Raw genomic sequence first — 69,904 nt, forward strand, 5'->3', positions numbered from 1 at the left:
GCTCGTGTTATATTTCCACCGGACCGCGCTGGTCTGAGAGACAAAGATAACTGCCTTCCCTGCCATCCCCAGGCTCTGTGGGGCTTCTCTAAACAGTGGACCAATGGCCTGCTGACTGGGTTCTAATATCCCTTCGGGGTCAGGTGTCCGGCCCAGAGGCCCCTGTGCCAAGGGGCCCAGGAAATCAGGGTCTACAGTGGTTTATATTGTGTCCCGGCTCTGCTGCTGCCTCTGGGCCGTGGATGTTGGCCCACGTGGCTCTCCCATCTTTCGGAGGCTGACAGGCCCGTCTGATTTCTCCTGGCTACTTCATGCAGGGGTTTAGGACCCAGTGAAACAGGCCACAGGCTCGCTCAGCCCTGCTTGAGCTGCAGCCCAGACCACTTGCGCCCCAGGGCCTGACTGAGGCACTTGGGAGGCTCTGTTGCTCACCCAGACACAGGCCATGATTTGGCTCTACTGTCATTCTGTTCTGTCCAAGGTTTTTCAATCCACAACTCACGACTTGACTTCCCTTTGCCACACTCTTGTTTGCTTTTTGCGGTACGCGGGCCTCTCACTGTTGTGGCCTCTCTCGTTGCGGAGCACAGCCTCCGGACGCGCAGGCTCAGCGGCCATGGCTCACGGGCCCAGCCACTCTGTGGCATGTGGGATCTTCCCGGACCGGGGCACAAACCCGTGTGCCCTGCATCGGCAGGCGGACTCTCAACCACTGCGCCACCAGGGAAGCCCTGCCACACTCTTAAGGTAGGGCCGCCGGTTATGAATCAAGAATTTGTTTCCCAAAAGTTTTCGTTGTTGTCGTTTCAAGTATCTTGGCTAAAGGGTCGGTGGTTTTGTTTGGTTTGTTTTTTGTCTGCGTGGAATTTATATCTGCATTTCAAAACCTACTGACCAATTCATGGACCTACTCAATTTGCTCTGAAACCCTAACTGTGGCCCCAGGTACATGGATACCTAGAAAAATGGTTTTCTTTGAAAATTTACCAAAATTTTTTTTTTAATTGAGGAGTGTGGGTTTTGGACTTCGATGGACCTGACGTTTGGGCCTGGCTTTGGTGCAAACGGGGAGACTGACCTTGGGTTAGTGTCTGAATCTTAGTCTCAGTTTCCTAGTGGGTCAGACAGAGACATAACAACAGCTCTTTTGTTGTGAAATGGAGTGAAATCATCTGTATCAAGGGTCTGGTGCGGTGCTCTGTACGTAGCCGCCATCCAATCCATGCTGCTTCCACTGCTCTTCCTCTGGAGAAGCAGCCAGGGGCCAAGCCTCTCCCACCCCACTCACCCACATGGTATGACCTTTGCGGAGGGGACTTCGGCAACCTGTTTCCAGAGTGCTGAGATGAACGTGTCCTCTGATATTCTAGACATTCCACCTCTAAGATTCAATCCTAGGGAAGTTGTCAGGAGGGGCGCAAAGATATGTCAGCCTGAGGGTCACTGCAGTACTAGTTATAAAGCAAACTCTGGAAGCAGTCAAAGTGTCCAACAAGTGAGATTGGTTAAACAAATTAGAAAATCCCTATAGGATGTAACATCATACACTCACTAAAAAGCATGTTCTGGGCTTCCCTGGTGGCGCAGTGGTTAAGAATCTGCCTGCCAATGCAGGGGACATGGGTTCGAGCCCTGGTCCAGGAAGATCCCACATGCCGCGGAGCAACTAAGCCCGTGCACCACAACTACTGAGCCTGAACTCTAGAGCCTGCGAGCCACAACTACTGAGCCCGCATGCCACAACTACTGAAGCCTGCGTGCCTAGAGCCTGTGCTCCACAACAAGAGAAGCCACCACAATGAAAAGCCCACGCACCGCAATGAAGAGTAGCCCCGCTTGCCGCAGCTAGAGAAAGCCCATGTGCAGCGACGAAGACCCAAGGCAGCCAAAAATTAAAACAAAACAAATGTACAAAAAAAAAAAGAACCAAAAAAGAAGTGCAAACCTTATAAAAAATAAAAATAAAAAGCATGTTCTTGAAGAATGTTTTAAGGACATGGGAAATTTTTCACGATAAGGGAATTAATGGAAAAAATGGGACACAAAATTATCTGTAGTATGTTTATGACATTGTAAAACAGAAAATATGTATACTTAAGAATAGGCTGAAAATACACCAACATATTAGGGTAGGATTATAGGTGATTGTAATTTCCTTCTTTTTATATTTTTCTTTATTCAAAAATTTCTATAATAGGCAGATATTATTCTGAAAATTCAGAATATTCAGAACTCCCCCCAGCCCCCAACTATGTGAGTTTGTGTTTGTGTGTGTATATGTGCTTAATCTGGGTCTTATCACACTGGAAAAAAAGAGTTTCCTTCAAATTCTATTTATGAGAAAGTAAGTGCCTGTGTATAAAACCTGCCTTTGGTGGAAAAAAATCTCTCTCTTTAAGTTATTCATCTTTTTTCTTTTTTAAAAATCTTTTGGCCGCCGCACCACACGGCATGTGGGATCATAGTTCCCTGACCAGGGATCGAATCCGAGCCCCCTGCCTTGGAAGCACGGAGTCTTAACCACTGGACCACCAGGGAAGTCCCTCTTTAAGTTATCAAAAAATTGAAATCATTTCTTATTTTATTTAAATTCTTGGGTCAGATGCTGCTGTGGTAACTATGGAATGATGAATGCAACTAACAAATAATTTACTGAAAGAGCATACATGCTCATAGTAAAAATACATATATTGTACAAAGGGTATATAATAAAAATTTCCCCTGCCCAAGAAGCAACCACTATTAAGTTTCTTATATATTCTTCCAGAATTTTTCTATGCATGTTGTCATGCAACCATCACCACAGTCCGGATATTCAGCCTGGGGCTTTGTCATTCAATATTACGACCTGGGAGATGGTTCTGTATCAGCAGGTATGGTCTCCCTCATTCTTTTCGATGGCTCTACAGCTTTCCATCGCATGGCTGTGCTATCATTTATTATTTAACCAGTGCCCTCCTGGTGGTTCCCAGTGTTAAGGAGGCTGCAGAAGAAATCCCCGTGCATTCTTCTTTGCACCCGTGATCGTGGATGTGTCTGTAGGGTTCATTACCAGTAATAGGATCGCTGCTCTGATGCACTGAGAGGTATGTACTTTGATCATTTGATAGACTGAAAATTATTTCTAATTTATGTTCCCACCTTAATGTTTTCGAGAGAGCCTATTTGTTTGAAGGTGAGTTTGAGACAATCTAATAAGATAAAAGCTGCCTAGTCTAATTTGGTACAAGAAGTGGCAGAGATCATCACCAGTTAGATGTCTCAGTGTATTTGTACGTGTGTGTATAGAAGTACATAACCTTTTCATTGCCTAATGTATATAGTGTGTCTGGTACTTTAAAAAAAAAACTGCTTCATTGAGGTCTGGTTGATAAACAAAAAACTGTAGATATTTAATGTATACAACTTGATGTGTTTGTGTCTGGTACTTTTAAAATCTCTCCATCCCTGGAAATCACACAATTAATATATGTGGGGGACAATAACTTAGACATCACTATTGTGATGGGGCTTTTAAAATGAGAACAATCAGGGAGGGCCGAGCCGGGTCTGGGTTGCCTCTCGGGGGAGTAGCTGTGCGGGCCTCTCCCCAGGACCTTGCCGTGAACTCTGCTTTGGGCCAGCAGGTGGCGCTTGTGCTCCCCACTGGCCACCCGGCTGTGAACTGAACTGAACAGAGTAACCCGCTGTTGCCCTGAACATACAATTCTCAAACCCCCTACCCCACCGCAAGGAAAACCTCGGAGGATTTTCTTCTGGGAAGAGCGATTGGTCTAACCTCTTAGGAGGAGAAATTGCATCGCCAAGCTTGTCTGGGAAAGTAAAATCTCCTCCCGAAGTGGTCTTCGAGGGAAAGAGAAAAACCAGCAAAGGCCATGCGGGAGGAGGGAGGTGGTGCTGGGGAGGGCTGGAAACTGCGGACAGCGGTTAGGGCTCCGCGTGGGAAATGCCTCCCGTATAGGCTGGAGGGTGGCGGAGACACCGAGCAGTGCAAGATTACTCGGGGGGTGGGGGGAGGTAGTGACCTCCCACCTGAGCTCTGCTCAGACTTCAGGCCTAGCTCGGGAGACCCCTCCCCCATCCGCCTACTGTGACTAAATGCCACTGGGGACACAGCTGTGACTAGATGCGCCTGGTCGCTGCTCTCACAGAGCCTGCGGTGCAGGGGATAGTGCTTGGGATGGTAGCAGAGGAGCCTTTGGTGGGGTCTCCTCTAGATGTGAGGGGGAGGAGAGCCCAGGCTGACCGGTTTAGCCTCTGGACACCCTGGGATGGGAGAGAAGATTGGAAGGATCTGGGAGCAGAGATGAGCCGAACCAGAGGGGATGGGCTGGGAGGTCCACTCAGCAGGGGAGAGAGCTGGCTACCAGGGGTCAGTGGGGGAGCCAGGAGCTCTGAGCTGGGGGGCACCCACACCAGACTTCTGTAGGAGGAAGGGTGGGGCATTATGGGCCCCACTACAGACGAGGCTGGGCCATGCTTGGGCACTGTGTCATGTCCTGCTTTGAACAAGAAGCCCTGATTTGGCAAAGGCTCTGATGGGGGGTGAGGGGTTGGGGAGGGAGCAGAGAGACGGGGAAGTACTCTGTCCCTGCTCTCAGAGACAGGGTGATGTCAGTGGAAAGAGAAGACAAGTGTGTGGGTGCGTGCACATGCAGACACAACAGCTGTTACCATAAGGCTGTCAGTAATTGGAACCAGAGGAAGCATCCAGATGGCCAAGACTATGTGACCTTGGGCAAATACATAACCTCTCTATACCTCAGTTTCCTCATCTGTAAAATGGGAACAATATTAGTATCAACTTTGTAGGGCTGTTAAAAGGATTAAACACAAAACAATGCTTGTAAAGCGTGTAGCACAGTCCCAGCACCTAGTAAGTATCACAAATGATTGGTGTTGCTGTCATTTATCATCATCAGCATTATTATTTGTCATCTGCTGGAAGAGGAGGGGTGGGGAAGGGTAGGATATGGATGGGCACTGAGAAGACCAGTCATGGGGTGGGCAAGGCAATGCAAGTTGGAGCGGGGAAGAGTGGGAGCAAAGGAGAAGAGGCAGGAAGTGTTGGATGACAAAAATAACACAGTTTAGTAGTGAGTTTAATGTCCTTTATTCAAGGGAAAACAACCCATGGGTTGGAGGAGCACAGGGCCTCACAAAGGGTGGAGCACCCTTCCTGAGGGATTTGAGGCAAGAGTTTCACAGAGCATTAGAAGCGGCGAGGAGGAAACAGGGCAGGATTAGCTAAGGGGTCAGGGGTTTCCTTGTAAGGCCAGTGGGTCCTCTTTTCTAGGGCCAGGTAAGCTAGCTCCAGCTCAGTTGGAGGATTGCCATTGGTGTGTGTTAGGTTTCCTTGACAGTGAGGTGTTTCAGTAAGTGGGGCCTGATGTAGCTTTAGATTTGTGACGTGGGCCAGGCCACTGGGGCGACCTCCATTTTGTGCATCCTGATAGGTGAATTATCTTTGTCAGAAGCTAACATTCAAAGTCCTTGCTACTCAAAGTGGGGTCCGAGGACCAGCTTCAACATCGTCTGGAGCTTGTTAGAGATGCAGACTTGGGCCCCAGCCCAGGCCTCCTCACCCAGAAGGAGCATCTTTTTTTTTTTTTTTTTTTTGGTAGAAGGAGCATCTTATCAAGGCCTCCTGGTAATTTGTTTGCTTGTTGGCTTTGGAGAAGCCCGGCTCTCAGCCACAACTCTCGGGAGTAACCAGTTTGGTGGGGCAAGTTGATAGAGGACTGGAGAGACGGGTTGGGACCTACTTCCCCCTAAATGTTTCCACGTGCAAGTTGTTACCTAGGATTCAGTATTTGTTTATAGTTTTTTTTCCTTTGGGGTAAAACTTAAATAACATGAAATGTTCATAATAACCGTCCCTTTGAATTTTCGACGAATGCATCTAATAATGAAACCAGACTCCAATCAAGGTATAAAGCATTACCAGCAACTAGAACTTCCCCCCATGCCTCTTTCCAATCAATCCCTGCCCCAGCCCCTAGAGGCAACTGCCGTTCTGATTATTTTCCCTTCACAGATTATTTTGCCAGTTTTAGAACTCCAAATAAATAGAATCAGACGATAGGTTATCTTGTGTAATACTTTTTTCACTCAGTATAATGATTTCGATACACCCCTGTGTTGTGTGTGTCAGTAATTTGTCCCTGTTTATTGCTGAGCGGTATTCTGTTGTGTAGGTATGCCACGGTCTGTATACGCGCTAGCCTGTTTCTGGGTTTTTGCTTATTATGAATACGGCTGCTAGAAACATTCCCGTACAAGTCTTTTTGTGAATGTATATCATCATTTCTCTTGGGTAAGTACCTAAGAAGTGGAATCGCTAGGTCATGGAAGAGGTGTATGTTTGGTTTTATAAGAAACCACTAGATCTTTTTTCCGGAGTGGTTGTACCATTTTATACATTTACCAACAATGTATGAGTGTTCCCGTTAACGTTCTAGTTAGCATTTGGTTTTGTCAGGCTTTTCAATTTCCGCCGTTCTGGTGGGTGTACAAAGTGTTATTTTATACTTCCTAATGATGACTAATGATGATGACTAATGATGTTGTTTTATCTTCTTTGCTGTGCTTATTGGCCATTCATATGTCTTCTTTTGAGACGTGTTTGTTCAAATCTTTTGTCTATCTTTAAATGGGGTTATTTTTCTTTTTACTGCTGAGTTATATGCGTTCTTTCTATACTGGTCCCTTGTCAGATATGTTTTGCAAGTATTTTCTGCGAGTGGATTTTTACAGAAATCTTGGGTATTGGATTTGCTACCAGGTGGGGCTTATGTGGGTGCAAGGCTGGAAGTTATGTGGACCACTGACTTTGGAGTTGCATGCTGCATGTCCCTCACAGGCCTGGTGTGAAGCACAAATGAGATAACACAGGGGAAAGTCCTTTGCAAAGTACAAGATAAGCGAAGATTTAACACTGACCCTTTGACCATGCGAAGAGGAAGATCCATTTCTCTGTCTTCTCCCCAGTAGTGCAGTCTCTCGAGAGCAGGAGACAGGAGAGAAAAAGCTACCCCTGGGCTGGAAACAGTCTCCCTTGTTAAGATCTGAGTGATTATAGTGCCTAAACCACAGTGCAAGCCTGGCATCACACCTCGGTTCAAATCCGGGCTCTATTTGAGCGCTTTTGGGCAAGCCTCCATTTCATGAAAACTGGAAATAATAAACACCTACCTCCCCAGGGTCACTGTGTCATCATTATTATTTGCAGAATGTCATGCTGAGAGGGCTGCACATGTTGTGCAGTCCTCACAATGACCTTTTGATGTAAGTCACATCACTTTTTTTTTTTTTCCTTAGGAAATTGTGGGTGAGTTATAAGACGCTCTTGGAGCGTCCAGGAGGCTGCGTTACAGACTCCCTCCTAGGAGTCCTGTCGGGGGAGTGTGGCTCTACGTGCCTGCGCCACAAGAGGCCACCAGGGGGCGCTCGCCTCCTCTTCAGGGCCGGTGCTGAGGCCGGGCGGTTCCCTGCCCCCGACTCTGCTCCAGCGTCCACACTGACCTCTTCGGCATTTTCCAATGCAGTGTAGTTTCCAGAAGGTCCCCATGTGGGGAGAGGGGGGCTAACAAGCCGGAGGACCCGACGTGGAAAGGCCAGGGAGGGCAGTGCTGGTCTCTGTCCCCTTAAAGACTTCCTTGGGGAAGGGGGCTCACGCAGGGCTGCGGGCGCAGGGGAGGGAGCCAAGTTGTGGAGCAGTTTTCTGTGCACCCTGGCCCCGCCCCTTCACACTCCCATTACCTCTCTGGACTTCAAGTCTTCCCCCTCATCCCACCTGCCCCTGGCCGGGGGGAGGCATAGCAACTCAGGGCTGAGGGCTGGGCCTGGCCAGGCATGCCCCTGGGTCTCCTGGCCTCCTCTGTCCCCACGGTGAGCAGTACCTGCGCTTGCTCTCCAGGGACACTTGGGCCTCCACCTGCCAGCCCCCCGCAGAGAGCTGGCTGGCGGGAGGGCGGGGGAGAGCTCCTCTGAGAGCCCTCCGGGTCACAGAATTGCCCTTGACTTGGTCCGGTTGCTTTCCCTTGGGACCTCATGGAAGGTGTCGGGGGTGGGCTCACAGACCCGGCCAGGGTCCTCTAAAGCAACCAAGCTCTCGATGGCCCGTTGATGCCTGACCAGCCCAGCCAGTTACTTGGTCATGGGGTGTGCGTGCCTGTGGTGGGCAGGGGGCCCCTTGTTCTGGAGACTTGCTGTCTAGGGAGGGAGACCCGGGGGGTATTCTTCATGGTCAACCAGCACCCAGATGGGCCACCAAGCTTCTCATAAGCCAGGTTCCTTCCTGTCTTCCAGAGACCATGTGATGGAGCCACAATTACTTTTGCCTCCTGAGCCCCTTAGCCATCCTACTGTTTGTGTCCTAGTCCCCTTGCCCACCTGTCCACTTGCTCAACTGCTCGGTAGCCATGGAAGTAGATGCACTTCTCCCCTCACTCATCCCTACCTCTGTCCACTTGTCCACTCCCTTGTCTGCTCACCCCCTCATCCAGCGAGTGTCTGAATAGCTCAGTTGCCAGCCCTGGTGCTGGGCACAGCCAGCAGGGAAGCTCTAAGTGATCCAGGGCAAAGCCTTTGGGGTCAGAGGGACTGGACATGAATCCTGACTGTACTGTTTCCAGGCCACATGGAAATGGGCACGTTTCTCAAATCTCTGAGCCTCAGTCTCCTGATCTGTAAAATGGGGACCCTGTGCACTTTCCTCCTCCCAGCCTGGGTGTAAAGATTGGCTTCAGGATTAATTAAAGTGCTTTAACCAGAGCCCAGGGAAGGGAGTTGCAGTCACTGGGCCTCTCAGTGGCCATGTCCTGGCCGTGGGGACACCACTTGGCCTGTTCCCCATGGCGGCCCCATCTGCCTCAGGATACACCTGGGACAGGTAGGGGCTCACCCCTACCTCTTGGCCAGGCCGTGCTCCCTGGGCAGGCGGCCCCCACACCCAGCCCTGAAACGGAGGGCGATAATCACCACCTTCCCACACACCCGGTCCTCTGGCTTCTGGCCCGCAGGGCACTCTGGGGTTGCATCAGTTAGCCAAGACACCTGGGAGAACCAGCCTGCTCCCTCCCCTTTTGCAGCCAAGGTCTCCAGGACGGCTGTGGAGGGTGGGGACAGGCCTAGAGCATCTGACCCCTGGAAGGATCATTTCCCCTCCCACCTGAGGCCTATACATGGCCAGGACCTGTCAGTCCCCACCCCATTCCGTTCCTTCCACAGGCCCAGTGGGACTGTTCCCTCCAGCTGCTCTGGGGGCTCCCTGGGGGCGGAAGGTGCTTCCTGACCTCAGAAAGGCTAGTCGAGCTAGAGGGTCAGCTGGGGCGGGCGAGGGGAGAGGGCAGGAACATGGTTGGGTGGGACTCTGGGTTAAGCGGGGGATCTCTTCCCTCTCCCCCAGACAGTTTAGCCAGGAGGCTGCACGGTACCTGGGGGAGCGTTGGATGCCAGCCTTGTCTGGGGGAAAATGTGTAGAACTGTGGCTGTGGACTTTGGAGTGGGTCAGACCAGAAGGCAAATTCTCCACTCGCCCTGGCACCTTGGGCAAGTCACTGGTCAAAATCTTACTGGTTTAAGAAATGCATGTGATGTGCTGAGCGTGTGCCCGGCACCGAGGAAGTGCCCTGCGGCTGGGGTGCTGCTGTGGGCGGGGGCCCAGCCTGGCCATTCAGGTCAGGCCAGCACCCCCACGGCAGCCTCTAGGAGCGATGCGATGGAGCCCTTTTGGGGCTCTGGGTGTCCTTTCCTTCCCTCTGCCAGTCCTCAGGGGACCTTTGTGGGGGCATTTCGTGCTGGGGAAAATCCTTCTGCACCCTGGATGGGGGTGCAGGTAGGGGTAGCGGCTAAGGAGCACGAAGCCCTCAGGCCCATGTTTCAGCCTGATTTACTGAATGGGTGTGTGGGTCAGGGGAGGGGTTATAGTCTAGAGATGGGCCCAGCTGTGGGACGTGTGGGACCCACGCTCCAGCTGCAGCTGCCCGCTGGGTTGGGGCCCTGGCTCTGGTCTCCTTGCCCCGGGCCACATTTTGCATAATCCCGCTCAGTTTTAAGCTCCTGAAGGACAGGGACTATTTGTGGTTTTTTGTTTGTTTGTTTTTTTGCGGTACGCGGCCTCTCACCGTTGTGGCCTCTCCAGTACACACAGGCTCCGGACGCGCAGGCTCAGCGGCCATGGCTCACGGGCCCAGCCGCTCCGCGGCATGTGGGATCCTCCCGGACCGGGGCACGAACCCGTGTCCCCTGCATCGGCAGGTGGACTCTCAACCACTGCGCCACCAGGGAAGCCCCTATTTGTGTTTTTTTTAACCTTTGCATCCTTGTTGCCGAGTAGGGTGATGGGTGTGACCGACTGAATGAGATGAATGAATGGACGCTAGATGGGCACGCAGTCAGGATAGGGTACGTGGACAGTGAATACTGCTTCCTGCTTGGGCACTGAAGAGCCCAGGTGGGCATCCCAGTGGCCCGTGCACGAGCTGCCCTGTGCCCCCCACCTGCCCTGAGGCGGGAGGGAGGCTGGCAGGCCTGGCACGTGCGGCCTTCTTGACCGAGGTCAGGGACTCCCTGTGTCCCGTTCCTTGGTCCCAGCACCCGCTTTCTGTTCTGGGGTTGGTGACTTCCTCAGAGAGGGAGCACCTTAAAGGTGGGGTCCCTGGTGTAGCATGGGGGCTTAACAAACGTTTGTGCATTGAGGTATCCACTTGCTGGGTGGGCCAGCAGCTCTGCCCACGACCATCATCTGGCTGGGGACAGCGCTCCTGACCTGGCCGGCCCACCAGGTTGCCCCAGGGCTGAGGCGCCTCACGGCCTCATGACTCAGTTGAGTAGGAAGGTTTGGGGCCCAGGAGTGCCCTGACCTGCGGTTGGCCGGGACCTGGAATTCCACTTGAGGAGGTGGCCTCTTCAGCCACGCTCCGGCCCAGACTGGAGCAGGGTGAGTAGGAGGCCACCTTGCCCACACCTGTGAACCTGTGCTGAGAAGAGGCTGGGCCACACCGGGGGGAGCCGGCATCCGCCCGCAGGGGCAGCCCTCCCCAACCCTGGGACGCAGGGCTGGGCTGGGGCCCTCTGGGGAGCGGGCCCGCGTGGCCAGGTTTCCACAGTGTGGACTCAGGCTGGGATCCAGTCCTGGATCTGCCACGGACAGGCTGTGAGCTTTGGGTGTTGCTTGTTTGCCCTGAGTCTGTCTGTTTCCTTGTCTGTATGATGGAGTTGCTTACATACAATGGAACAGTATTCAGCCATAAAAAGAAACTGAATACTGATCTGTGCTATAGTGTGTGTGAACCTTGAATACAGGCTATGTGACGGAAGCCAGGCACAAAGGTCTGGATACATGGAGCGTCCAGAATATGCAAATCTAGAGAGATGGAAAGTAGACTGGTGGTTTCCAGGGGCTGGGGAGGGGGAGGGGGAGCAACTGCTTCATGGATCTGAGTTTCTTTCTGGGCTGGTGAAAATGATTTGCAACTATGTATGGGTGGGAGTGCACACTGTGCATGTGCTAAATGCCACTGAATTGTTCACTTTAAAACGGTTCGTTTTCTGTTATGTGAATCTCACCTCAGTGAAAATTATGGGGCTTCTACTGACCCTGCTAGGCGGTCGGGAGGGGTGAGAGAGATGTGAGGTGGATGTGAGGCCCTGGCGGATGTCAGGAATGGAAGCTGCGTTACTCTGGCAGCCGCGACCCTTCCTCCTTCCAGTGCAGACTGTGGTCCAGTGCACAGGCCAAGGCGGAGATGAGGGCAGGCGGCTTAGGCTGGCGCCTCCTTTAGCCAGAGGTAAGGGGGACTTCTGTGGTTGCTCCACCAGCTGTGGGTCAAGGGTCCTGTGCTGCAGACCCAGCTTCTAGCCTTGGATTTGCTGGGCGGCTTTGGGCTGGGCCTTCAACCTCGGTCTGTTTCTTAATCTGCCCAGACCTGCCTCTTACCTGCCTTGGAAAGTGCATGTGTCCGCTGTGTCTGAGATGTCACCCCTGCCATAGCCCTGTACCTCGACCCCTGTCTTCTTCACAGTGCAGACCACGGCCAGGCAGAGTGTTAGGAATATCTTGGTGCTTGTGTTTATTGTCTATCTTCCACTCAGAATGCAAGTTCACAGCGGGGAGATACTCGATCTGGTTTGTCCATGATGGTATTTCCAGCACCCAGGGCCTGGCACAGAGTAGGTGCTTAATAAATGTCTGTTGAAGGAACAAATGCATGAGGTCCTACAGTACTAAGTGCTGTGAGGTCAGCGCTATCACCATCCCCACTTTGCAGATGAGGAAACTGAGGCTCTGGAACATGGAAGGGCCACTGTGGAGCTGGGATCTCCATCAGGCAGCCTGGCATCAGCGCCGTGGCTCGGACCCACCCTGCCCTAGGCTGCCTCCTGGCTCCGGAGCTCCTGGTCTGAGATGCAGCCTAGGGCCTGGAGCATTCTGCCCCCTCAGCCACCCAGCTCCTCCCGCCCCCAGGGCCTAGAGACCCCCCCGCTGGGGGTCCCACGCCCACTGCCATGAAGCCTTTTTCTTAGGCTCACAAGCACCCCAGCGCAGCTCCCTTTCCTGAGAACCTCTGTCATAAAGAAGGCGAGGCCCTGACCTGGCCTGTCTCTCCACCCCAGGCCTTCCTCGCCCAAGGGAACCTTGGTTACAAATATGAGGGTCACGCCTTGCATTTGTATTAGACACCTTTCATCTGGGGAGCGCCTGGCTGAGGGGAGGCGAATTAGCTGTGCTCTGGGAAGAGTAAGAGCTGCCATGCCAGCCCAGGCACTGGCTAACTAGGCATGGGGCTGGCCCTCTGGGGAGCGGTGGGTGTACCAGCCTCACGGCACGCCCCCTACATTTCCCTTTGCTGCAAGAACTCTTCACAAGGGTCCCTTCTGTCTTAATAATAAAAGCTATCTTTTATTGAGTGCTTACTATATGCCGAGGGCTTGCTAGTCCCCTCCTGTCTACTGAATGTACCCACCTGTGCCAAGTACTGGGGGCGATTGTGAAATGACAACACCAAGGCTCCCATTATCCAACCTCACTCCTTGGCGGCAGCGGGCCAGTGCTTCACGCATGACCTCACGTAATTCCTGAGAAGCCCTTGGCGTGGGGCGTCACGTGGAACAAGTGCTTGATAAGTGGTAGCTATCACTGTTCGCCTTCAGATCAACCTTATGAGGTAAGGTACAATGTTATCCTCATCTTCTCAGACGAGGAAGCTGAGGCTCAGAAAGGTTAAGCCACTTGCTGCAGAACACACAGTGAGTCAGGAGCAGAGCCAGTAACTGGAACTGGACTGGTTTGACTCTGAAGCTGCAATAGTTTTCCAGATGCTCTTCTCTCCCTCCCCCCAACCTGGAGGTGATTAGCCTCCAGGCCTGACCCTGTATAGCTGTGTGTGGGGTCACTGAGCAGAAGCCTTTTCACCCGTCCCTCCAGCAGTGCGCTGGTGGGCTAGGCTTGGACCTAAACACCTTGGAGATCATCTAATATGACTCATCCCCACCCCCATTTTTCAGATGAGAAAACTGCGGAGGGAAGTGACTGTGCAAGGCGACAGCCCTAATGGGCAGATGCCTCCTCACCGAAGCCTGAGGCACAGAGGCAGTGGGGTGGCTGGTGGTCACCTCACCCCCCTGCCATCAAACTGGCATCGATACCAAGTAACAAGCATCCTCACAACAGAGTTCCTGGCTTCCATTCGTCATCTTGCTCCCTCCCCTCTTCCCTGCCAGGAGCTGCCCCAGGGATATTTGTGTGGGATGCAGGTTCAGGCAGCTGGCTGGGAACTGAGACTGGGGTCAGGGATGGTGTCCTGCACCTACCTGCCCTGCAGGACAGTCTGGGGGCAGGCCTCACCCTTTGTAGCACACCTCACACGTCACTGTAGTGACTCCAGAGCAGACGCACAGTAGGTACTTAAAAATGCTCACGGAGAAACGGCTGTATCCTGGACCTGCAGTAGGGAGATGAAACATCCAGTGCACGGGTGGGCAGACGGTACGCCAGGTCTTCTCACCATTGCTCACCTGGATCCACCAAATGCGGCACTCCCTCAGGCCTTGGGAAGGAGCCTGGGCAGATCTGGTTCAGGAGCAACAAGTTCATGGGTCACGGGCACTTGACTGAAGTTCCCGCAGGGGGGACCCCATTCTCGGGCACTGTGGAGGGTGGCTAAGGGCTCAGTACCCAGGTTCCTCTGAATGTTACCCCTTCTGAAGAGGCAGGTCTTTGGGTACCAGATACATAGACCTGGGGACTCTGACCCTCTGCCTACCCACTCCCCCAATCCAGCTCTGTCCCTCCAGTCTCTGCATCTCCATCCACCGTCTACAGCTCTCACCTGCTCTACCTGCAGCCTCAGTCCCTCTCCCAGCCTCCCCTCTTCCCTCCTCCTTCCCACCTCAACTTAAGGGTTTCCTCAGAGAGGGAACACGAGCCACTTCATCCCAAATCTGAAATAGTTTTCCATGTATGTATATATATATATGTTCTTTGAGCACCTTATTCTTTTCCTTCATGGGAATTTGAAAACTTTTTCAAATGGAATCTTATATTTATTTATGAGATTATCTGTTTAAACAAATCTCTCTTCTCTGTTAGAGTGGGCCCCATGAGGGGGGGAACTTGGTGGCGGTCACTTCTGGTCCTCAGTGCCCAATGGGTGGATGACAGAATCCCCAGGACAGGATGAGCCACTGAGCCGGTGGTTCTATAAACGTAGTCCCAGCAGCAGCACCTGGGAACGTGTTAGAGAGGAAATGCAAATTTTCTGACTTTGGGTGTGGGACCCAGCAATCTGGGTCTGAACCAACTGGGCACCAGGATTCAGGTGCACACAAAAGTTTGAGAACCACCGGCAGAGGCAAATCCCCTGCTGTTGGGTCAGTGTCCACTGTGGCAAAGGGCCACCTGAGCCGCCTATAAAAGGCGCTGGGGGTGAGCAAGGCCACATCTTCAAAAGCAGCAAGGGGAAGGAAGCCCTTCTCTAAGGAGGGACGGCCGAGGGTGCGGACATTGCGCCATCACCGGGACCCCGACCCCGGCCCACCGTGCTGTTCGGCGGACTGGCCACTGGAGGGCAGTGCGACCACGTCCATCGCGTCCCTGCCCGGCTGCAGGCGGAGGCCTACCCGGGAGACAGCTGGGGCGGCTTCAGCCAGGAGACAAGAAAATAGAAAGGGATCGCGGCCCAGGCTGCGGCCTCGGCCCACGGGCCCCAGACGTTCTTAGAGGCCGAAGGGACCCCGCCGGCGCGCATCCGCGGCCCGGTATGTCCGAGGGGGCCTCCCTGCCTCGCTCCTCCAAGGCCCGGTCTCCTGCCTGGAAGGCTGGGAGTTTGGCTCGCCTGGGGCCTGGAAGGTTCGGAGGTCCCGGAGTGCAGGACGCGCAGGGGAGGAGATGCCGTCAAGCCGCCGAGGGCAGAGCGCCAGGGGCAGGGCTTTGACCGCCTCCCCAGAGGCAAAGGGCAGCCTCCCGCGTGACCCCCTCCGAAGTGCAAAACAAGGCGGCCATCTTGGCGGCGCCTTAACCCTCTCGTGGCCGGGGCCCCGGCCCAGCCAGGCCTGGGCAGGCTTGCGGTTGGAAGCTGCGATGCCACGGGGACGGCGAAGAATTTCCAAGAACTTGAAGAAAATCCTGGATCCTGGCAACTCCCTCGGGGGCGTTTGGAAACCCCATCCCGTTAGCATTAGGAGCCCGAGCGCCTTTGTAAGTGAATTGGACTTGTTCCAGTCACTCCCTGTTTTCTTCTTGCCCCGTATTCCAAAAGAGAAAGCCAGAGGCCGCAAACAGGCAGCAAACGGCGCTCCTGGTGGCCATCAGGTGTTTGGGGCTAGCAGAACGTCTGGAGCCCGGACGAGCGTGGATCCAAGTGTCGTATCTTGTTGCTTACAGCATAGAGGGCAGCTTCTTCACAGCCAGGCCAAGGACTGGCAGCCTGGAGCTGACTCCAAGTGGCCGCCTCCTTTCAGCCCCTCTCCACCGTGAGGACTTTAGCTGCCGTTCTGAATGCCATCTGAGGAACCATAAGCCCTCCAGGCCCCACCATTCCTGTGGTCTCATATCTGATGTGGCTCACACATTGATACTGCCTCTCTGTCATTTGGGTACTTTTCAGCTTCTAGAATACACTTTCTTCTTAATATCATCAGCCCTTCGAGGTGCAGCTTGAATATAAGCTTCACCGGGAAGCCTTCCTCCAGTTCTACACCCTTCGTTTCCAGCAGAGCCCGTCATTTCCCTCCCTGCCCACCGGAAGCTCCCTTGGTCTCTGCTGTAGGATGTCCTGTTTTCCTCTCTGCATCCCCCGCCACTGAATCGTGGGCACCGTGAAGGTAGGGACTGTGTGACGGTGGTCTATGGCGTCCCCCTTGGTGCCTCGCACATGTAGGTCATTCAGGAAAGGGCTGCCGCAGGAGCGTCATGAAATTATTGAATGGGTTTTGGTGTTGTAAACAGATTTCCCAAACACTTTGAACCTTGAGCAAAGGAACATGTAATGGTGTTTTCTTAAGCCCTGTAATGGAGTCCTTTTGTGTGTTTAATTGCTTTGTTATTTTTGCTGGAAACGTCAGGGTGCCATGGGAACAAAAAACATGGGTCCTTAGCTTGACCAAGAGGACTAACCACTGAGCCCCAAGTGTTCTCATTGCTTCCTCTGTGTGGCCTTGGGGTCGGAGCCTGTGACATGGGATGGCAGGCAGCAGGGCAGGCCCCAAGGACCAGCAAAGGAAGGTCTATGTCTCTGGCTGGGCTTGAGGTCATGATTTCAGGCTGAGATCTCAGGATGAAGCAGAAAAGAAAGCGCCTTGAGAGTCTCGGAGAAGGTGGAAGCTAAAGGAAGAATCCTTTCTTTTTCCTTTTAAAAGAAAAAGCCAAAAGTGCCTCATGAAGGACTGCAGAAAACCCCTTTCATGCCTCACCCACAGATGATTTGCTGAACGCTCATTAAGGGGAAAACAAAGAGGTGGTTTTGTTTATTTATTTAAGAGGAAAAATAAATGAGCTGTGACAAAACAATTTGAAACCAGGCCCCTCCGAGACCTGGGCTTTCACTTCCTTGATGGGAAGTAAAACAGAGAATCGAATCCCCCTCCAAATAAAAGTGAAGTTAATAATCAGACAGCTCAGCCCTGGCCACATCCTGTGTCAGCTCCCTCCCTCCCTTGGCTCACTGTTTATAGCTGCAGAGCCCAGAGTCGACTTAACTCTTTCCTCCCCATCCCTCTCCATCCCGGGGAAGCCCAGCCCTGCTCTGAGGCCGGCAGGCTCCTCATACCCTCTGGTGCAGGCCTCGCCTCTGCAAGGCTGGCTCTCCCCGTTCCGCACAGGGCGGCCAGCCTGCCTCTCGGCCTCTGGCTGGTGAGTTTAAGGAGCCCAGCTTAGATTGGAGTGCTGTCTTCTGCTTGTCCTGCACAAAACCCAAAGTGGGCACAGGAGGGCTGCACTGGGTACCTGCTTACCTCTCCACTGCTCCAGGGAAACACTAGCTAAACCCACTCCCACTCCAGACGCAGGGCCTGTGCTCCAGGCAGCCTCCACAGCCTGGTGGTGTCCTTGAACTGAGTTCTGAGGGAAAGAAGCACAGACCTTTGGGGCTTTGGGCCTGTGCTGAGAGCAGTACTATGTATGTCTCTGAGCTGCTTTCTGAGAACTTCATGCTCTCTTCAAATGCCTTCCCATATTGTAACCAGCCATTGTTATTGTTGGAAGCAGTGATCCTAGAGAGTCATTGTTATCCTCTTTTTTAAAAAATTTATTTATTCCTGGCTGCGTGGGGTCTTAGTAACTGCGCGCACGCTTTCTCTTGTGGCGAGCGGGGGCTACTCTTCGCTGCAGTGCACGGGCTTCTCATTGGGGTGGCTTCTCTTGTTGCGGAGCACAGGCTCTAGGCGCTCAGGCTCAGTAGTTGTGGCTCGCAGGCTCTAGAGCGCCGGCTCAGTAGTTGTGGCGTAAGGGCTTAGTTGCTCCGTGGCATGTGGGATCTTCCTGGACCAGGCCTTGAACTTGTGTCCCCTGCATTGGCAGGCAGATTCTTAACCACTGCGCCACCAGGGAAGCCCTGTTATCCTCTTTTTACAGAGCAGGAAACTGAGGCACAGAGGGTTAAGTACCTTGCCCATTATTGCAGAGCTGAGATTTGAATCCAGGCATTGTAGCTCCAACGGTCTTGCAACAGAGACTGCTCTCTTCTGTGGAGCCAGGGGGCTTTCCGAGAACTTAGAATAATCCTGTGAATGCATTTCAAAGATCCCAAAGCCTAAGGACCTTTCGAGAACTTTCGAACTTTGTCTTGGGCTCTCCTCCTTTCTGTTTCTTTCCGGGGTGAAGGCACAGAGAACATGGGGTGGGGTCCAGTGGACAGTGGAACGAGAGAATGTGGAGCAACTTAGGATGGGACAGACCTTTCATTCGCTTGGCAGGAGGTTCTAGAGCGAGGATCCAAAGACTTGGCGTGGCCGTTCTCTCAGCCACCGGTCTACTTTCTGCCTTTACTGCCTCCCTCAGCCCTGCCAGCCCTGTAGCCTGTGGGTCCCTCCCCTGGTCACACACACCCTCTTCTGGCTGAAGCTGGTCTTGCAGGAAGCCACTCACCAGTTGCCTGAGGCAAGTGGCAAAGACTTCTGAACTGGCGGCGTGGGCCATCTGCCTCTCTGGGATGCCTCCCTCTGCATGCCCTGGCTACTGAGGTTTGTCTTGGAAGTCATCTGTTGCCAGGTCGTCTTTGGTGGGTCCCTCGGATCCCTGGAGGGTGTGTTGTGCTGCCCCCTGGTGTCTGGAGGCTGTCCTGCCCGCTCAGCTGCTTAGAGCTCCAGAAGCTCCCTGTCAGGGTGCTGCTGAGCAGGCCTGCTGTCTGTCTGTCTGTGCGCCCCAGACCCCTGGCCCCCATCTTTGGGAGTGAGCTGATCTGCGGAAGATCTGCTTTCTTAGGATGCATTTCTCCATTCAGAGCCATAGCCCAGACTGGGCAGAGCCTATTCCTCCTTTTCAGACTCATTCTTCATCTAGAGAGAAAACTCTGGGGGCTTCACTCCTGTTCTTCTCAGAGCAGGGGTGGCGCCTCTGGGGAGGGAAGGGCACAGCAGTGGCTTCTTTGTGATACCCAAAGGGGCCGACACTCAGCAGGTTGCCTGGCCCAGAGAGGTCTCAGAGAACGCGTGCTTTGACTCCTATTGAATTTAGATGTTTAGGTGAAGCATCTGCATATCAAACAGCGCCCAAGCTGGGGTGGCTCCACCGCGGTCAGACATTTGCCAAACACGCCTCAAGTCAGACCCAGCCTTTATCAGTGCTTACAGTGCTAGGGCACTTTAGGACCATTAATCTCATTTACCCCACGCTCTGGGAAATGGGGTACATGTGATTCTCCCCACTTTACCAGATGAAGAAAGTGAGGTTAGAATACCTGCCCACTCTGTTATAGTGGCTGTCTGCTAGAAAAAAAAAAAGTTCATTGTGGTTTAAAATACATTGAAACCAATTAAATAATTTTCACTGAGTTCAAAAGCAGTGCAAATGGACAGCAGTCCCTCTGAATGTTTTTTCTCGGCCTGGGAGGCCCTGAGGGGCAGGATGGCATTCTTGGTCCTCAGCGTGTGCAAGGAGGAGGCTTTGGGGCACTTTCCCGATCCCGGAGTGGTGGTCTCCCTGTCTGTTCTCCAGCCCTTCCCAGCTCCTGGCAGGTCTCCCCACAGCCTCACCTCTTGTCCAAGAGCACATGTCCTTGGGAAGTAAATATCGTGTTGCAAGAACCAATAAGAGGAGAATCCCTGAGTTAACATTGTTTTTTCAGCTTTTATGAACTTAAAACATTATGCAAAATTTCAAACATATACAGAAGGTGACATACCCGTCACCAACATCACCAACTCTGGCCAAGTTTGTCCATTTACATCACCATCTGCCTCCCCACGTCCCATATAATTTTAAAGTAAGTCCAGTGTATCAGGTCATATCACTTCATCTATCAGTATTTCAGTAAAAAAAACCCCAAAAACTCATTACACTTACCCACATTGTTCTTATTTCACCTAAAAATTAATAATACCACCTAAATATTACTAAGATTCATTTGCTGTTCACATTTCCAGAACATTTTTTGAACTCTTTGCCTTTCTACTTAAAGAAAAAAAAATTGGCCCTGAAATAAGAATTTCTCAGTATTTGGTCATATCCTTACAATAGCTCCTAAAGGGACCGATTTCTGAATCTGGGCAAGAATGGCCAGTTACCGATTCTCTGAGGCCAGCGATCGTTTTTAAGCTCACCCCGCTACAGCCCTCCGCTTGGCCGGGGCCGTGCACATAGTGGGGGCCACGTCAGTGTGAGCGGAGTCTCACGTAAGGATGAACACAGGGAGGGTGGGGATGCAGCACGTTGCGCTAATGCGGAAGGACTGGAGAGCAGCCCCCTGTGTCCTCCCACCCACGGTCTGAGTGGCTGTCCTTGGCTCTCCGTGCAGTGGTCCACCCGCCAGCTGCCTGGGCCTCCTAGGGGACCCTCTTCTCTCTCTTGCTTGGGATACTTGACTCTTTTCCAGTGACTCCGTGGAGCCCCACTTTGTGGGGCCTCCAGCTGTCTTGGTATTGCCAATTTGCTGCTTAACGTACAGCAGCAGTTGACAGGGTGGTTCACGGAGTGGGCTGCTCACTCGTGCCAAGCGCTTTGCTCATCTGTCCTCACGGCAGCCCCAGGAGGTGGGTATTGCTGTCACTGCCATTTCACAACACACAAGACTAGCAGAGGGCAGGTACGTGCCTTGCTGGCCTAGGAAGGGGCAGTGCTAGGATTTGAAGGGGGTCACTCTGAACATCGGGTGCTCTCCACTGCAGCACATTGGTTGTCAAACTTTAAGATTCGTTTAGCAAAATGCCAGGCAACTTGGCCTAGGACCAGGCACCTACCCTCTTGAGGACAAATCTCGACAAGTTAGGATCTGCAGTTACCATGCACTTTTCCCTGCAATATTCCCATCTTCCAGAACAGATAGAGCATCACTTATTATTACACACGCCCTTATTAGGAGATTAGCTCAGTTGAATGGAATACATTTTAGGTCACACAGCCTCTAATTTCTTGCTTTGTCTTTTTTTATGGTTAAATAATAGTTTGAGTCATAGGTTACATGACGGTGACAGGTTTGAAGGTTAGGAGGGATGGGAAGAAACTGGGTTGCGTATCTAAGGCCACAACCTAGATATTATCCTTTCTGTACATTTTGTCACATCTCTCAGTTGTTGATACTTGGAAAAATGTGACTTTCGGAATGTACAGAATCAGGGGCAAATGTACCTGAGAATTCTCGGAGGGAGAAGGGCTGGTGTGGGCACAGTTTTCTCTACCTCAGTCAGTCAGAGTTCAGCCCGTGTGGCTTCCCTTGGCCGAACTTTGGAGGAGCCGTCTCAGGTGGCCTGGTGAGGCTCGACCCCTGTCCACGAGGAGCCTCCCTCACCCGCCGCGGACAGCCTGGGTGCTAAACTATATAAGTTCACTCGCATTTTATTTTTTATTATTTTTTTGCGGTACGCGGGCCTCTCACTGTTGTGGCCCCTCCCGTTGCGGAGCACAGGCCCCGGACGCGCAGGCTCAGCGGCCATGGCTCACGGGCCCAGCCGCTCCGCAGCACGTGGGATCCTCCCGGACCGGGGCACGAACCCGTGTCCCCTGCATCGGCAGGCGGACTCTCAACCACTGCGCCACCAGGGAAGCCCCTTCCTTTACTTCTTGATTTTGCCTTGGTTTGTTTCAGCTTTCTCCCAACTCCTGCTGCCCTAGAGAAATGGAAGAGTAGGTAGAGGTGGGAAATGGAAAAACCAAAGCAGACACAGAGGAGAGAGGCATTGGCGGACTCAAAGAAGAAAGAGAAGCAACAGAAGGCAGAATCAAGAGGCCAGACAGACAAAAGGAGAGGAACCAGTGTCTTCTGTAAGTGTTCATGGGGGTTTATGGACACTAAGCAGTAAAGGCAAACTTCCAGAAGTTGTTTGCCCACCATGGCAATGAGAAGACTGTGGCTATCATTAGGTCCCCTTCAGAATGTCTGGAGGTGAATTTAAATCATCAACATTGTTTCCAAAAGTTGCATTTGCTGGGACTCCTCTAGTTTTGCCTAGAGTTGGGTATACCAGTCTTCCATGAACCCCTGCTGTTCCAGGAACCGTGTGTCTGTGGATTAGGTTAGCCCTGGTCCTCAGAGAGCTACCTGGAAGATGCAAAGCTGATGACCCAGCTCCATCACACCTAACGCTTCTGCTCAGATTCTCCAGGGAGCCCTCCAGAGGCAGCGTGATGGAAGCCACCAGGTTCTGCAGTGAACTAGACTGGTTTGGGGCCTTGCCCCAGGAAGATCAGCCCTCACTCTGCAAAAGACCAATGGTGGGGGTGAGTTGGGAGAATTGTAGGAAAAACAAGGGCAAGAAGGAAAGCTTGCTTTTCTGGGACTGTCCTTGCTCAGTGTTTGGAAGAGTCTGAAATCCACAAAAAGCAGTAAGGCTCACAACAGTCCTGACTGTGGCTGGTTGAGGGTCAGAGCAGTTGCTTTAAATTCATGGCTGCCTCTTTTTCTCTCCTGGGTCTCTATTTTTTTTTTTTTTTTTTTCTGGTGTTGTTTGCTTTCACGTACTTCTTTTTTTTCAGAGTATTCATATCTTCCCCCCTCTTCTTTTTCATTCTCAATTCTCCTTCCCACCCCACTCTGCCTTCTTAGCATAATTTTTCTTTTCTTTTGGCTTTCCTTGTTCTACATCTGGATTCCCGGATGGTTTATTTTGTCTCTTTCCTGAAATTTCCCTCCTCTCCCATTTCTTATAGTTTGTTGTTGTTGTTGTTCCTTTTCCTTCGGCTTCAGTTCTGTCCACTAAAGTTTTCCTTGGGCCACACAGGCTTTTAATTCTTGTTCATCTGTTTAAGCAGTGCTGGCAAGAAGCAGGCCACAGCCGGCAGGCAGAGCCACGGTGGCAGAAGAGGACCCGGGCATCTGAAGATTCTCCCCCAGCCCCGGGGTCCTTGGAAGAGGGGCTTCCTTCTGGAGAGTGGGCTGGGACAGTGCTGTTCTCCCTCTGTGCGGCTTGACGTCGTCTGCCAGGCCTGGGCTGAAGGTTGGGGGCAGATGGTGTTTCCTCCACGGTGTGTGGGCCTGGGCCCCATTGCTCAGGGAGGCGATGGAATCAGCCCTTCTCGGTGGACAGGTGGAGGACTCATCAGGTTCCACCCAGAAAGGCTGAGGCTCAGGGGAGGTGCCCCATGGGGAATGTATCACTTGCCAAGCTCTGTGCTGTAGGTGGGAGGCCTTGCAGCATGGGGGCTGCCTCTGGGGGAAGTCTGGGGATCCTTTTTGATCCTCGGTCTCTGGCCGAAGCCAGCCTGGGCATCTGGAGCTGTCTGCTGGGGAGACTGAGGCAGTTTTCCAGTGGAAGGTCCTTCCTTCCCAACAGCCCCCACCCCTGGCCAGTGGGCGTTTTGAGGGCCCAGGAAGAATGCAAGAAGAGGCTGGTAGCTGCGAGGTGTCTCAAAGGCTCTTGGCCACTGGGGGCGGCACAGACCCCATCTGCGGGAGGCCCTGAGGGTCAGGTCTGGTGCCGATAGAAGCAGGTGGTACTTCCTGACGGGTGCGGTGGCGGAGAAATCCTAGAAGTTGCAGCCACACCCCTCCTTGTCTGGCGTGGCGTGGGAGGCGGTGGAAGCAGCCTGGCCCTGCTGCCCAGCTGTCTGAGGCAAATCAACTGCAGTCCATCTGGCTATCCTCCGCGGCCCAGGCTGGCTTCCCACCCTGGGCCGTCAATGCCATTGGGTGCTGGCTGAGTCCTTAGCGGGCCCAGCCGAGGGGCGGATGTGTCACTGCTCCGCCAGGGGCACACCTGCAGCTGAGTTGCACCCTGGGGTGGAGGGGCCCAAGAGCGCCAGGTGGACGCCCATTGGGCTGCGCTGCCTTTGCCCAGGCCTTGAGGTGATGGTGGCCACGTGCTTCTCTGGAAGCACCATCAAGTTCCCCTTGCCTTCTCCACACCCTGCCACCTGGCTGGGTCCCGTCCACTTCCTCCTCCTTCATCCACGCACAGCCTTCGGGGCCACTTTACAAAGGACTGTTGATTATATCAAAGCTTTGCTTATTTTATATTTTGCTTATCATTTCCTTGTGTTTTCTAAGCCTCTAGTCCTAGAGTCCAACTCTTGGGTCTAGCACCCCTCAAGACCCTAGAACCAGAGCCCCAGGAGCCCCCAGGCCCTGATTCCTGGGCCCCGTAGAATTGGTTTATCTCTGGTTCCAGGCAGAGCCTCCCTCCTTCCCCACGTAGAGGGCCAACCTAGACAGGAGGGATGATTAGGGGATAGATGATGGATTTTCTTCTAAGTGCTCCCCTCAATTCTAGAGGAGAGCTGGGGGCGAGGACCCGGCCTCTCTGATGTAGGATTAGGATCCGGCAGCCTCTTGCCCTTCCCAGCGGAGCCCAAAGCACGCGCTCCTTCAGTCTGCGGTCTCAGTGCCGCCTCGTTCCTGCCACCTCTCTCTGCCTTCCCCCTTCGCACGCACCACGCTGTATAAATATTTACACCCCCGGGCTGGCAGGAATCTTTCTCCAGCTGCTTCCCTGGTCTCTGGGAGAGCTTGTTCTCTTACTCAACAGCTGCAGCAGATCTGGTTGCCTTTGGTCAGACAAGGGCAGGCCCTGGTTTGGGGGCCCGCGGTCCCGCTCTGGGGTGGAGGGTGCAGTTGGCGGGAGAAACTCAACTCTAAAGAGGTCACGGGGTGATGGCAAAGACCCATGCTCTCCTCTGCTGGCTGCCTGTGCGGCGACCCTCCGAGAGTTGTCTGATCCCTGCTCCGGCTGGGACGGTGGGTCCTGCTTCTGAAAGGGACAGCTCCTCAGGGTGGGGTCTGCGCCTCTCTGGGCTGGGTTTTGCTGCATAGGGCTGGAGGATACTTTCAAAGCCAGCTGGCTGGTGCTAGGACAAAATAGGAACTTAGTGTACCCGCGGGCACTTTACAGTTTACAAGTACGTGCTATACCCTCGATCCTCCCTGAAGCAGATCTCCCGGTTTAGAGCTGGACAATCTTCATATTGGGCTTCTTCTCCCCAGCTCCTGCCCCGGGCCATCCTCCCTCCCACCAACCTACCCGGGGGCTGGGGAGTGGAGAGGATAGATGCCTCTTTCCCCATCTTCCTTGGCGGACCCGGGAAGTGGGAGTTTGCCAAAGAATCAAGCTGCCATTTGTTGGGTTCCCACCGGCCTGGCACTGTGTGAGGTGCTTCCCCATATTCTCATGTAATTATTCAAGTCTTAAGCCCAGCAGATTTTTTAGCTTCCTTGTGTGTGTTTCCTCTTCCTGCCCTCAAGACAGCTGTGGCCGCGTAGCAGTGAGCTCCCAGACCCAGGGCCCTGCCTTCTCTGGTGCTTTCGGGTTCCGTGGAACCTTCAGGGGCCAGCTGGTAGACACTAGTCTCACCTAACCTGCAGTGGGTGCAGGTCACCTGCTGCTGCCTCCTCTCCCGTGCCTCAGTTTCTCCCATGTCTGTGGGAGGTAATTAACCTGTGCTCCATAGATAATTCTAAATGCAGTGCAGGGACAGGGTGGTGTCGTTTAACTCCTTTTTCTGTGTGGGGTGTTGTGACAGAAGAGAGTGTTCAGGTATCAGGTACTATGAGGCTTGTGTGTTTGGTGCTTGGGAAGCCTGAGGGGAAGGAAGACAGGGATAAAAAGGCCTGGATTTCACCAGGTAGTGGAGCCACTGGGGGTGCAAATGGGTGGGCGGGTCCTGATGGGGGCCCGGGACAGAAGCCCCAGTCTCTTCCTACACTCATACTTGTGCGAGAAAGTAGACACGTAGATTCAATCTGTCTCTCTCTCTGAGCTCAGACTCTTTCTGGGCCTGGGAGGAAGGCTGCTGTCAAAAAGTAAAAGGCCTGAAAAAAAAAAAAAAAGTAAAAGGCCTGGCCCAGTGCTTGGTGCTCAGTGGGTAGAGGGCCATCCCAAGGTGAGGCAGGGGAGGGGTAGGCTGGGTCTGGCCTGCCAGGGAATGTATAGAGAGGAAGGTAGGAAACCACAGCTCAGAGACGTGCTGCTGGGAGATATTCCTGTTGCTGCCTGCCTCCCCACCCCCCAAAAGGTAAAAGAAAACCCAAATAAAAGTCTGACCCGGCAGATATTAATACTCCAGAGCCAGGGCTGGTGTGCAAGCAGCCACCCCCCGCTTCCCCCTTCTGTTTCTATAAGCGGCTGAAATAAATTTAGCGAAACAACCCCACCCGTCTGAGGGCCTAAGATTTCAGAACAGTGGGACTCTTTACCCTGAAAGCCCCTGTTTTTCAGAGCTGAGAGCTTTTTGTTTAAATTCCCTTTGAGAATGGAATGCTCTTGATCTAAAATAATTATTTTACAGCAGTCATCTATTCCTCATAGATAAATGCTTTGACACAGTATGGCTTGCTAGAAAGCCGATCTACAGATGCTGTACAGCTTAAAATAGTCAACTCTATGGGGCCACTGCCCAGTTGGACCCGTTTGGATATTTATTGTAACATTATTCTTTGCGATGTCTGTGTGTGTTCAGCTAGTCCCCTCTGTTGTCTGTCACAGGACAGTGGTTATTGCTGGCTAAGTTGCCAAAGTAGAGAATTACTTATTTAGGGCCTACTGTGTGCTAGGCACTGTGCCGGTCGAGTTGAGAGCAGAAAGAGCCTGCTCCTGGAGCAGACATGCTGGGGGGGAAGAGAGATGTCGAAAAGTAAAATGACTACAAGAAACTGGCAACTAATATCGTACTTAATAGTGAAAGATCGAATGCTTTCCCTTAAGATTGGGGTCAAGGTGAGCGTGTCCAATCTCACCACACCTATTTAACATCATAGGGGAAGTCCTAGAGAGGGCAATATGGCAAGAAAAGAAATATAATGCATATGATTGGAAAGGAAGAAGTCAAACCATTCCTATTCACAGACAACATGATTTTCTATAGTAAAAAAATAAAAAAACAAAACAAAGCTCAAGGAATCTACCAAAAAACCTTCTTAAAACTAAAGTGACTTTTATAAGATCACAGGATGCAAGGTCAATACACAAAAATCAATTGTATTTTTATAAACTAATAATGAGAAACTGAAAACTGAAATAAAAAATTAAAATACAGTTGGCCCGTGAACAACACTGGTTTGAACTGCACAGGTCCACTTATTTTTTTGCAGTAGTAAATACAACAGTACCACGTGATCCGAGGTTGGTTGACTCTGCAGATGCAGAAACATGGATATGAGGAACTGCTCATATTCCAGAGGGCCAACTATAAGTTATACGTGGATTTTTGACTGTGAGGAATGTTGGTGCCCCTGGCCCCTGCATTGTTCAAGGCCCAACTCTAGTTCCAAAAAAAAAAGGGAAATATTAGGTATAAATCTAACAAAATGTATATAAGATCTGTGTGCTAAAAACTACAAAGCACTGATTAAAGAAATCAGAGAAGACCTAAATAAATAGACATATCATGTTCACGGATTAAAAGACACAATAGTAAAGAAGTAAATATGTACTTCTTCCTGAATTGATCTATGGACTTAATGCAATTCCAATAAAAACCCCAGTAGGATTTTTTTGTGGTTATAGACAAGCTGAATCTGAAATTTATATGAAAAGGCAAAAGAACTAGAATAGCTAAAACAATTTTGAACATTAAGAATAAAGTTGGAGGAATTATACCACCTGATTTTAAGACTTACTGTAAAATTATAATAATCAAGACAGTGTGGTATTGGCGAAGGAATGGACACACAGATCAACAGAAGAGAATAAAGAGACTCATACAAATATGGCCAACTGAATTTTGGATAGGTACAAAAGCAATTCAATAGAAAAATGGTACTCTTTTCAATAAACAGTGTTGGGATTAGACTTCCATAGGCAAAAAAAATTTAACTTCAACCTAAACCATGTTATATAAAAACTAACTCCAAATGAATCTAACATAAAACTATAGAAAATCTTAATGACCTAAGGTTAGGCAAGGAGTCCTTAGATGTGTCACCAAAAGCATGATGCATAAAAGATAAAACTGATAAGTTAGACCTCATCAAAATTTAAAAACTTTTGCTCTGTGAAAGATACTTTGTTCAGAGAACGAGAAGATAAGGATAAGACTGGAGAAAATATTTGCAAACCACTTATTCAACAAGAGCCTGTATCCAGAATATATAAAGAACTCTCAAAACTCAACACTAAGAAAACAAACAACCCCATTAAAAAGTGGGCAAAAGACTTGAACAGACATTTAACCAAAGAGGACATACAGGTGGCAAATAAGCACATGAAAAGAGTTGTTCAATATCATTACCTGTTAGACAAATGCAAATGAAAACCACAATGAGATACCACTACACACCTGTTAGAGTGGATAAAAGAAAAATTACTGACAATTAGAAGTGCTGCTAAGGATTCAGAGCAACTGGAGACTCTCATATATGGTTGTGGGAGATGCAAAATGGTATATCCACTCTCAAATAAGGTTTGGCAGTTTTAAAAAAAATAAACCTTAACATGCACTTAGCATATGACCGAGCAATCCCATTCCTACTTATTTAATAAGAACTTACGTTCACACAGAAATCTATACACAAGTGTTTACTGCAGCTCTATTCACAATGGCCAAAAACAGGAACTAATCCAGTGACCCTTAACAGGTGAATAAACAAATGGTGGTATACCCATACAGTGAAATACTGTTCCTCAATTAAAAGGAATGAACTATTGATACATGCAACTGCATGGATAAATCTCAAAGGCATTATGCTCTGTGAAATCATGTAGACTGTATGAGTTCAGTTATACGGCATTCTGGAAAAGACAAAATGACAGTATAGGGAACAGATCAGTGGTCTGCCAGAGTAAGGGATGGGAGGGTCTGACCACAAAGGGAGAGTGTAAGGGAGTTGTTTTTTTTTTTTGGCGGGGGGTGGTGATAGAAGTGTTCTGTTTCCTGATTGAAGTGGTGGTTACATAAATCTATTCACATGTTTAAATTCATAGAACTGTACACCAAATAAAGGTCAATTTTACTGTTTGTTAAATAGTTTAAAAAAAACTCACAAATTGAAATAACTACTTTGAAGGAAATGAAGATTCCATGAAGACAGAAGAGAGAAGACAGATACCTTGCCTTGATGGGGGGAGGGGCGCCAAGAATGGTTGAGGAAGTGATGCTTGAGCTGGGTACTAAAGAATGATTTAGAATTTACTTGGGCCAAAGGAAGGTCAATCAGATAGAAGAAACAGGCATGTGTCAAGGCCCTGGGGCAGGAGGAAGGATGGTTCATTTTCATCTGAAACTGACTAGAGCACAAGGAGTACCTTGGAGGGGTGGGAGAGATGGTGGTGGGGAGGGGAAGGGGTATGAAAGTCAAGAGTGGAGCAGTAAAAGAGTCTGATTATGCTAGACTAAGGGTTTGGTTTTTATTCTAAAAGGGATGGGTAGCAAAGGGTTTTAGGCAATTGTAATACAATTTGTAATACAAGATCCAGGTTTTGAAAAAAAATTACTTGGGCTGCCGAAAAGAGGGGGTTTTGGGGGCACACAGGAATCTTGGAAAGAACATCTAAAATAGGGTTTCTCAGTCTTGGTACTATTGACATTTTGGGCCAGATAATTTTCTGTAGTGGTGAGGGGGTGTGGGGGCTTGGCCTCTGCATTGCACGACGTTTAGCAGCATCCCGGGTCTCTACCTTCTAGATGCCAATAGCACTGACCTTTTCTCCTCCAGTTGTGACAGCCAAAAATGTCTCTAGACGTTGCCAAATGTTCACTGGGGTGCAAATCACCCCCGGGGGAGGACCACTGCTCTAAAACAACCAAATCCAGTGCTTCTGGCTTCATAGTAGAGTCATCTAGGGAGCTTAGAAAATACAAATGCTGGGCCTCACCTCAGACCAACTGAAGCAGAATGTTTGGAGGTGGGGTGGGGCCTGGCACCTGGCACCTGCATAATTTTGAAAGCTCCCCAGATAATTCTGCTCAGAGTGACGTTTGAGCAGCACCAGCCTAGTCCACCCTTTCCATGTATATCTCAGAACACTGAAGCCCAGACTACAGACATGACCCACTGAACTGGAGGCAGAGTAGCTCCAGAATCCTACTGCTAACTCCTAGACCAGTGCTCATTCCAGGGCCTCTTAGCATGTGCGCAGAACATGCCCTGGGCAAACGGTGGAAGCCCAGCCTCCTTGAGTTACTGGCTCTGGCCCTCTGAACATCCCAGTGTTAAGGCTGCCATCCCCCCTTCCTGCAGAACCCAAGCCCTCCCTTCCTGCCACCCCTGGAACTTCTGCCAGTTCCTTCTTCTACTCCTGCTGCTAGATTCATGGTGACCAAAGTGTCCAAATGGGCTCAACGGCAAGGGTTCAGTGCAAATCGAAAAAATTTACTGACCACCTACGCAGTTCTACTCATGAGTTCCAGGTAATATAGAAGCCCGGGCCCTGAGGAGTTCAAAGTCCAGTGGGGAGTAAACAGGTATTTTCCATAAAATGCTGCAGGCTGCAAGGCACCACTGGGCGAGAGGCACTTTGCCTGCTGGGAAGCTGCCTGAAGCCCCAGCAAAAGGAAGCCCCAGGGAGGGGTGTGCAGCAACTGCTAGCAGCTTGGAGTGGCTGGGGACAAATGGCTCTCTGAGGTAAGCACAGTCTGGAAAGGGCTTCACCTTCCTGACCGTCCCAGAGGTGAAGTGACTTGCTCGAGGTTGTGCAACTGGTAACCAGCCGGCAGAGTTGGGCTTCCCATCAAAGTCTAGGTGGCTCAAAGCTCATGCGCTATCCTGTGTCTCTAGGCAGGCCCAGGCAAGGAAGGCAGGGTGGGGTGGGGTGAAGCTGTGGGCTAGTCTGGGAACTTAATGGAATAGTGGGACATCTCTGTGAGGAAAGTGTTAAAACAATGGACGTAAGAAGGAGGGTTTAGGCATCTCACTGCCAGGCAATGGGAGCCCCCGGGGCCGTGCTAGCCCTGGGGCTGGACTCTCAGTCCCAGCAGGAGGCGGTGGGCTCCCGGAGCTGTACCCCAGAAGCTCCTGACACTGTGCAGAGCCGCATTTACAGCAGACCTCAGCTGCCCTCTCTGGAAGCCTGTGCCTGGTTTGGAGGCTACTGGCAGCTGAGCCACGCCCACTAAGCACTATGATAGGGGCTTGAGGATATTGAGAGAAAGAAGGGTCTGGCTTTTACTGGATATCAACAGGCCCCAGTGATCTAGTTTTCAGAAATATCTGTGACAACAATCAGGTGTTTTTCAGTTGGGCAGCAGATCCCCATCACCTCATCCTGACTCACCTTGCTCTTCCCCAGGCTCTGGGCCAGTGCCCTCTCCCCCTTTCCAGGCCTCGGGGCCTGCCTCGTCCAGAGCTGGGTCTGGGGGTCACAGAGTGACCGGATGAAAGCTGTCAGGTGACCATTTCATGGACCTCTATACTGAAGAATCCTTTTGCAAAGTGAATATTCCCAGAATTTGTTTCATAGTTTCATAAGGCCTCAAGAATGGTTTAGTTTACATACAAGGCTGGACATATACAAGGGTTCAGCTGGACGTGAGATTACGCACTTTACTGGCCAATTTTAGGCAGAATTATTATCCCTATTTTAGAGGCTTTGGTCAGTGTCTTGAAAAGCCACACAGCTAGAAAATGGCACAGTCAAGATTTGGATCCAAAACGGCCCAACTTCAAAGTCCTGGACCACTGATTCTCAGACCTTGGTGACTGAGTCACGAGCAGGAAATTTACAAGGAATGCCGATTCCCGGCCCCACCCCAGAGCATCTGATTCACTGGGCCTGGGTCCAGGCTGAGGAATCTGCATTCCACAAGCACTACACCTGAATCTGAACCAGGTAACTCTCCAGCAGCACTTGGCCCTTCCTCCCAATTTCTAATCCAGGAACCCTGCCGGTGTCCCAGGGTCTCGTGTAGCAGAGGGTGGGGGGAAGGGTGGGGTCCGATCCGAAGAATTTGGGTTCTTTTGCAAATGACCTGAAAGCGGAGAGGAGGCACAACATCGCAGGGCTCCGCAATGGCAGGGTCAGGAGGGGTCTCTGGGAAAGGAGTGCCTGGAGGGCGTTGGTGACGAGGCCTGGCCCTCCAGGGGCCAGTGGCCCAGCGCCCCACACCCTCACCTGCCGCGAGGTGCGCCCAAACTGGCCGGTGAATACATCCATTGCGCTTCCCTAATTCCGAGGGCTTTCACTTTCCCCCTTCACAAAAGCTAACACCCCCAAGCCAAAAATACCTGCTTAGACCCTCCTCTCAAGGGGACCGTCTCCGTGCGAGCGGGGAGAGCCCGGAAGTCGGGCCTGGGACTGCGAACCTGGCTGGCTCATCGCCTCCCGCTCGGAAGAGGCCGTGCAGGTGAAGGGGCGGCCTTTCCGGGCCCGGCGCGGGCGAGGAACCCTAGGGCTGAGCGCAGGAGGTGGGGGAGGGCCGTGCACGCCTCCCGTTGGGCTTCCGGCCCGGGTCGTGGCTCGTAACCTTTCCCGCCACTACCGGGCACCTGCCGAGCACGTCCGGGCGGGGGCAGGCCGGCTCTGGCCCTCCTCGGCCCGGCGGGACGCTGCTCCCCGGTCCGCCGCGGCGCGGATGCCGGGTCAGCGAAGGGTTAAGGAGGCCGTCTCCCTCACCCTTGGAAAGTCCCTGAAATGACGTTGCAACCCGACAATTAAAAGAAGAGTTTAATTATAGAGACAGGTTCTGGGAGCTGGAACTAACCCGGTCGGTCGGTGGGGCCGGTAAACAACTCCGGAGCTAGCGGGCCAGGCTGGACGCCGCGGAGCCCGGGCCCCTGGGAGCGGGGGAGGGGAGCGGCCTCCGGGAGTTGGGAAACGGAGGAAATTCGAGGAATCGGCGTTCTCTTTGCGGAGGGAGGCGGGGGGAAGACTCTTTAGCCAGCCTGTGGCGCCCGGTCCGCGTCAAGGTGCTCCTGGCCGGTCCCGCGACCGTTGGGGGAAAGCTGCGCCGCCCGGAGAGGGGGACATCGGGTGCGGGTCGGGACGCGCCCTGGGCCCCGCCCGCTCCGGACCCTTTCCCCCTCGCTTTCCACCCCCGCTTCTCCGCCCCTCTCTCGTCCCCCCCAGCAGAGCTTCGCGAACCCTCCAGAGTTAAAGACCAACGGGCCTTTTTTTTTTTCTTTTTTGCTGGAGGAGTGGGGGAATCAAAAAACCGAAATAGCTTCACATCGGGACGCAGACAAACCTTGTGGTTTTAACGCGCACCCTACTCTGTCCTGAAATCTGGAACTCATTACCTCATCACTAAGAAACTGCACAAAACCGCTCCCCCAACCCCTCCTTCTCGAAGCGGGGAAGGGAGTGAGCAAACTGCCCTTTAAGAAAGAAACCTACATTTGAATGATTTAAATTAAGGTGGATGGAAGTTATTTCTCCTTCTGGCGCTTGCCAGATTTCAAGAAAAGCTGAAAAATGGGAACAGGGAGAGGGAAGCAACAGGCAGCTGGACAGCAAAAGAAGAAAAGCAAGGGGCAGCAGCCGGGTTAAAAATGGGGGCCATCAATTTAAGCGAGAGGGGACAAATTAAAGCAGACGGACTGGGGATCACATAGGTTTGTGGCTGCAGCCGAAGCTGTGTGTTTCGCGAAGGTGAAAAACAACAGGTTCCTAAAAACGGTTGTGATTTGGGAGGTTTCCGGGTTTGCCCGGCCAAATTTAATGACAAATAAATAAGAAATGCAGTAAAAATATGTGTGTGTGTGGGGGTGGTGAGAGTGCGACTCCAGCGCTCTGCTGGGCCCGCCCCTACCTCTTCAAAGAAACGTGCTCATAATGGGGTGACCTAATTACATCGCAATGGAACCCGCTCTTAGCCACTCAGTGCACAGGGTTTCATAACAGACCCGGCGGCCTCGAGTGCTGGGAAGAAACGTGCGAGGGCCGAGGAGGCGGCCGGGCACGCGGGGAAACGGGAAAGAAACGCAGCGCCGCGGTTTCCACCTCGGTCTTGACTCCAGCACTCCGGCGGAGACCGAGGGGGCGGTGGGGGACACGTTAACAGTTTTTTATTTGGGTGGGTGGAAGGGCATCCGAACCTAACAGTAAATAAATATATTCTTTCCAGTTTTCAAAAGAGTGATAATTCAGGGCCTTTCGGTTTCGAGGATCCCACACCCCCCTCCCCCCATCCCGCCAAAACAGCGCAGTGTGACAAGCCATATGTTCCGTTCCCGTGCGGGCGGGGGAGAAGCAACAGTAAGTTGAAGTGTTGCCTCCCCCCATCTCTTTACCTACATTCTTAGCAAAGTAACTTTTTTTCATTGTTCTGGCATCTAGGGGGTGTGCGTGTGTGTGTGTTGGTGGGGGAAGTTTCGGCGCGGCCCATGGTTCGGAGCGCGCGGGGAAAGTCGTGCGTTGCTGGGTGTTTTTTTCGGGGGGGGGTGGGGATTAGGGGCGTTCATGAGGATTTAGGTTTTCTTTATAAAAATATTTAAAGATTGATGCGTGAAATAAATACCACAACGAGGCCTGTTAAAACAACCCAGCAACTATACTCCAGTAAAAATTAAACAAACACCCAAACAATCCGCCCGGACGGTGGTCTTCTTCGCGACGCTCTCCCACCCCTGCTCCTGCCCACACTCGGAGAGTGTCCGCTGCAAAGCGAGCGCGAGTGGAGACGCGTGCGGCGCGCTAAACCGCTTGGTGCTCGCCCGCGCCAGCCCGGGTCCTCCTTGGGGTCGGGGGGAAGTCTCCCTAATCCTCCTCCCCCAACCCCCACCTCCGCCCCTGAAAAAAACAAAACCCTTGGCTTGAACGCTTTGTGCGCCTCTTATTTCCAATCTCCTCTCCCCTTGGGGTTTGCCGAGGGGAGCCGAGTGCGGAAAAGAACTCGGGAAAAGAGTTAAGTTGTGCGGCAACTTGGAGAAGTTTCCAGGGAGATCAGCTCAAGATGGGAACTGCAGCCCCGGCGCTAAGGACGGGCTTCTGCTCCCGCTTGTAAAAAGAGAAAGTCGAGCCCGCCTTTCTGCCCGACAAAAAAACAACAACACAACAACCAGAACCCCGAAGAGGGTGGAATGAGTGATGTCACAGAGCCGCGCTCGCAGGCTGACAAAAGGGGGCGCCCCTCCCCCCCTGCGGGGCGCGCGGCCCCAGAGAAGGGCGCCTGCAGCGAGGGGTAGCCAAGCGAGCGGACTCGAAACTTTTCCTCTTTAAGAAAAAAAAAAGTTGTGCGCGGCTCTCAGTGGGTTTTTTTTTTTAATTCGCCTTCTTTCCTCGTCTCCCCTCCCCCTTCTTCCTTTCGAAAGTTTCTTTTTTTTTTTTTTTTCCCAGAGTTTGACCGCAGGGCTGATTCAACTTCAGTGTCAATCAACTTTTTTTTCTCCTCTTCCTCATTTAAATAAGTTTAAAGCTCCTCCTCCCCCTCCGGCCCACCAAATCTGAAACTTATATAAATTGGGCTTCGCGCGCCGCAGCCCGGGAGAGTCAGAAAGGCGAGGGGCGCCGGGAGCAGGCGTGTGGGACTCCAGACCGGAGAGCCGGAGGCTGCGCCTTCCCCGCACCGGGACCTTCACGGCACACCAGATCCTTGTCCCTGCCCCGTGCGAGCGCCCAGGATGACCACCACCCTCGTGTCTGCCACCATCTTCGACTTGAGCGAAGTTTTATGCAAGGTAAAGTGGGGCGGAGCGTTTGCTTTTGAAAGTCTTTTTCTTTTTTCTTTTGTCTTCAAAAAGAATCCCCGAAAGTTTATGTCTGGGAACGCAAGGAGGAGAGGAGGAGAGGCGAGATGGTTGTTTATTCCGCCCCATTTTCCCCCCTCAATTTGAAGGAATTTGACTCTCTGCTCCCCACCCTTTGAGTTTCAACAGTTCCTGGCGGGGATTACATGGGAATCTGGAGACCAGAGTTTTGGGGGGCGAAGTTTGCGTGGGGCTGCCTGGGGGGCGCGGGGCATTGACCAGGCAGGATTGGGGCAATTTTTCGGTGATTCTTTCGTCCATAATGTGCTGCTCTTGAGCCGGGTGTCGCGAGTCTGCTCGGTTTCCCTGTGTGCGCTCTGGGTGTCGCCGCTGCCGGGAGGGGTTCGAGTCTCTCCAGCCCCATTGCCGGACTGTGGGTCGAGAGGTGGGGGTCCCTTGGGGAAGTGAGTCTCGGGATGACGTTTTGCTGGTAGATTTCCTCTTCTGTTCTGGAGAGGCTGGGAATCTGCGAGAAAAGGCCAAGAGTTGTGGTTCAAAGGATGTTGCCAAGCGAGTTTGCAATGGGACTTCAGTTCGTCCCAGCTCAGCCAGGCTTCCTCTGTTATAGCCGACCGTGCTGCAAACTTTGGGGTGAGAGTGGGACTCGGGTTCACCCGCTTACCTGTTTTCCGAGGGACCGCGACTCCGATATGGAGGGGATGGGGGGACACGACTACAAAATGCCGGTCTGAGCTCAAGGGTCTCGGCGAGGAAGGATTTAATGAGGCCCTCAAGCCGTGTAGTTTGCCAGCTGGTGTGGAAAAAAGCAAGTTTTAAATCCGGAATATTCCAGGAGTGCCGTTTACGCGTACATAACAGAAGCCTGTGGATGTTCAAAGTTTTTCGCCCCCTCTCCCCAATTTGAAAGAGAGAAGCTGCTAGGCTACTTTTAATTGCTGAAGTGTTTTGCCTTCTTTTAAACACGTCGGGTCATGTTGCTCTCTTTTCCCAGCTTGCTTCTCCAGTCCGTGCAGCTGCCAGGGCCCCAGGGCTGCAGGGTTGGGGTGCAGGGATACCCTGGAGCTGAAGAGCAACATCAAAAAAGTTTGAATTTCAGCTTCCTTCCCTACCTGCGCATTCCCAAACTTCAGTTGCCCTGGCGGCTGCCTGAACTCTCCCGGCACGTCTTCCTTCTCTTCCTGGCTCTCCCGCTCTTTGATCTATTTCTCTTTCTCTGGCTCCCTCCCCCCGCAGGACTTTTTAAATGAACCTCATTGTTGGGAACAGGCTCTCTACTTGGTTCCTGTAATCCGCTCTGTGGGGTGGTTGCTGTTACAGATTCCAGATCCCCCGCAGCTGATCCTAAGGGACCAACTTTAGAAATCACACAATGACACCCACATGGGCTGGGAGCCAACTCCCAGGTCCCCTGCTCACACCCTTTCCAAATCTTGGGTACAGTTTGGGCAGGTGAATAGGGTCCCGTTGGAACAGAGACCTGCCTTTGGTGCCTCTGCCCCCCCCCCCCAAATCCATTATTGACTGGGAGGAGGCTGGGGGGATTTGGTGCTTTCCTTTTCCTTCCCACCTGCAGCTTTGCGTTAAAGATTAAACACTGGCCCTCTTATCCAAGCGTGCTCTTGCAGCCCGGAGACTAACTGCAAAGGCATCTTCCCAGTGGAGGGGGTGGGGTGGGCGGTGACTGGTGGGAGAGATCATTGTAGAAGGCACCTCTTCTGGGAGCACGGGGCAATGAGTTTTGTATTCGGGAATCACATCCCCTCTCCCTGCCAACCCCCCCCCCCGCCCCCACCAATCCGGGATTTCTCTTCCTGCCCCTCCCTCTCCCCTCCCATCAGCAAGGTAAAGCAAAGGCAGTCTGGAAATCTGTTGCCAAAGGAATGGAATGCTTCTGAAGGAGGAAGTTGAGAGTCTCGGGCCAGGTTTGGGGGGAGGGCGGCAGCTAATTAGGCAGGGACTGATTAAAAGGAGACCTAGCTCCTAGTCTCCTGAGTGTGGGAAAGGAGAGTTTGTGAGTTGTGTGAGATATTTTCAACACAGGGATCTATTTGGGAGGTGAAGAAGTTGGATTTCATGGATGAAAGTGGTAGCTTTGGGGACAGGATATGAGGGTGCATTCCAGGGATCGGCGTGGAGTAGGTGCATGTGTAAAACAATTTTTCACACAGGCCAGGAATTTTGTGGCTTCTTATGCCTGGGGCCAGAGTAAACCCTCTCGGCTGGTTGAATGGGAGAAAGAGGGTGAGGGGTTTGCCAGGGCAGAGGTGGGGATGGTGGGTTCCTTCGAGACGGAGCATTTCTGATCGTGGAGGGGGCTGCCCTTAGTGGGTACCCTTCTGGGCCTGGCGGATGGCCTTTGTCAACTAACCGCCGTCTCTCTTGTCTCTCTCTCCTCCAGGGTAACAAGATGCTCAACTACAGTCCTCCCGGTGCCGGGGGCTGCCTGCTGGACAGGAAGGCGGTGGGCACCCCTGCCGGTGGGGGCTTCCCCCGAAGGCACTCGGTCACCCTGCCCAGCTCCAAGTTCCACCAGAACCAGCTCCTCAGCAGCCTCAAGGGCGAGCCAGCTCCAGCTCTGAGCTCTCGGGACAGCCGCTTCCGAGACCGCTCCTTCTCAGAAGGGGGCGAGCGGCTGCTGCCCACCCAGAAGCAGCCGGGGAGCGGCCAGGTCAACTCCAGCCGCTACAAGACGGAGCTGTGCCGTCCCTTCGAGGAGAACGGAGCCTGTAAGTACGGCGACAAGTGCCAGTTCGCGCACGGCATCCACGAGCTCCGAAGCCTGACCCGCCACCCCAAGTACAAGACGGAGCTGTGCCGTACCTTCCACACCATCGGCTTCTGCCCGTACGGGCCCCGCTGCCACTTCATCCACAACGCTGAGGAGCGCCGTGCCCTGGCCGGGGCCCGGGACCTCTCTGCTGACCGCCCCCGCCTCCAGCATAGCTTTAGCTTCGCTGGGTTTCCCAGTGCCGCTGCCACCGCCGCTGCCACGGGGCTGCTGGACAGCCCCACGTCCATCACCCCGCCCCCCATGCTGAGCGCCGATGACCTCCTGGGCTCGCCCACCCTGCCCGATGGCACCAATAACCCCTTCGCCTTCTCCAGTCAGGAGCTGGCGAGCCTCTTTGCCCCTAGCATGGGGCTGCCCGGGGGTGGCTCCCCAACCACCTTCCTCTTCCGGCCCATGTCTGAGTCCCCTCACATGTTCGACTCTCCCCCCAGCCCTCAGGATTCTCTCTCGGACCAGGAGGGCTACCTGAGCAGCTCCAGCAGCAGCCACAGTGGCTCAGACTCCCCCACTTTGGACAACTCAAGGCGCCTGCCCATTTTCAGCAGACTTTCCATCTCAGATGACTGAGCCAGGGTAGAGAGGGCCGCCCCCCACCTATCCACCCCCGCCCCGACCCCGCACCCACATCCCCTACCCTTCCCTCCCTACCCATCGATTCCTGACAAACCCCTACATTAACAAGGTTAAGCTCAACCCCTTTCCCCCAGGACCTTGGGATGCCCCCTCCCTCCCCCCTCTTTAAATGCCCCTCCCCCCAACATAAGGACAAGTCAATTTGTCAATAGCTTCTTCCGGCTAGAACCCCCCCACCTCAATTTTATAGCCCACTTACCGTGCATAACAGACAAGTCCCATATTTGTCAGTAGGTGCGTGTTTTTTCCAGCTTAAGCCTTAAGTGCCAAATCACAAAAGAAAAAGCAGTAACGGTTTACAGAAGCAACTTAGTGCCTTGTGATCTAACTTTGTCACTGTGACTACATTACCTCTTCAGCGCCAGAGGGCACCCGTGGGCCTCCCTGAGCCTCTGCCCAGGGGGAGGGGGAGGGGGAGGGGGGACTTAGAAGAACCAGCAGCTCCCTCCACTGGCAACACAACTGCACCTTTCCTGATTCCAGTCTCCCACACACTTCCTTCTCCCCTCTCCCCAGTAACCCCCGCCCCCCGCCCCCGCCTTGGGAGAGTTGTTGCCAGACTTGGGTTTTTGGGGAAACCTAGCTTGACATTCAAAACCTTTTTCTTCCCGACCTGAACCTCTGTTGACTAATCTTGCCTGGGTTCGTGTAGGTCTGCAGGAAGGAAGACTGCAAAAGCGGATGAAGATTGTGACATAAGTGGGACTTTGTGATTTAATTTTTTTTCTTTTGTTTTAAGTGGGGAGGAAGGGGAAGCTAGATGGACTATGAGAGACTTGATTTTGGTGCTAAAGTTCCCCAGTTCGTATGTGACATCTTAAAAAAAAAACAACAAAAAAATGAGAGAAAAGCTTAAAAACATGTAAGGGGTGAGCAGTTAATGGTATTCATTCCACATACAATATCTGTGTAAAACGATTTCCTGTAGAAGTAGCTTTAATGGTTTTTGCTCTAGAATACCGTAGGTCTATCCTTAGAGCACTCACGCCATGCTTTTTTCCCTGGGTTTTAAACTTCATATAACTTCAGAAATTGGAGAGCAAAAATTTTGCTTGTCACTGCACATCAATATAAAAAAGCTTATTTAACTTATCAAAACGTATTTATTGCCAAACTATGCTTTTTTTTGTTAATTTTGTTCATATTTATCGGGATGACAAATCCATAGAATATATTCTTTTATGTTAAATTATGATCTTCATATTAATCTTAAAATTTTGTGACGTGTCTTTTTCCTTTTTTTCCACAGTTTTAATATATTATTCTTCAACGACATTTTTTGTAACTTTACACTTTTTTTGGTTATTTTATTTTAAAAAAATGAAAAATTAATTTAAAAAAATGCAAAAAACTGTTGGATTATTTATTTTAGAAATTTCCCCCCTTTGTGTTGGACTGCAAATTGAGTTTCTTTCTCTTTTGGCCTTTCACAACTAGGACTGAGAATGTATGTAAAAGTTCTGTGACAGTACAGAAGGAAAACAACTTCTAATGTATAGCTTCTAAAAGGGAAAAAAAGAAAAGAAACCCTTTGACTTCACGTGCCCATCTCTAGACATTCCGGTTGCAGATTTGACGTTCTGGATTCCAGGTTTTGGAGTTTTCCAATGTTAATGCAAACAACTGGCGCACACACATTAAGATGAATGTAATTATTATTCCTCTTGCTGGTCACTACCGTCGCTTTCTGTTTCTCTTTCTTTGTGTGAATTTATTTAAAAGAAAAAAAAACTTTTTGTAACGACTATTTGCAGTTTAAAAATCAATAAACCCATTTTTTCAAGAAATTGATGGTGAAACTGGTTTTGCTTGGTTTGTGGTTTTAGTCTGCCTGTAGGCTTGTCCTTTGTAGACGATGTAGGTGCTGGGAGGAGGAGGGAGGGCATTGGTTGATTTCTCATCCTTAACGGCTAAACCGAGGCCGAGGCTGGAAGTCTGCTGAGCTTTGAGGGGGTGGGTAGAGGTTTATTGCAAAGCAGCCTGTATTTGTATTATCTGCCCTGTTGTTGGCTGTTGACAAGGGTCCAGCCTTACCTGCCCTTGCAGCCTCGAAGGTTCTTCAGAGTGAGGCACGGGGGCTTACTGTCTTCTCTGCCTAGCCCGTGGTCTTAATTCCTTTGGGTAACGTTTGGGGTGCTGAAATGGTGAAGAGGGGGATGTGGCACGTGGCGCTCCAGCAAACTTGGATTTGAGTGTGTTCTTTTATTTGGGTGCTTCCAGGCTTTTTTCTTTTTTGGCCGCGCCACCTGGCATGTGGGATCTTACTTCCCTGACCAGGGATCAAACCCGCTCCCCCTGCACTGGAAGCGTGGAGTCTTAACCACTGGACCGCCGGGGAAGTCCCGCCAGGCTTGTTTTTTTCCCACAGGAAATTGACCTGAAGCCCTAGCCTCGTAACACCTATCTGGGGTGGGTATGATGAACCATTGCGGGCTCAGAGAGGAGCTTCCAGGGTGGTGGGGGGCTCAGTCACAGGGGACTGGGAGCAGAGGTGGTTTCACTTGGACCCAACGTGCGCTTCTGTATTTGGAGAGCTGTTAAAAGGAAGGGGTATGAAAATGGCCAGCGTAACAGGAAGTCATCTGTTCTTGCCGCCTTAGTCTTCGTTGTACCCCTGATGCCATGCAGGATGGGTAGGCTGTCATCTTGGGAAGGGTGAGGTCTACTTGGCTAGAGGAACCCCAGCCGATCGATGTCAGATGACCACTTAGAGGGGATGTTTTGCCTGCCAGAGAGAGGTTGGATCCTTCTGAAAATCCTGAGTCTGGTTCTTGGGAAGATTTCTTTCCGAGGAGGCAGAGATGGATATTGTTATCTGAGGCCTAGCTGCCTTCGGTTCCTTGCGCTCAGTAAGTTTTGGGCAGTAAGCTGAATTTCCACTCGAATTCCACCCGGCCTCTCCCGAGGCAGGCAGGTCTGCAGCAGACATCAGCTGGGCCAGGGCTATCCTTGAGGTTGGAGAAGACCTACCTTAGGCACCCTGTCGACTCTTCCTTCCCTGGCCAGCAGGTGCCTGCTGGGGGGCAGGGCGGTGAGGTAGAAAAAAGGGACTATTACCTCTTTCAGGGCAGGGGCTGGTGGTGGAAGGAGGGGGAAAAGCAGCCTTTCCTGGGTCTGGAGGAAACCTAGGCCTCCTGTCTCTTGAGGAGGGAATGAGTGTGTGTATTTGCGGTGGGTGGTGATGGTGGTGGTGGGGACATGTGAGCTTCCTCTCTGACTAAAAGCAAAAAGACATAGAATAGCGCACCTTGAGCTTGTTTTCCGTAGGAGTAGTTGGGCATATGGCAGATACCTTTCTAATTCCCCAGCTCATGGAGACACCGGTTGGGTTCAGAGAGGGCTGAGCATATCCACTGACCAGCCCAGAATTCCCTCCATTGGAGTCAGTCCCCTGAGTGATAACAAAGATGGAAGCATTGATTGCCAGAGACCCTGGAGTGCAGGACACTGGCTGAAGAGGCGAGGTGAGGTTCCCTATGGCCTGGGGAAGCTTTCTGTCCCCAGGACTTGACCCTTCAGCCCACCTAAGTGTCTCCATGGGAAACTCACACGGGCTGAGATTTAGGCCACCCAAGCCCATGCATGGTCACCACAAGAACCTGATTTTTTACCATATAGATCTTAAAGGTAGAAGAGATACCAGGGTCCAAAGCTACTTGGGAAATGAAGTAGCAGAATCTTTTTGGGCCCATGCTTTTTCCAGGATATTAGGCGATGAAAGGCCTCAGCGGCAGCAGCCCTAGTCCTGTGCTCTAGGCTGGCAGGGAATCCAGGGAGATGTGAGCCCAGAGCTGGCGGGGGACCTCCATGAGTGCCTCTAGAGCCGCGGAAGATAGGAGCCATGCAGAGAGAGCGGGAAGTAAGGCCTCCACAGAGGGAAGTGGAGCAGGAAAGGCCAGGCCTGCCTTTGTCAGCCAGCTTCCTGGGGCGTGAGGCCTGCTTCCCCACCTCTTGCTCTGGACCTTGGGGCATCTCTCTTTGGGGGCCCTTTACAAAGTCTGTCCGGGCTGGGCAGGGCCTCCATGGCTGTTGGTCCTGCAGCTCATGGTCTGGCTTTTGGTTAAATTTCTTCCCTTGGAGCAGCTCAAAGACATGAACTCTTTTGGCCACTGAGCAATGATTTACCTTTTCAGGTCTGGAAGCCTCATTTTCGGGAGGAAGGTTGGGAGCCTGCTGTGCCCCAGTGTCACTCTGGCGAAAGGAGGACATTTGGGAGAATGTGGAGGCAGACACGAGATGGGTTTTGCAGCCAACTGGATCACAAGGCACCAGTTACTGGGCAGACGGGGTCACGGCCTGAGGAAGTTTCTATGGCATGGAGGTCGGAGCCCTTCAACTTGGGTTCAAATCCCAGCTCTGCTAATGCCAGCTTGCGCCTTGGGCAAGTGACTCAATCTTGGATTTTCCATCTGTATCTTGAGGGGTGACTGTGAAGATCAAGTGAACCACAGCAATGATGGTTCTTCATCAGTGCAGGTAGTCTGAGAACTTTATGTGTGTTAACTAGTTAAATGCTCAAAGTGACCCCTCAGAGGAAGTTCTGTACTACCACCATTTTGCAGATGGAGAAATTGGGGCGTAGAGAAGTCCACTCATTCGTCGCACAGTTAGGAGTGTCAGGATTTGAACCCAGGCCGGCCTGCTCCATGACTGCATTTCCCTACCCTGTCACAGGCTGGCACGCTGAATGCATCTGGCCTGGTCCTTAGCACATAGTAACTGCAAATCGACCAGTGTTAGTTCCTGTCTCCCTTGGCCTTTGTGGAGATTTTGCAGGGGCCTGAGAGAGGACCAGTTGGATTAGATGACTCTGCACACACCCCCTCCACTGGGTGTCATGATCTCATGTCCCACAAGGCCCTGGATTGGTGCGTTTGGAGGATGGTGCCCAGGAGGAGGGCAGGCCACCCCCTTGGACTTTCTCCTTCTTTGCCTGTCATGGGGTGGCTTCTGTTAATGATTGACAGGGCAAAGGGTGCCCCAGGGCCACCTTGGGATTTGGCCCTGTGCCCTTCTTCCCCCAGGGTCTCCCTCCCTGCACGTAGCCAACCATTTAATCACATCTGGCTGGACTGACCTAAACACTACCTGAGTTCAGTGGGCAGGGGCAGGGGCAGGGGCAGGGGAGACCAGCCAGGCTCTGCACCACCCCCTTGCTGCCCTGCAGATGGCCCTCCTCAGGCCGGCCTCTAGCAGCAAACAGGGATTCAGAGAGTTGGGAAGCAGGGTGAAATCTTGGCTTTTTCTTGAGGTCAGGTCAGCACTGGGGGGCCCTGTGGTGACCCACCTCTTTGTGGGTAAAGCTTGGCCTACAGAGAAACCTTCTGGCCCCAGGGCTTACGATGCTTTCTGCAGGAGCCCCAAAGGGTTACATCTGACTTACCACTGTGGGAAATTAGTCTCTGCGGAGCTAGGGCAGGGGCTGCCCACATGCTGGGCCAGGTTCCCTCCTCCTGCCCACGAGAGCCAGCTGCTGCTTGGGGGCCAAGGATGCCTCCACCACGCTGAGGCTGTTTGCAGTTGTTTCGACATATTGGCAAAGGCTGGGTCTCAAGGTACAGGGCTGTGAGTGACGACGGTACCTGCGCTATCAGGGGGACAGTGAAAAATAAATATTGGCAATGGCCAAACCTGAGGCAATTTTCTCACAACCAGAAGCCAGTCAGGTAGCTGCCCCTGACTCCCAGTGATGCCTCCGGGAGAAGGAGCTCATGACCACAGGGAACAGAGTTCCTTTCTGCCCACCCCAGCACTGCAGGAGGAAGGGAGGCTCTGTTGCCCAGGTAACGAGTTGGTTTTGGAGTCAGGAACCTGGATTCAAGTTCCTGCTCAGAGTCAATTGCACTCCGAGACCTCAGGCTAAAAACTTAGTGAGCCGCTCAGGGCCCCAGTTTTCTCAGTTGCAAAATGGGATTTTGATGATGATAATGATGATGATGGTGGTGATGATGAAGGTGAAGACAAACACCTAGTTCAGTGGATAAACAAGCTGTAGCACAGTCACACGATGGAATACTGTGCAGCTGTGTAAAAGGATAAATGAAATGTATACACAACTACATGGGCGAACTGCAAAAACAGAAAGTTGAGTGAAAGAAGCCTGCCACAAAAGAGCACATTTTACATGAGTTCATGTGTGTGAAGTTCATAAGCAGGCAAAACTGACCTGTATCGATAGAGACTTGATTAGAAGGTAGAGTATATACACATAAAAAGTTCATTGAGCTGCACGTTGAAGATTTATGCACTTTACCGCATGTAAGCTACACCTCAAGAATAGGAACAGAGCTGCTATGAGTGTTAAAAAATACATATAAGAAAAAAAGATACAATAAGGAAAAAAAAAAAGAAATTCAGTACCTGGCCCATTATAGGTACTTAATACATCGTGGCTGGTTTTTGTATAACAACAACCTGAAGATGGTGGTGCTGATCTCGTTAGCTTTTTATAGAAGGAGAGCATTGGCCCAGAGCAGGTGAGTAACTTGCCCAGGTGAAGTGGGACTTGAATCCCAGCAGATCAGTTCTCAAGCCTACACAGCTGCCAACGACCTGACGCTGCCCCTTGGTACACAGGTGTTGCTTCTTTAGAAAAGCTAAATACACAGTAATGCAGACTGGGGCAAGCTGCTAATTACTTCATGTGACCATCCGCGTTAGAAAAGAGTTTCTTTTGGCAGATTCAAAAGAAATCTCTGGGAGCTGGTTGGTGCCTTTCACACTTTGTGCGAGGTCGAGGGAGGCCAAGCTGGGGCCTAGCTGTGCTCTGAGGGGCTGTAGAGAGGAGAGCTTGGCCGGGCAGACCAGCATACCGGGGTCACGGTCCCGGGAGTCACCCACGTGCCCTGCCTGTCGCAGCCCATCTCTCCCTAAGGCTGGTGGGGACCGTGAGGCCTCCGCGGGCCTGGCCCAGCCTCTCTTCCCAGGCCCTCGGGCTCAAGGGTGCGTGGGAGCCTCACGTGGCCGTTAGGGCGCCACCTTCGCCCTCTGTTCCGTTCTACTCTTTTGGGAAGCGGTTCCAGCAGCTGGGCTCCGGGAAAATGTTCTTGAATTCTGACGGAGGAAGATGCCCTGCTCAGCCAGTAGATGTGGCCACCCCAAGGCTCTGGGGGCGGGTTCTCCCAGGGCTGACCTGCAAGTGCAGCGTGTGGGAGCAGCAGCCTCGTGGTCCGGGAAGGGCCCATGGCTTGGGGTCCGGCAGCAGGGCCGAGGTGAAGGAGATGCTCACTCCCACGGGCCAGCGAGTGCCTCTTTACGTTTTACGCCCCAGGCACCTTCCTTGCCTCCCTCTCGTTCCAGCCCTATCAGGCAGGAGCCTGCATCTGTGACTCTCCTCAGTCGCTTATCAGCTGTGTGACCTTGGGTAAGTCGCTTAACCTCTCTGAGACTCCTTTTCCTCTTAAAAGCAGGGGCACAGGAAGCATACTCGCCCTGGCCACCTTCTAGGGTTGTGGTGAGGATCAGATGACGTGGAGAGGAAGGAGCTTCAGGAGTGAAAAGACCCTGGACAAAGGTGGTTTTGAGAGTGTGGGAGCAGTTTGTAGCCCTCAGGATGACAGAGCCCTTCTGCAGAGATGTTTCAGTGTCGTCACTTGGCGTGCTTTCCTGCCTTGGCCCACCCTCTGGATTTGCTGCCTCAAACTCATGTGTGCTGTGTATGTTGTAGGCGATTCTTTAAAATTTACATTTAAAAAAACCTACACAATTCAGCATTTGTGTAGACTGACCAAGCATGCTAGGCTCTGGGCCCAGCCTCCGTCACACGGTCTCATTTGACAGTACCTGTGAGTAAGTACTATCATGAGACCCATTTTACAGCTGCGGAAAGTCAGGTTCAGGGAGAAGTCACCATTCCCAACCACCTATCGTACATGACCAAGCTAGGACCCAGGTCTGTGTGACCCCAACACCCAAGCTCTCAGCCCCCATACTCGACTTGGGAGACAGATGTCAGATGGCATTGGGGTCACTCAGCAGGTCTGGGTTCTGATATTTGCTCTCCCCTGGGGACCCACAGTTATGGAGGAGAATTTGTCTCCTCCCAGCCCATCCCTCCGTGGGATGTTTCCATCCCATCTGGTCACCCTCTCTGCAGCCCAGGGGGGCGGGGGGATGAGCAGAGGGAAGGCTTGTTTTCTGCCTCTCTTACCAAGGGGGAATCTGAGGTACGATATGGTGACGGCAACTGCGCTGGGCTCGTCCTCCGGTGCAGCAGCTGATTGAAAACCAGGTCCTTGCCTTGGCCGTGTTGCTGCATGGCTAGTGGTGGAGAGAATAATATTGCGCCGCTCAGACGGGTGTCATCCTGCCTGATGAGTGATGGGAGACCCTGGGGATGTGGGACCCTCCCCAGGGCTAAGGTGATTACTGTTTAATCAGCTACCAGCCTTCTTGTCTACCTGAAACTGGGGTCTGCTCTGGAAGGCACCGGCTGGCTGCTGGAGTTGGTGTTTCCTTTTTTTTTTTTTTTAATTTATTTATTTACTTTTAGCTGCGTTGGATCTTTGTTGCTGCGTGTGGGCTTTCTCTAGTTGTGGCGAGCGGGGGCTACTCTTCATTGCGGTGCGCGGGCTTCTCACTGCGGTGGCTTCTCTTGTTGCGGAGCACGGGCTCTAGGTGCACAGGCTCAGTAGTCGTAGCAAGCGGGCTCAGTAGTTGTGGCTCACGGGCTCTAGAGCGCAGGCTCAGTAGTTGTGGTGCACGGGCTTAGTTGCTCTGTGGCATGTGGGAGCTTCCCGGACCAGGGCTTGAACCCATGTCCCCTGCATTGGCAGGCGGCTTCTTAACCACTGCAGCACCAGAGAGGTCCCGGTATTCCTTTTTTTGATGCTTCCTTTTCTGAGAGATGCTGCCCATACTACTGCATTGCATTCCAGCGTTCTCCTTCCACCCAAGAAAGTCATTTATTCCTGCTAATGCTGGGGGTCAGAGGGACAAGAATGCTACATTCTCAGAGCTCCAGCCAGCAGCAGACGCCAGCAAGGGCAGAAGAAGGAGGCCCTGCCAGTCAGCTCCGCCACTGCTCAACTCCTCCCTTGCTTACCTGAAGTGGGGGGAAGGAGGGCAGGGCTCGGGCGCTTCACTGACTGGCTCAAGACTCAGCTCTCTTTCTTCTCGTGTTACTGACCACTCCACTGCTCGGCTTATAGACATTGCAGCCAGGCAGTGGGTTCCATCAGATATTTGAACTCAGATAGAAGCCGGAATAGGTTTGGCTTCGGTGTGGCCCCTGACCTTGGCTTCTCTTCCCACATTCTGCCTCTTGTGGTTGGCTCTGGATCAGAAGCTGGTCTTCCTGCGCAGTGGAGGACCCCTTCCCCACTCACAACCAAGCGACGCCTGTCCCCGGCCCCTTCAGCGTGCATTCAGATGTCTGGAAGGTCTCTGCGCTGTGGGTCCATGTTAGGGAGCTGGGCTTTCTCCTCTTAAGCACGCATGAGAAATCACTGGAGGACTGGAAGTCTGTCCTAACACGCAGGTAAAGCTGGGAGTTATCCGTTAAGTGCAACTGCCCGACCACGCCCAGCTGGTTTTGGGGCTGGAGGAGCTAAGTCCCACCCTGGCCACAACTTGCTGATAGACCTGAGTGGTCATTGCTTATTTCCGGGCTTCCATTTCCTTGTCTATGAAACAAGGGGGTTGGGCCAGATGAGTTCTTAGTTCTATGATTCCACGAATATCTTAGAAAGCAAAACGCGCACAGCCAAATACCCTTTGCCACCTCGAACGATGGGGCAGCAGTGTTTGATGCTGTAAAACCCCAACTAGGGTTCTAGGCAGAAGGGAGTTGGTGTGTCTTGTTGATGATGTTGGGTGACTCACATGGACAGGTCCAGGACTCTAGAAGTTGGCTGTCTGAACCTCCTTTGAAGTGGTGGTTTGAAACCCTTTTATGAACTGGAGGTTGACTGAGAACATGTAAGTCGTCTCGTTGGTATGTTGTATTTTCCCAAACACGCCATTTTAAATTAAGACATCGAAGCAACTGTCTTATTTGAGGATTGTGTTTAGCATTTGAACATGCTGTTTAACATCTCTTAGCTGGCTCCTTTCTGTGACGTTCATGAGAATGAGTTACTGAAATCTGAAGTCCCAGGGAGGTAGATTTCAGCTCGGTCTAGGAAAGAACTTTTTAACAAGCTGAGCTGGCCTTTGGAGATGCTCAACTTCCTGTTGCTGGTAATGTTCAAACCGAAGCCCTGCCCCTACACCCCCATCATGGACATTGCAGAGTGATTCCCTGACACCCTGTCCAAAGCTGCCCCCTCCTCCCCACTCTGTCATACCATCCTGGTTGGGTATTTTTAGCACTTGACACTTTCTGTAAGTGTCACGTTCATGTATTCTTTTATTTGTCCTCTATCACCCCACTAAACTTGGAGGTAAATCTGGCAAAGCAGCACCTGGACCCCTGTTCACTGTTCTGCCTCCAGTGTTTCATCTCCTGGCATTTAGCAGTCACTCAACAAATACTGAATGGTTAAGAGTTTGCTGTTGGTTTAGGCTTTTTCGCTTCCAAGTCTACAAGCCCACTGTTCTATGGGACTAGGCCCTTCTAGAGCCTGGCTGGGGAGGTTCGAAGGAGCCCTGGTGTCCCGGGTTAATGAGAGTGGAGCAAGCCCTGGGCATCGGATGAGGGTAGTCTCCCTCACTGGCTGTGGGTCCCTTGGGTGAGTCACCCAACCTTTCTGGGTCTCGGTTGCTTCATCTGTAGAAGGAGAGAGTTGGATTCAGTTATCTTCAAAACTCCTTCCAGCTGGCCTGCCTTGTGATGCAAGTACTTTGTGTTTGCATTCACTCCTCTGTTCTCAGACTGTTTGTTCAACTCTCTTTTATTAGGGGTTCTAGGCCTATTAAAATAGAAAAAAAATTAAGTAGCCTTGAGAAGGGAAGAGTAAATACAAGGGCAAATGGGTTGTTTTATTCTGCCTAACAAATTAGAGAGACTACAGGGAGACCCCAAAGGGAATGGACTGTTTAATTAAATAATCGCCTGGTTAAATATAAATAGTTCAACCCAGGCATAAATTAACAACTGAGATTCTTTTTCTCATGTACTTTAGCCACCTAACAGTGCACTCGGCCGCAACATACCCAATATTCTGATTTTAAATATACTTTATAAATGGAGATGGTGGAGATGGATTCTTTCTTCTCTCTGGCCTCTCTGGAAGATGGCTAGTAAGCCCGGATGATTCCATTTTACCGGTAAGAAAGTTAACAATAAGCTACTCTCAACGACAACATTAAAACACCCCCTGCTGCAGGATTGTGCTCTATGGCTGGCATGGGCTGACATGGAAGGCATACAGACGGTGAATTGTTTTTCAGATAAATTTAGGACCGGCCCCTATATAGTCCTCTTTCTTCACGTACCTGGAAAAGATTTTTTCTGTAGCCTGAAGTATTATCCACATGCCACCCACAATAGCAACAAATTCAGAATTACCTCTGTGATGAAGCAGTCAACGTATAGGTAGGTATTGGGTGCTAATACAGTATAAAGGTGTTATATGGTTCAAAAAGACATAAAATATGATCCTTGTGCATAAAGTTTACATTTTAGTTGGGGAGATAAGATATAAACTAATGAAACCATCAATTAATGCTATACAGATAGCATTGTATACTGATACAATAAAAGACAAGCTTGAGATAATTAGAGGTCAGTAGCTTGTGAGACCCTGCTGATTGGATAGTACATTTAGTGCCAGTGGGTCAGAGGAGGGAGATTGGCGAGGGCCAGCAACTGTCTGGAGAAAGGCCTGCTTGCACACTGGCTCTGTGGGTACGGGAGGGCCCCTGCTACTGCTCTGAGCCACAAGTCTCAAGGAATCGAATGTGACTGGTGCCCACTGAGGCTGGGTAGGGTAGCAGCCCTGCATCATGAAGCTCAGACTGCAGAGACCTTGAGATGAGCAAAGGGTGGAGAGGCCTCAGTGTCACCGCCTATGGGTCTGAGTCAGCCCATGGACCCATTAAGTGTACTGCACTGTGTACCAGGGGTCCCCAGTCCCTGGGCCGCTGACTGGTACTGGTCCCATGGCCTGTTAGGAACTGGGCCGCACAGCAGGAGGTGAGTGGCGGATGAGTGAGCAAAGCTTCACCTGCCGCTCCCCATCGCCCGCATTACCGCCTGCACCATCCCCCCCCACCCCCGTCCGTGGAAAAATTGTCTTCCACGAAACTGGTCCCTGGTGCCAAAAATGTTGGGGACTGCTGCTCTACAGAACATTTCTAAATATTTTGAGCCAACACTTAAAAAGTGAAGAGATTTAAAAAATAATAATCCAGTTGTCTGGCATCTCTGGAAATATTGGGAGATCTGGCCATGTAACACTCAAAGTCCCCTTTGGCATCAATTGTGGCATCAGTCACGTGGATCTAAGTAGCACCAGTTCCTTTTTTTTTTTGCGGTACGCGGGCCTCTCACTGTTGGGGCCTCTCCCGTTGCGGAGCACAGGCTCCGGACACGCAGACTCAGCGGCCATGGCTCACGGGCCCAGCCACTCCGCGGCATGTGGGATCCTCCCGGACCGGGGCACGAACCCGTGTCCCCTGCATCGGCAGGCGGGCTCTCAACCACTGCGCCACCAGGGAAGCCCCACCAGTTTCTTTTAAGATGAGGCTCATGCTCTCCAGCCTGCCCCAGTCCCCACCACTCCCTGTAAGTCCCCAGGACTGCCTGAACCTTTTCCCCCTAATGGTAGAGAAATATTTCTCTGTACTCATATTTCTATCAAGAATAAGAAAAATAAAAGCCCAGTAAGGCTTTTTTTCTAAACAAAGGCAATGAGAAGAAGCCTATTCTTCGTAGAAGTGAAGAACATGCAAACAAAGGGTGGCTATGTTGAAGGAATTTAGACCACTGGCCTCTCTCATGTAGATTCCTGCTGGGCCCTGTGTTAGTGGAGTTTGTGGGAGTTTGTGGGAAACACGTCAGGTTATATAACAGAGATGCACTGCCTTAAGAAAACTAGTCCTAATAGCTGAGGTTTATTAAGGGTTCATATATATGTCTACCTTCCCAACAACCCTGTAAGATAGGTACTGCTATTTATCTCTGCCTCACAGAGGAGGAAACAGACACAGAGAGGTTAACCAACATGTCCAAGGTCACACAGCTCCTTGAGGATGGAGACAGGATTTGAATACAAGTCTGCCTGACTCCAGAATTCATTCCCACTTCTGTTTCTTCTGTGCTGTGAGGCTCTAAGACAGATGCCCCTGGCCTGGGGGATAGATATATGTTGTGTATGTGTGTGTGTGTGTGTGTGTGTGTGTGTGTGCGCGCATGCGTGCACTTTATCCTAGCACCCAGAGCACTACTCGGTGCCTAACAGGCATCTGGTAAGTATCTTTGAATGTATATGCTGTGCAGATGGCCCCTGAGCCCTGGGGTCTGGGGCTGTGTTTACTGAACTTGCTCCTCTGACTACAGTGTCCTGTTGGGGGCTCAGATCTGATCAGAGGAACAGGTGGGGACAGCCTAGCCTGCTCCACACTTTTTTGTTCCAAGTCTGGGTCTCCTCTAAGTCTTTCCTTCTCCACCACCTTCACCCTCCAGACCCTGAGATGAGACAGTTGGCGTATTTTCTTCACTGGAGAGTGAAGGAAAAAGCTATAACTGTTGACAAAGCCAGATGGTGGAGGAAGTGGTCCTTCAAGCCACTGAAGCCTTGTGAGGGGCTGTGCTGCAGTGTTTGTGCTCAGGGGCAGCGGGGTGGGATAGTGGGCAGTGTCTATGCAGCTGACTCCCAGACTGGAGTTGGGCGGTAGTAGTGGAACACAGAGCTGAGGGGCTGATGACAGAAGTGTTTCTGTGTGGATGCCCCATCTCAGTGCCAGAGTTGCTTAGAAGCAAACTCTGAGATAAGGATTTGAGTGTAAGTAGTTTATCTGAGAGGTGATCCCAGGAAACACCAAACGGAGAGTTGGAGAAGTGAGTCAGAGAAGGGAAGGCAGCCGATAATGGGTTTGTTACCAAGTTAGTTATCCCCAGGGGTAGGTGGACCTTGATCCTCCTGGGATGATCTGGGAACCAGTAAACGACACATGCCTCAGACCCAGCATACCCAAGGGGCAAGGGAGCTGGGGTGTTCAAACACCAACCCCTCAGTGATGGGTTGAGGGCCACTTGGCACTCATGGCCTGATGTGAGGGTGGGCAGGTGGGCTCTGGTAGCAGAGATAGAGGTGCTGGCAACTGGCATTTGGACAGGCATGCACTGAAATGGTGAGGGTGAGGGGGCGTTGGTGGGGAGCAGTACCAACTGCATCTGCAGCCTCCCTTCTATCCATACAGGCTGAGCATCACGTCTGGAGCCCAGGGTGCTTTGCAGTGATATTACGCCTGTCCTATATCTGTTAGTTTTTGCTACATAACAGACCTCCCCAAAATTTAGTGGCTTAAAACAGCAACCAGTTTACTTAGCTCTCAAATCAGTGGGTGGGCAACTTGGGTTGGGCTTAGCTGGGTAGTTCTGGTCTCAGCTGGGCTCACTCGGCCACCAGCTGGCTGGTCTTAGATGGCCTCGTTGGGACAGCTTATCTGTTCCACATGGCCTCTCTCCAGCAGGCTAGCTGGGGCTTATTCTCATGGCAGAGAATGAGCCGAGACAGGCAAGTGCTCTGAAGGCCTGGGCTTGGAACTGGTACAACATCACTTCCTCTACAGTCTGTTGGCCAAAGCAAGCCATTAGGCCTGCCCAGATTCAAGGGGTGGGGAAATAGACTCTACTTCTAGGTGGGAAGAGCTGGAAAGTCATACTTAGGAGGATACATACAGGAAGAGGAACATCTGCAGTACTTTTGCAAACAATCTACCACATGGCCCGTGCCTCGAGGCATCTTGTGTTCTGGTAGACAGTGAAAACCAGCGTGTGCTGTGCTCTTTTAGACATAGTAGGAGTCAGAAGCTGTCTAGGTCGAGTGTGGGAACACCTCTGTCCTACAATACCTCCTCTCCATGGATGCTTTCTGTTAAACACTATCCTTTCCTTTGGTCATCTGTAAGAAAGAAGTTGTTTCTGAGGGATAGCACACTGCGTCTCTGCTTACCAAGGCAGTCATTCTGCATGGGTCGGAAGAGCAGAAAAGAGCTGAGTGGCTTTGGAGAAAGGAGATGTAGTGTGCATGTACTTTTCTTTTTGGCCAGTGTCTGGACCCTTTGCCCCGTGTTTAGGGAATTCCTTCTTTCCTAGTTCTGATGGGTGGCAGCAGAGCCGGCCACTTTCGAAGGTGAAAAGACCATGTCTTCTCTTTCCTGGCCTCCCTTTGTAGCCAGGATGTGGGTGTACGACCTGGACTTTGCTGATCAGACATGCCTGCCTCTGGACTCAGGATAGGAGCTAGTGACGCGAAGAGGTGGGATCAGTAAAGTCTCTCTGGAGGTGCTCTGAATTCCTGGGGCGGTGGTGGCTGTGGAGCTAGAGGCTGAGTCTGGTGTCCAGGGGTCGTGTGCAGTTGGCACAAGCCATGGTGCCCAGTGCCCATGGTGGTGGTGTTCTCGCTAGACAAGTTCTGTGGTGTATTTTGGGGGAATTGCTTCTGGCTGCAGCGTCCCAGACTTGGTTCTCTAGCTCTCCCAGAGATGATGTGAAGTATACAGTATCCTCTTAGTGAATTTCTCTTTGGCTTGAAATAGCCAGACTTTATTTCTGCTGCTTGCAGCTAAGAACCCTAACTTGTAAGGTGTGGGTGGAGAGGGAAGCATAAGGAAAGAGGGAAGAGATTGGCCCAAAGAAGACACTGGTTCTACTTCATTATTTTGCCCAATGCTGGCTCCACTGGGAACTGTAAAGAAAACTGGGTAAATGTTTTTGAAAGCATGTGATAGTTTATTCGTTTATTTATTTTTTTAAAATAGAATTTCAGAAGGTAAAGGGTTTACCCCTTTAAGAAGCCGACTGGAGAACCGAGGGATAACTGAGAGAGAAGCTGATCAGGAGGCACAGGGATGTTGTGTGCTTCCAGTTTGGAGCCCTGGAGCAGACACCAGCTTCTGGGATGCCCCCGTGGGAGGGGAGAGGGGGCTGTAGAGAGAGACGTGAAGCACAGTCATGGATCCCAGAGTAAAAGGACCAAGGACAAAATTCATTATTTTTCTGTGAAGAGCAACCAGGGTTGGACGGGGATGTGTTGTAACAGTGAAGTTGAGTTAAGGACACATAATTTGTATTTAGTGGTTTACTGTTTTAAAGCCCTGTACTTGCTTAGCTTTATAAGCAAAATGTTTTTTTTCCTTAAGATATTTTTATAGAAAAAAACGTAGGTGAGTGAATCACATACGATGTTACTGCTTCCCTTGGTTTAATCACCCATTAAAGAAAGTTTACTTTTGAGCTTAAGGAAATTTAGCAGCTACTTCAAATGTAGGTGGCGTCACCAAGAGGTATTAATTCACCTCTCTGCATAAAAGGCAGAAGAAATACACATACAGAAAGCTAGCCTAAGAGCTTTGACCCACTCTATAGTATGGCTCTGCCGTTTACCTTGTGTGGAGTGACAGTTCTTGTCAAGACATGAATGGGGGAGCACGTGCCCAGCCATAGGTGTTCCTTGGGCTGCCTGGGGTCACACCTCCACCTTTGGGTTACACACCTCCCCACCATCACAGCTCCTGTTCAAATGCCTCCTGCAGGTCCCTGGCCTTTTCTCCTTCTCCACCCTGCTCTTCCTAAGTGACCCGAGCTGCCCTGTAGAAACCCATTGTTCTCTTACATCACCGTTGGGCTCAGAAGAGAGCAAATCTAGGTATGTTCCCCAAAGTCTGCAGAGCCAGACTGGGCAGGGAGGAGAGAGACCCCAAGGCCAACACGCCTTAAGGGCTAGGAGATCCTCCCAGACTCAGGGGCTACACTTCTATGTGAAGAAGGGCTGGGAGGCTCCGGCCGCATCCTTGTCCCCTGGTGGTGTGGTCTTTCTGAAAGGTGCAAACACCAATATTAAGACATCAAGTGTGCAGTGATCATAATGGAAGCCCCTCCTTCCAACCCAGGAGGCAGAAATATTCTTGCAGTATCTCTACATGGGACCAGCTGGATGTGAACGAAGCATGCAGAGCTCAAACATGCTTGGGTTAGGATTGACCTGTGTGAGTGGCCCGCACGGCAGTGCTCACCATGCCTCTTGGAAGCCAAAGGGAATTTCTTCTTGGCTTTTGGTGTCATCGACTGAGGCTCTTCAAATGTCAACCAGCTCGTAGCCGTGTGACTGTTGGTGTAGAAACTCTTCACCTTGAAGGGCTCTCATTTCACTGGCTCCTCACTATTGTCCCCATTTTACAGATGGAGAAATTGAGGCTTCTAGAAATCAAATGAATAGCCCAAGGTTATGGAGGTAGTAAGGGATTTATTTTTTTATTTTTCATGACTATACCACATAAAACTTTGAATTAAAAAATTTTAAAAATAGTTTTTTGAGATATAATTCACATACCATCTAGTTCACCCATTTAATATGTACAATTCAATGGTTTTTAGTATATTCACAGAGTTGTGCAACCATCACTAGAGGCCATTTTAGAACATTTTCATCATTACCCCCAAAAGAAGTCCCACATCCCTTAGCCATCCACCCTCATTCCCCCACAAACCCTCCCAGCCCTAAGCAGTAGCCCATCTACTTTCCACAAAACCAAGTTTTTTCATTCCAAATCCAGTGCTATCAAAATACCTCACTGTTAGTCCAGAATTTGCTCAAATATTGCATTGAAGAGAAATGATTTAGAGATTTAAGAATTGACTTCCTTCAAAATGTTACACACTTTAGGAATTTTGAAGGCATCAACCCTGTAATGGTTACTTTTATGTGTCAACCGGACTGGGCTAAAGGATGCCCGGATGGCCAGTCAAACATTTTTCTGGGTGTGTCTGTGAGGGTGTTTCCTGTAGACTGAGTAAAGATCATCCTCACCGGTGCAGGGAGGCACCATCCAAACACTGAGGGCCTGAAAACAACAAAAAAGTGGATGGAGGACACATTTGCTCTTTGCTTGAACTGGGATGTCCATCTTCTCCTGTCCTCCGATGTTGGTCCTCCTGGTTCTGAGGCCTTCGGACTCAGGCTGGAATTTACACCATGTGCCCCCCAGTTCTTAGGCTTTTGGACCCGGTCTTGGACTGGGATTGACACCGTCAGCCCCTGCGGTTCTCAGGCCTTCAGGTTTGGACTGGAACTACACCTCCAGCTTTCCTGGGCCTCATGCTTGCAGATGGCAGATGGTGGGACTTCTCAGCCTCCGTAATCACCTGAGCCAACCCCTCACCGCAAATGTCTTTCTACGTCTCCCTTCCTCTATATGGCCTATTGGTCCTGTTTCTCTAATCCACCCCCCAGTACCCCTTCCCTATCCCTCAACCAGAGACATCTCACTGCCCTCAGCCCGCACAGCTCTCTCCTTCTCCCGACAGAACACAGCCAGCGTCTGAGCAGCGTCCTCCACCCCCATCACCCCCAGGAGTGGTTGGAGCACAGTGGGGTGTCAGGGAGCTTGGGAAACCACAGGTCAGCAGGCCCATCTCCCCCGGCTGTCAATTTTACTGGAAAAGATTTTGGGGGAGAAAAATAAGACATATGTTTACCTACTATGTAGTAGAATGTTCATTTGAGGACTAGTGTTTTTATCTTTCAAATTAATGCAAAGAAATTCTTGCTTTCAGTGGCTGTTTCCAGAGACAGCCCTGGGACTCCTAGAGAGGGCTCAGTATCCTCAGGCTGTGAAGATTATTGTGGAAATTTAACCCCCATTATCTGAAAGGCTCGTGGGGTATCTACCATATGCCTTAGGACAGTGTACCGTGCTGTTGTTTTTCTCACAAACAACATATTGTTAGGTAACTTTTCCGGTCTGTAAGTCTTATTTACCCTGATAGGTTACACCCTCCTGGAAGCTCTTGTGGTAATAACAGCAACTACCTACTACGTGCCAGGAATAGGGTTGGGACTAGGGTGAGGCAAGTGAGGCATTTAGCATACAGAATTTAAGGCACGCCCCACTGCTGACCCTGCACTAGGGCAACCCTGAGAAGGGAGCGCCTTGTTGAATTTTGTACCGTAGGTTCTCATCACAGGTTGCATTTTGCCTCACCCTGGATCTGCCCTGGTTAGATTCTTTCCATACATTTTCTCATGCAATCTTCATGACAGCCTCATTTTACAGATGGGGAAAATCTGAAGCACACGGCGGTTAAGAAACTTGCCCAAAGCCCCACAGATGGTTCCAGCCCACCGATGGTTGACATTGACCTTATCTCCTTCAGTTTTACAAGAGCCCTGAGAAGTAATCGGTCATTGTAGAGTATTGGTTCATGAGAGCTGATTGCTAAGTTTCCAGGTATTTTGAGAGTCAGTTGTTAAACACAGCCATTATTAAATGGTAAATTATACAAACTTATAGTTAATTAAATACATTATATTAAGAGTGAATATAATAAATACCCCACCTCGTCACTCCCTAATTCTGATTCTACAGGATTGGGATGGCTCCTGGCTTTGTCACTCACCAGCTGTGTCACTTCGCTCTTCGGTGAGAGCTACAATGGAGGGCTGACGCTTGTGAAGGGTAGAGGATTTGGAACCAGGGCCTCTTGATTCAAGTCCCGGTTTCACTCTTATTGTCTATGTCAATTTTCCCATCTGTAAATTAGGAGCAACTACTATCGGTGTCAGCTTTCTCACTGGCAAATTGGGAGCAATTTACAGATGAGAACACTGACACGGAGGGTCGTGTCTGTTTATCTCTCACATGCTTTTGAACGTTTGCTGAATACTCGCTATGTGCCAAGCATTGTTCTAAGCTCCTTGCTTATATTTTTGTATTAATGTTCCAATAACCCAATGAGATAAGTATCGTTCTCTCATTTTCAGATGGGGAAATAGCCTCAGCACAATTGAATACCTTTCTCAAGGTCACACAGCTGGTTGGTGGCCATGCCAGGAGTCCATCTCAGACGGTCTCTCGTACCTAGAGGATGCTTAATAACTGTTCATTGATCTGAAGAGACAAGGGGCAGAATCCAGACCCTGCACTCAAACCCGCCCATACTCCCTGTCCAAAGGTAAGGCAGAGAGAGCTGCTGCTTTGGAGCGAAAACCCCTTCTCTGCAGGGTGGGAAGAGGCCCTCTCCTCCCTGTGCCAGCCGGAAGCCACCTCTTCCGGGCATTCTCCAGGGCGGATACATTATAGGAAACAGCCATGAGGCCACGAGGAATAAAAACACCCGCTTCCCGTGCTCCCAGCATGGTGATGGAAACCTCCAGGTTTGAGCTCCGAGACTTCTCCCTGGGTCCCAGGAGAAGCAGGCTTCCTACTAGGGTGATGCAGCCTCTGTATCCCACAGGCCTGGAAGGGTTTGACAAGAGAGGCTCTTGCTTTGAGGCTTGAGGTGGCTGCGGGCCTGCAAGAGAGCGTTTGGCTTTGGGCACCAGACGAGCCTGGGTTTGAATCTTACCTCTGCCTCTTATAAGTTGGATGTCCCCAGTTAAGTTCTCTGAGCCTCAGTTTTTCCATCTGTAAAATGGGAGAATACCCACCTTATGGACTCTTATGGAATTGCAGTTTAAATATCAAAGAGAATGTGTATGAAGCATATGAGACAGCGGTGGAAGAAGGAATGGAATAAAAGTTAAGTGAATGAGTGCCAATAACAGATGTGTGCCAGGCACTGTGCTGGGCAAGGAGGATTCCAACAGGGGTGGATAAGGGTCCTATTTCCAGGACTCGGTGCAGAAACAGAGAAATGAACCAAGAGAGAGGGTGACGGAGGACGTGTGCTGTGGTAGCTGTGTGGGGAAATAGCAGGAAATGTGGGACGGGTCCTAACTTTCCCTGCACAGGCACTTGTTGAACAAGTAACTGCTGAGCCCTACTATGTGCCTGTGGGTATTATGGGAGATGCAGCTATGCATACGGTCCAGAAACAACACAGTCCCTCTCAGAAACAAGACTAATAGGCAGGAAAAGGTAAATGACAATACAAGCAATAAAAGTCTTAGAGACCAAGGTACAAGAAACCATAGAGTGAGGAACGTGGCCCTTGTCCACTTGAGAGGAACAGATGGCAGTGAGGAGCCCTTGTTCAGACTTGCAGGTGGGAGGCTTCTGGGAAGGCCTGAGTTCTTCAACTCCACCAGGTGGAGGATGGAGGAGGGGCCTGGGTTAAGTTTGCCTTCTGCTGCCATAAAGATGCTCCGTGTGCCCCAGCTGTTTCCCTGGTCCCCGCTGCAGCAGGGCTGAGTCTCTGCCTCCACTGCTTGGGCCCAGAGCTGCAGCACCACCAGAACTGTCTTGGTGGGACCACGAAGCCAACCTGGGTCTCCCCATTCATGCCCTCCTGGCCTGCTGGGAATATGTAGGGCAGGGAGTATAGGAGCTCAGGGAACAAAGCAGGCACTTAAATCCTTTGCTGGGTAGGAGGTCTGGACAGGAGTTGGTCCTTTGTCACTTAACTATCCCATTCTCCACGGGCTCCTCTTATGTCTCCTTCTCAGGTGAGTCAGGTTGAACTCTCTGGTTGAGGAAACAGTTTCAGGAAGAGTTTGGAGGTAGTGTGAGGCTGGCAGATCAGAAAATGAGGTCCCCCCAAACTCCCCAGTCCTGGCCCCATAAGTTCCCAGCAGGAGGGGCCTTTTTGCTTTCTTAGAGATGTGGAGTGCCTTCCTGCGGCTACCCTCCCCTTCCCTTTGTGTGAAGTGAGTTTCTCCTACAGCATGCTGTCTGCTGTGACAGTGCTGGTGTTTGGGGACACAGTCTCTTGGGAGGTGTGCCCTTATGTTCTACCAAGAGGCACCTTTTCTCCCCACCCAGTAACAATGAACCCATAATAAGCAATAAAAAAGACAGCATGATGATATTCCACTCAACGATTTTCTATGTCCTCATGACATTAAAAAGGGACCTGTTTTTTAAAATTAGAGGGTATAGGAAGAGCAGATGAAATGCCAAGTCCACTGCACAGTGTGGGGTGAGATGGTGTCCGGCACCTGCCCCCGGGCCCTGCCACGTTCACACCTGTGTCTCCCGCAGCATCATTTTGTGGCCCTGCGGAGCCTGTCCTCATACGGGGGTGTGTTTCTCTACATGCATTTTCATGTTACAGATCACATTACTCTCAGAGAAGGTGACTCTTTTTGGAAGAAGCGAGCTGAACTCCGCCTGCTCCTATGTGGGGGATGGGAAGGTGGGAAGTGGAGACCGGTGATTACAAGTGTGAGCTCTGAAGTCGGAAAGCCTGGGATTCAATCCTGACTTTGCCCCCTTGCTCCTTGCATGCCTTTGGGGAAGGCACTTGACCTCTTTGAGTCTCAATATCCTCATCTGTGAAATGTGGATAATAACGGTGCATGACCTCACGGAGGGGTTACGTGGATTATGCGTGGTCACGTGGTAAAGAGGGGAACCCAGAGCAGGAACTCGTTTGGGGGCTTCTGGGCCACTTACTGCTGTGTGACTCTGGGAAAATCACCAGACCGCCTGAGTTTTGCTCATGTCTGCGGTAGGGGTTACTCGCCCAACCCATTTTAAAGAGTTGCTGTGAGTTGGGGACAGGTCAGTGGGATCTCAGGTCAGTGGGATCTCAGCACAATGAAGAGCCCATGATACGTGCTTAATAAACGTTGGCCGTTATGGTGGCCATGGTGGGCTCTTGTGAGGGGGATTGGGAAGGAAGAGGAAAGCCACAACAGAGCGCTCATTTCACAGCCTCGTCAGTTTGGAAGCATAAACTCCCCGGCTCTGAGACTGTGGAGTCAGGTCCTCTCCCGACCTGGCCACGCCTTCCTTCCTAACCAGCCTCACTACCCGGGAACACCTGGGAATCTCTTGTCTCCCACAGATCCCCAAATGCCTCCCACCCCCTTGTTGGAATGGTGGTTAATTAAGTGTCTGTCAATCTTGGAATGGTGGTTAATTAAGTGTCTGTCAATCATGGAAACCAGATACGGGATGACTGGCAAGGGCTGCTCGCTCAGTCATCTTCCTCAAGGCCCATCTGGGCTGGTTTTCTCTGCTCTCAGCTATATCCGAGCTCCTGTACTGCCCATCTCTCGTCCACTGAGCTGCTCGCACTGAGGCTGGTGACCAGCTGTTCTCTATCTCCTGGGGACAAGCAGGAAACTTCAGCTGTAGTGGACAGCCACGTCTGAGAGAGGCCAAAGGGAAAAACAGCCCACCAGATTGCTGGGCTGCAGTGAAACCTCCAGCCCCGGAGATCTTCCACAAACAGGATAGAGTTTCATCTCTCTAGAATGTGTTAGGGCAGCAAGGCCTACCCTGTCCTCCCCGCCCAGATGAAATTCGTCTTCCATGAAGCATGGGCCCCACTTCTGAGCTCCATAGAACTCTAGAGAACTCCATGAGCTACACAGAACATAGGGTACTACTCATGGCCTTGACTGTCTTGAATGAATATCTGTCTCTAGGTACGTGTTTATTTCTTTAACAGCTCCCTCGAAGGTGAGGTCCATGTCCCATTGATATCCACACATCACTTACCACAGTGCTGCATGCTTACGAAGTACCTACTGAGAGCTTATAGTACGTAGGTGGCTGCCACTAACAGGAGAGCAGAGCTTCGGAGGATGGGTCACAGGACTCGTAGGCTTTAATGGCGTAGCTTCGGGTGCTGCCTAAGAAAGGTGGGCTCCACAGTAGGGGCAAGGCAATGGGGCTCCGAGCTGGAACAGCCAGAGTATGTAGTAGCCTGGGGAGAAAGGGCTGGGGTGCAAAGAAGAGGCATTGGGACAAGGAAGACAATCAACTTCGAGCTTCGTTGAGAACCATCCCTGGAATCCCCTACATGGTCCTTCTCTTTGTGTCAATGTGGGGTTCAGACCAGGTAGGCCTCTGCTGACCTCCAGCTGGATGGGATGGGGTACAGGGGAAGCATGAATGAGATGTGGCTTCAGGAGAGATGGGGACACGGGTGGGTGGAACCAAAACAATGAGCCCCCTGGCCAGAAGGGGCATGGGGAGACAAGGCACTCAAAATGCCACAGACCACAGGGCTTCCTGCGAGCCTGGGGATGTGACCAGGCTCTGTGTCCTTAAGTAGAAATTAAGCCCTGAGGTTGACAGAACCTGGGCTGACCTCATGGGGCAAAAGAGAGAATAAATAACAACCACCACCACCATGGCAATACTTTACATTTGCATGTTGTTTCATAGTGTACAAAGGGCTTTCATATCTATTAGCTCATGAACTGGGAGAGGAATTCAGTTGCCTCCACCCCATGTACTCCCAGAAGGGCCTTAACCCTGATCCTCCCATCCCTCTCCTCCCTGTTTCTGGGACCGAGAACTTGTACAGGATGTGCTGCCTCGTGCAGCTTTTGTGCAGGGTGAGAGGAGGGGATATGGCTCTGGAAGGGTGCTCCTCCTAGCAACCCCTCCTCCTCTCCCTTAATCCTGCTCCCCTCGCCTCCCCAGGCACATGTCCCCACACCTGGCTTACCTGGGCTCGCCTCTTCCTGTGTCTTCCAGAAGAGAGGAGCTTTAGGCTAGGAGGGGGACCAGAGCTCCTGGTACCTTGTTGACATCAACAAGGTAACCCCTGTCTATTTCCTCACCTGTCTCACCTACTGGGTCTTCCCATGGCTCTCCATCTTGTTCTGCCAATAGCTCTGCAGGTCCATCAGCCATGTGAGGCAAAGGTCAATACTGTCTGCCACACTGACTCAGGTCTCAGCCTCCTTCCTGCCAAATGGCCCAGGTGGCAACCCCAATCCTGGCCTGGATAAATGTGCCAATATTTCTCCATAAGCACACCAATCTTTCCAACTTGAGGAGTCTAGTTTCAGAAACTCCAGCCAACACCTGCAGGCTGCCCCAGACTGGCCAGGGAAGTAACAGAGTCAGAAGAAGGTGTGTAGGATCCCAGAAGACAAATGTTTTCGACAAGGAAACTGGGACATGCACTAAAGAACAAGAACGGTTGGCCACGGAGGAAAATGGCTTCTCACGTAGAGATGGGTCAGAGTGGGCCAACATGAAACACTCTCAACTTAGAGGATAGGATAAGGAAAAGTTGGTGGGGCACAGATGAGCAGATAATACACAAATGAATTTGATGTGTATCACTTTGAACTGAAAAGACAGACACATGAGGATGTGGATATATATATATATTTTGTATGTATATTATATTGAAGTACAGTTGACTTACAATGTTGTGTTGACTTATGCTGTACAGCAAAGTGATTTAGTTATACATATATATTCTTTTTCATATTCTTTTCCTTTATGGTTTATCCAGGATATTGAATATAGTTCCCTGTGCTATATAGGAGGACCTTGTTGTTTATTTATTTTATATATAGTAGCTGTATCTGCTAATCCCAAACTCCTAATTTATCCCTTCCTCACTGCCTTTTCCTTTGGGTAACCATAAGTTTGTTTTCTATGTCTGTGAGGCTGTTTCTGTTTTGTAAATAAGTTCATTTGTATCATTTTTTAGATTCCACATGTAAGTGATTTCATATGATATTTGTCTTTCTCTGTCTGACTTCACTTAGTATGGTAATCTCTAGGTCCATCCATATTGCTGCAAATGGCATTACTTCATTTTTTTTTTATGGCTGAGTAATATTACACTGTACATATGTACCACATCTTCTTTACCCATTCCTCTGTCGGACATGGATGTATCTTATACCAGTGGACTCCCCTAGAATCTTCAGGCTAGGATCTGTAAGTGTGAGTAAGATGGTTCCACCTATTTTAAAAATGTGAGATTAGATCGACCAGACATTGTCCTTTGGGGGGTCACAGAAAGAAGGTATGGGGAGCTGTGAGTGTACCAATCAATCATAGTAAAAAGTCTTATGGGGAGGCCTGTGCTGTACAGGAAGAGTGGTGAAGGGTCCATGCAGACTGTGGAGAATTTCATGTTATCTACTGGAATCAGCTGAGCATTTTCCCAACGACAGTCAATGGGGAAATAGAAAAAAAACATACAGTCACCGCCACTGGGACACATCTAGTGTACAAAAATGAAGTCAGGGTGTATACAGTTATGCTGTGGTAACTACCACAAAATCTTGGTGACTCACGATAACAAAGGTCATTTTTCATTTGTCCCACAAGTCTGTTGTTTCTTGGCTGTAGGTCTGCTGAGTGGTTTTTACTCCTGGGCTGATGGAGGGACAGTGGGACTCCTTGATCTGGGACTCTGATGGTTTCATAGCAGAAGGAAAAGAGACTGACGTGATGAACCACTCCCTGGTCCTTAAAATTCCAGTGACACCTGTCACATCTGCTCACATTCCATTGACCAAAGCAAGTCACATGGCCAAACCTAAACTCCCCTGGGAGAGGGAAGTGTATTCCTCCTCTAATAATAATAATAAATTCTACCCCACAATAATAAAGTCTACCCCACAACGTCTTTATAGCCTGGTCTGCTTTAGGCCATTTGGGGTCCAGCCTCACCAATTCTCATGATGTGTAGACTCCTCAGAATCTGGTTGTGGACAACTGTCTTGGGATGGAGGTATAAACCAGTCACAGGAACATAAGCTCCACAAGGGATGAGTCTTGGTCTAATTTGTTCACTGCTGTATCCCAAGGGCCAAGAACAGGACCTTCAACATGTACTTGTTGCTGAATGAATTATAAATGGGTTTAAGATGCAATTTGAACTTTCCTGCCTCAGCCAGGGAGTATCTGTGTCCCATACTCTGCTATCTTTGGGTGTGGAGACGGATACTCTCAGAGAACCTGCAGCTCTCTGATGGAACCAGAGGAGCCGGGACTTCACGTCCTGCCTTGGGATGCTGTTTTCAGCCCCTGTTTTGGTTTAGCCCAGGAGTCAGCAAGCTTTTTCTGTAGAGGGCAGATAGTAAACATTTAAGGCTCTGGAGGCCGTATCATATGGTCTCCGTCACAACTATTCAACTGTAGTAGTGCAAAAGCAGCCAGAGACAATATGTAAGTGATCAATGAGTGTGACTATGTTCCAATAAAACTTTATTTGCAAAGACAGGCTGTGGGCCAGAATGGGCTGGTGGGTTGTAGTTTGCCTACCCGTAGTCTAGCCACAAGGCTGCCTTCTGAAGCTCTTGCTTTCCCCCTTGCTTCCCCCAGTGTCTTTTTCAGGGACCATTTTAGGGTCTCCTACTTATCATTCTCAGCTCCAGAAAATGAAATGCCACAATATTGTAGTTTTGGGACCTCCTGACATCTGCTTCCAGTGTTTGTTTTCTGCCTTGGTTTATTTTGCTCCAGGGCGTGTCTATCCCCTAACATCCCTGGCCTGGCTAGGTTTGGGGTCTCACTGTGCTGCTGTAAGTCTCAGGTGCTCCCCTCCATCGGTGCCCTCATCTGTCTTGCTTTGGGGCATGAGTCCACACTCCCTGTTTGACTTCTTCAAGGGGCCCCTGGACTATTGGGAAAGAGAAGGGCATGGGTGAGGCGGGAGGAGATCATCTCTCCCCTCACGGTTCAGTTGGTCTGAGAAGTATAGAAATCTATTTTCTTAGGGATGTGGCTCAGATATTTTCATGTCATGGAACCTGATGCCTCGGACTCACAGATTTTTTTCAGGTTGGAAGGCCTCTGGTGTAATATGACAGTCTGGAGAGTATTAGCCGGCCACCCCCTCTTTCTGGGTCAGTACCAGACTTATGTAATTAGAAGTCCAAAGAGGAGACAGGCAGACAGGCAGACCCACCCCAGCCAACAACCTTCCCCCGCAGCCTTCTAGCTGGTCATCACACAAGTTTAGAGCGTGAAGAGACCTTGCAGCTAATGAACTCTCGTCCATCTGGTTCCAACTGCGTATTTGAACGGCATGAGGACCAAAACGCAACCCTCTGTCCTAGGTGTCAAAGCCAGAGCTTAAGACCCCATGGACACTCCACACTCTTCAGCTAACTTCCAGACAGCTGCCCACTGCCCCTCCCCATCTCCTCCTACAAGATAAACACATCTGCGACCCCATCCTGAGGGAGCAGGGAGGGAAGGAAGGAGGGAGAAGGGAGCCTCCCCAGTGCAGACAATCAGAGACTTGGCCTTGACTTGGGTTGTTAAGATAGGACCGCCTCCCTTCTCCAGCTGGCGGGAGCAGTGACCCCAGGGAGCTCAAGCCACAGGGGAGGAGGTGGTGCTGGCCAGGGAGAAAAGATAAAGGAGAAAAGGGGAGGAGTCTGGCCAGCTCCCACCTCCTGGCTGCTGTTCCAGCCAAGTAGCTGAGCTGGAGAAAGAGAACTGATAACAGATAAGGGTGCTTGCTTTCCTGTGGCCTTGTTTACACAAGCTTGGGTTCTTGCCGCTGGTCCCTGAGGGTGGGTGTGGAGGATATGTGGGCGGAAGGCAGTGTGGGGTTCCTGGACTGAGGCTTGCTTTCCGCTGGCCAAGTCCTGAGTGGCTTATGGATCTCTCCCTTACCTCCCACTCCCAGCCCGGACTTCCTGCAGAAAGCTGGCTAGGCAAGGGCTTGAGCTGAAATACAAGGCTTTCACATAGGAGTGGGGCTTTGCACCCCAGAAGCAGTGGGTATGGCAACTCTGCCTCTCCCCTGGCCTCCTGGGTCTCTGGGAAAGGATTTCAAGCCACAATAGAGTCTTATGCTTAAGGCTTATGCTTAAGCTAATTCAAGGATTCCCTGCCTTCCTTTTTCAGTGCTGTGTTCCTTAGCCTCCCTGAAAGAAAGTCAGAACTGAACTATAGCTGGGAAGCTAAAAACAATAGAAGAGTAATTGCTCTGTGCTAGGTGCTGTGCTAGGGAATAGGGATAGAGCAATGAACAAAATAGACATGGTCCATGCCCTCATGGAGATCAAAAGCAATTAAGTGTCTATATGAATGATGGGCCAAGGCAGAATGTGCTGTGGAAGCATACGGCAGGGACCCAACCTTCCTGATGGTTGGGGAAGACTTTCTGAAGGGTGAGCAGGATTGTCTAGATAATCGAGAGAGGTACAGAGGAAGAGCATCCCGGACAGAGGACATACTGCAGATGAAAGCACCGAGGAAGTGAAAGAGACTGGGGTATTGGGGAGAAAAAGAGAGTAGTGGTGTTTTGTGAGACCCAGAGGGAGAAGAAAGCAGTGGTGAGTGATGGGGCTGCAGAGGCAGGCAGGGGCTGGATCATGGGGTGGGGGGGCAGAGAGAAATAAGAAGGGGCACCTGGAGGGAGGGGAAAATAAAGAAGCAATGGTGGATTGGTTGGAATGGGAGGTGGGAGGACTCCAGGACACTTTCCTCTATGGAGAAGTGGGAACCACAGTCAACTCTGAGATAGTCTTAGGTGGTTAACTCCCAGAGCAGAAGCCTCATCGGCCTTACCTGGTTGCCTTCCAGTGTCAGTGCTCAGCAAATGCTTGTGGGTTTGGGGCTCCCTCCCATGGGTGTTCCTCCTGACCTCCACCTCATCTGTGGTAGGCATCTGTCTGGTCCCTCAGCCCAGCCTTGGATGGTTTGAGATGATGCCAGACTGGCGATGTTGCCCTGGTGGTCAACATCTCTGAAGTAGGACAGGTGGAATCCAGACTGAGGGTTGAGCTGCACCTCATACTGGTAAGGCCTGATTCCCTTGAAGCTGTCTGCATCTGGTCGCCATCCCCATCTTGTCCTTGTAGGGTGGCAGTTAGAAGGATCCAGTTGCTGATGGCCAACTCAACATTTCCATGTGTGTGTATTACCCCTGAGACCCCCCAGGAAGTCAGCCATTTGCTCTCTACTTATCCCTTCCTTCCTTCCATTCCACTCAATGGTTACTGAGTGCTCACTGACTCTGGCACCAGCCCACAGTAGATATCTTCATTGGCTCAAGCTCCATCCTTGGTCCAGGAAGTCCCAGGATAATGTTAAGTTTAAAGGGTCAGGGTACAGGCTCCAATATCAGACTGTTGGGGTTCAAATGGTCTACCTACCTCAGTGACCTGGGGGAAATCACTTTTGCACCTCAGTTTCCTCATCTGTAAAACTGGTAACAACACTGTAGTACCTACTGCATAGCCATTGGTGGGTTAAATGAGGGTGTTCTTTTATAAGACTTTGTGCAATTAAGTGGTCAATGAATATTAGTTGCTACTGTTTATAGACCTCAACTGGGAACCGGAAATTGTTGGGAAGGAATCCTTCTGGTATTTTTTTTACTGAGAAGGTAATACAACAATATTAAAGATATCTACCCTGACAGCAACGATTTTTACCTTTGATACTCACTTTCAGTATTTATTGTGAAATCATAGAAAAAAAACCCCAGAAGTCCATGGAATTTTATGCTTTCTTTTCATCTGCTCCCGTAACCCTGCTATACACAGAGTCAGGAAATGACCATGGTGTATGCCGTCCCCCCTACCCAAGCCGAGAGGTGAGAACCCTGGATTTATATTCCTGTTCCATCCCTTCTATCTTGTGTGACTGTGGATACATTTCTTAGCATCTTGGAACCTGTTTCTCCTCATCTGTTAAACGGAGGTAATAATACCCTCCCATGGGTTATGGGAAGTAGCCCTAGTGTGGGTACATAATAGAGGATTAGTAAATGTTAGTTCCCTGCCCCTCCCTCTGATTTAGTGTGAGATTCAGAAAATAGGAGGTGGGCTTCCCTGGTGGCGCAGTGGTTGAGAGTCCGCCTGCTGATGCAGGGGATGCGGGTTCGTGCCCTGGTCCGGGAGGATCCCACGTGCTGCGGGGCGGCTGGGCCCGTGAGCCATGGCTGCTGAGCCTGCGCGTCCGGAGCCTGTGCTCCGCAATGGGAGAGGCCACAGCAGTGGGGGGCCCGCGTGCCGCAAAAAAAAAAAATAATAATAAGGGAGGTACTAGATGCTGCCACCAGCCTGGCCCAAGCCCACTTCTGACCCCCCACAGGAAG

General features: G+C 51.1%; 1 protein-coding gene and 1 long non-coding RNA gene across 8 annotated transcripts; one reads left to right on the forward strand and one right to left on the reverse strand.

Annotated features, from left to right (window-relative positions):
- Nucleotides 1–12,050: 12,050 nt before the first annotated feature.
- On the reverse strand, nt 12,051–32,563 carry LOC132514973 (uncharacterized). Of its 3 annotated transcripts, XR_009539001.1 has the most exons (5): nt 32,244–32,563; nt 31,294–31,371; nt 13,816–13,946; nt 12,969–13,161; nt 12,051–12,193 (listed from the first exon to the last, which is right to left on the reverse strand). It is a non-coding gene; the product is annotated as an uncharacterized LOC132514973 (long non-coding RNA). The 3 variants fall into 3 exon arrangements; XR_009539000.1 differs by lacking the exon at nt 31,294–31,371 and having other exon boundaries at nt 32,244–32,552; XR_009538999.1 differs by lacking the exons at nt 31,294–31,371; nt 32,244–32,563 and adding an exon at nt 15,124–16,211.
- On the forward strand, nt 15,181–40,874 carry ZFP36L1 (ZFP36 ring finger protein like 1). 5 transcript variants are annotated; one of them, XM_060140607.1, is made up of 2 exons: nt 15,181–16,326; nt 38,062–40,874. In XM_060140607.1, exon 2 carries the CDS (start codon nt 38,071–38,073, stop codon nt 39,019–39,021), a length of 951 nt encoding a protein of 316 aa, XP_059996590.1. In that variant the 5' UTR covers nt 15,181–16,326; nt 38,062–38,070; the 3' UTR covers nt 39,022–40,874. The 5 variants fall into 5 exon arrangements, with proteins under 5 accessions (XP_059996590.1, XP_059996570.1, XP_059996561.1 ...); XM_060140587.1 differs by lacking the exon at nt 15,181–16,326 and adding an exon at nt 35,358–35,633; XM_060140578.1 differs by lacking the exon at nt 15,181–16,326 and adding an exon at nt 35,644–36,510.
- Nucleotides 40,875–69,904: the final 29,030 nt, after the last annotated feature.

The sequence above is a fragment of the Lagenorhynchus albirostris genome, chromosome 1 (assembly GCF_949774975.1).
Source record: "Lagenorhynchus albirostris chromosome 1, mLagAlb1.1, whole genome shotgun sequence".
NCBI lineage: Eukaryota > Metazoa > Chordata > Mammalia > Artiodactyla > Delphinidae > Lagenorhynchus > Lagenorhynchus albirostris.

What these genes read in the sequence shown, in the direction of transcription:
- ZFP36L1 (XM_060140578.1), top strand. Translation starts at nt 36,424, where the DNA reads ATGAGGCCCTCAAGCCGTGTAGTTTGCCAGCTGGTGTGGAAAAAAGCA. An exon ending in TCCAGGAGTGCCGTTTACGC is followed by an intron (nt 36,511 to 38,061) that starts GTACATAACAGA and finishes TCTCTCCTCCAG; the next exon opens with GGTAACAAGATGCTCAACTA.